The sequence below is a fragment of the Salvia splendens genome, chromosome 17 (assembly GCF_004379255.2).
Source record: "Salvia splendens isolate huo1 chromosome 17, SspV2, whole genome shotgun sequence".
NCBI lineage: Eukaryota > Viridiplantae > Streptophyta > Magnoliopsida > Lamiales > Lamiaceae > Salvia > Salvia splendens.
Genome location: NC_056048.1, coordinates 11,483,180 through 11,555,268, shown reverse-complemented (window position 1 = coordinate 11,555,268; position 72,089 = coordinate 11,483,180). Strand labels below are relative to the sequence as shown.

Here is a 72,089-nt window from a genome sequence, read left to right as displayed (position 1 = left end):
TTGTTTCCCGTCTAACTAAATTAGGTAGTCGTTTACACGGTCTAGTAAGTGAATGTAATATACCGAAGTCTTATGATGTTTGATCTCAGCATGTTTATAGTTTTCTAGGTCTAGTGTTCACATTCTAGTAGTAGTAATACCTCAACCCTGTTTGCGTGGCAGCAGCCGCTTTTGTCAAGAGTCTCTAAATGCTTTCTTACATGTCCATCTTCGTGGGATCGACCCCTGCTTCTCTATACTAAATCATAGTATTCGGGTTGAGGGATCTTTGAAGGGGAGTTAGTGTGTCCAACGACAGAGCATTCCGTATTTTATTGAGTTCCTAGACCAAGTGATCTAGTGGATTCATAGGACCTGGCATCTCGACCTAGCACAACGCATTTTCACCACACACGCAAACCACGCACTTCAAATGGCGCCGTTGCCGGGGATGGATGGCGTATTTTGTGATTGTTTTTAGAGGTTTTTGGCGTACAAAGTTTTGATTTATTTTTGTTTTATTTTCGGTTTATGAGCAGAGGCTCACGGTCTACCTACTGGAGTAACTCGTCTGGGTGGGAGCAAGGTCAATTCATTTGGCAGGTCAAGGAAACCACCTCCACAGTAACCACCAGATCAGGTTTCACCACGGGAGAGCAGTTTCCGAGTGGATTTACTAGCGACGAATCTTGGGCGTCATCAGGATGTGAAGATCCGGAGTCACCACCAGAGTTAGAGACAGAGTCAGAAACAAGGGAAACAGAGGAAGTAGTCATGGCGCAAGTAGTAGATCCAGATCCAGAGATCGGTTCGTTAACCGCTCATTTAGATGGAGAACCAGCTCAGGCTATAGTGATGAATCCACGCCAGAGGACTATTGAGATCAAGACAAACGTACTCGGCATCTTGCCAACATTTTCTGGGCGAAGAAGTGAGTGCCCGTACGAATTTTTAAATGAATTCAGTAAGTTGTGTGGTATTCAGAAGAGGCCGAATGAAGCAACAGAGTAGGATTATCGCCTACGCGTGATTCCTTTCACTCTGAAGGGAGAGGCCAACACATGGTTATTGAGATTGCCCCCGGATTCTATCCGCACATGGAGGGATTTCAAGTTGAAATTCTTAGATTATTTCTTCTTGTCCAACAAGACGAATGCGCTGAAAAAAGAAATATTAGAGTGTAAGCAGGATTACGACGAATCCTTGAGTTAGTATTGGTCGAGATTCAAGGGGTTGTTGGATGCGTGCCCGAATCACCGAATGATAGAGGCAGAGACCTACTCTCTGTTTTACGAAGGGGCGACTCCTGAGTCGAAGGATTTAATGAATTCCTCGAGCGGGGGGAATTTCACCAGAAAAAGGGGAAGTGAAGCAAGAGAAATCCCGAGGAAGTTGATCGACGCTAAGAAGGCGTACGATAACCCTAGGAATGCAGTGAGGAGAGGATCGGTGAATGCCATAAGAGAACAAGAAGATGATAAAGTAGAGGCAAGGATTGACAGGCTCGAGAAGGCTCTTTTGAACGCGATTGAAAAGACAAATCCACTAGCTTCACAAGGGAAGGAGAAATCTCCTGGTCCAGCAATATTACGGGACCCATGAAGGAGATTATCAAGCCCAAGTCAATGCAATGGGAAGTTGGAATCCAGGGAGACAGAGAGATGCACCTTGGAGGAATCATCCAAATTTAAGATGGACTGACAACGAACAGAACCAGTCAGCACCACAACCGAATCAGTAGTTTGCACCTCAACCCGAGAGACAAGGTAACTGGACAGGAAGGAACCAAGAGGGGTAGGGCAACTGGATCAATCGGAACCAAGGAGACCACTCGAGCTGGGGAAACATAAATCAGAACAATCAAGGGAACTCTTATGTACCACCGCACCAAAGGAATTTTCAAAACAATTACCAGGGTCCAGGAAATCAGTACAACAACTCTTCAGGAGGTCAAGGAAACGTTCGTCAAAATCAAGTGAGTGGACCGACCCTGAGTATGGGGCCAGGGCCCAGTCAGCCACCAAAGCCACCAAAAAGTATCGATGATATGGTGCACGACCTCGTCAGTTCTCAGCAACATATGCAAAACAACCTGCAATCGAACAATGACGTAGTGCACAAGCTTCAAGACGCTCAGCAGGAGCAAAAGGCAGCAATGAATATGCTGGCAAAGCAATTATCCCAGATAGCCACTTCTTTGAGTGATATGAGGGGGAATGAAGGAAAGATTCCCGCCTCAGTAAGACCACCTGATAGAGCGAATATAAGTCAGATTACCTTGAGATTCGGGAAAGGATATGAGGGTCAGTGGTAAGAACAAAGGAAGCGACAGATCCCAAGGAAGGCAAGAAGGAAGAGGATACAATTCCGAGGCCCAGGAACTTGGAGGGTGAAAATTCCTTGATCAAGGATGACTTTAAAGCAGGAGATTTGGAGAGGCCCTTGCCTAGATCAACTGAACCATTCTTCCTCAACCCAGAGCCAGAGATGGAGAACGATGTAGTAAGGGAAGAAACTGGAGAGTTCTCGGCTGAAAATTCTACAAGAACAGGGAAGCAAATGAAACCTTTCCCAAGCCGGGGGGAAGCCAAGAAGAAGAAGGAAGAACCGGTAGACTTCATGGATATTTTTGGGAAATTGGAGATCAATCTACCATTCTTACAGGCTTTGAAATTGCCGGTGTTTAGCAAGTTCATCAAGGAATTTATAGCTGGGAAGGCTAGACCCAGTGGAAAAATTTTGATAGGCGAGAACGTCTCCGCAGTGATTCAAAAGCGGAGGATGCCTTCGAAGTGCAATGATCCATGTATGTTTACTTTGCCCATCTCTATTGGTGAAATAAAAATTGAGCATGCCATGTGTGATTTAGGGGCTTCGATAAATGTATTACCACTGTCTATATACAAGAAATTAGTAGGAGTGAGCATGATGAATATGAAAGTAGTGATCCAGCTAGTGGATAGGTCGTGTATCTGTCCTGAAGGAGTGCTTGAGAATGTGATAGTAAGAGTACATGATTTCTTGTACCCAGCTGATTTTCATGTGATAAAGATGAGCGATAATGAGTCTGCAGAGTCTGGCGGAGTACTTTTAGGGAGACCTTTCTTACGTACCGCCAAGACTATCATTGATGTCTTTGATGGCACCATTTGCCTTGATTATAATGGGGAAAAATATACATTCAACATAGATGAGGCAATGAAGAAACCTCTTGACGTTGAAAATTTACATGCTGTAGATGTTGTTAACCCCCTGGTCCAGGAATATCTTGAGACAGAATTAATGCAGGTACAGATCGAGAAATCCGAGATGAGTCATACTATTGATAGAGAAGTAGCCAGTTGGTGTGAAGCCATGAAAACGAGTGAGTTATCAGATGATGAACTAGCTGAAGCGATTCCGGAATTATGCACGAACCCGGAGCTAGCTAGATCAAGGAGGACACTGAAGTCGGTTCAGCCTCTCTCTCGACTCTAATGTCGAATGACTGGACTCAGGAGTAAGCAAGTGTGCACATATGAGAATTAATGCAAAGCTCGGTCCAGACACAACGCTCCTTAAATCCACTGGATATTGTTTGCCTTTGGATATTTTCTGCTTTTGAAGTACTTTGTTGAAGATCCGAACGTGTTTATGCTATGAAGTTGATTTTCGTTTCGTTTATTGTGGTGTTTCTTTATTCCCTTGCCTAGTTAGCTTAGATCTAAAGTTTCTCGGTGTTTAAAGTGCTGAATCTCTCAATTCCGTTTACGTAACAAATTTCTTTAGGATAGATAAACAAGTACGGTTTGATCGGAAAGTAGATCGTTGCATGCAAAGCTTAGTTTTAATTTCTGAATCGTTCTTTCATGTTGACCAGTATGCAGAAGTCCAGTTTCAGTGTTTGATTTCAGATTTGATTTCTTATTTTGGATCTGTGTTTGTGAGTTGTTAATCTGAGTTTTCCGTGTTGAATCTGGAATTGTTATCTGAATTTTGGAAGTGTTTGTTGAAGAAGATGATGTCTATTTCAATTGGAGGGGACCACTTACTTTTCGAGATGCTTTTGCTTTTGTCCTTCACTTTTAGTTAAGCCCTGTCAGCCTAGTCACCAAACTTCCACTATACTCTGAATATTCTGTTTAGCCCAAAATAGAAACCCGTACCTTCCAAATATTTTCTGTTACAAAATTGTCTCCCCATTCCACGTACACAGTTACATTCCAAATGTTTTCTTTACCGTCTGACCAGTAGAACACCTCCTTTAAGTTCCAGCCTAGGTAGAAACTCAACCCAAGCGTGGTAGCTAACCAACTCTTCCAATTGTCACCGCGGTAGTTTAAGAACGCACCATCTCTGTGGGATTCGACCCTTACCACCACTATACTGATCAGTAGAAGTGGGTTGAGGAATCTTTGAAACCAAGGTCTAGGTTAGTTAGGATCTCTATCCTGATCAGTAGGATATATCCTTGCTTGAACGACACCTACGCACCGAGGTCCTTTCAAATGGCGCCGTTGCCGGGGATGGATAGCGTTATTTGCAATTACTGTGAGTGATACTTCGGTGTATATATTGGGGATAACTTTCTTTTTTTTTCTTTTCTTTTCAGTTTATGAGAAGCAGTTCGGCTCCTGACCAGTAGAGGCCGAAGATACTTCAGCGAGGATCGATACTCGTAACCACTCGATCCGGGTTGTTGAAGGCTTTATCTGACTTAGGTTCGAGTAGCGACGAAGAGCAATACAACATAGAAGGACCAATACCAGAGGAGATACCACTGTTGGAAGGCATTCCAGTTCAGATGGCCGCCAACGGAGATGAGGATCCAGAGATCGGTACCCTTAACGCGCATACCGAGGGAGAACCATCGCAAGCCATAGTCGTCACTCCAGGGCAAACCGCCTGCGATGTGAAGCCTCATGTGATCGCGATTCTGCCTACATACTGTGGGAAGAGCTATGAAGGGCCGTATGAGTTTCTGCATGAGTTTTGTAAAATTTGTAGGGCGCAGAGGAGACCAGCAGGAGCGAATGAGGATGATTATAGGTTGAAGGCCTTGCCATTTGTGCTCAAGGGGGAAGCCAACACCTGGTTCATGCGCGTGCCCCCCAACTCCATTGAGACTTGGGCCGATTTCAAGTCAGCATTCCTAGGCGAGTTTTTCCCGTCATCAAAGACAAGCGCGCTGAAAAGGGAAATAACTAATGTGAAGCAAGGGTATGATGAACCCTTGAGCGATTATTGGGCAAGATACATGGGTCTTTTGGAATCATGTCCCAACCATCGCATGGCGGACATTGAAGTGCATCATACTTTCTACGAAGGTATGAACGCGGTAACCAAGGATCTAGCAAATTCATCGTCAGGAGGAAGCTTCACACAATTACGGGTCAGCGAAGCGAAGAGAGTCCTAAGGAAGCTACTGAATGCAAAGAAAGAGTATGACCATTCAAGGGAAGGATACAACCGAGAGCGGGCTGCTGTTGTCTTGTCTACTGATCAGGAACATAAACTGGAGCAGAAAATGGACTTGAAGATGGATGAGCTGAAGAAGTCACTTCTGAGTGCGATCGAGAAAAGCACCCACCACCTCCCCCAGCTGGGAATTACAAAGGTGCAGAACAGGGAAATCAAGGACCGAACTATGAACAGCCTAGTGACTACGTGAATATGGAACAGGTCAATGCTGCGGGGTACTTCAATTCCAGTGGGCATTGGATTCAGGGTAGACAACGGGATGCACCATGGAGGGATCATCCAAACTTTCGATGGGGAGACGGGGGCCAAAATCAGAACCAAGGACAGAACCAGTATAACCCCAATCCAAACCAAAACCCTAACCGTGGACTAGCAAACCCAGACTACCAGCCCAACTGGTCAGGAAGAAACCAACAAACCCAAAATCAAAGCCCACAAAGCCAAAACCCGAATCCTGTTTATGTACCACCCCACCAGAGAAACTTCCACAGTTTCCAAAATCAGCCAAATCATGCACCCCAACACCATCAGAACCAAAATCAGTTTCAAGTCCAACACCAGAATCAATATCCTCAAGATCAGTACGTCCCTCCTGCCCAGTATAACCAATACCCGCCTAATCAAGGCCAGCAAAACTTCCAGAACTATCAACACCAAGGGCCGAATCATTTCCAAAATCCGAACAGGCCAAGGAGGTCCGTTGAGGACATGATGGGTGAAATGCTAGCGTCACAACAGAGCATCAAAGGTGCAATCCCATAACGAGGTCGTGCAGGGGATGCAAAATGCCCAGAAAGAACATAAGGCGAACATGGATATGATGAATAGGCAGTTAGCCCAACTGGCCAGTTCGGTGGGGGATTCGAAGGGAAATGCAGGTAAACTCCCATCTACAGTCCAAATGCCCGACAAGGCAAATGTGAGTAAGGTTACGTTGCGGACCGGAACTACTTATGACGCGCCTCAACCCAAACGACCTAGTGGAGGATCTAACGGAACAAAGATAGGAGGCGATACCGTTTCAGCGGAAGAACTAGGGAGGCCTATGCCTCAGATGCAGGATCCATTCTTCTTGGATGCTACACCAATTGTAGGGATTGAACCCGAAACCCTACTGACCAGGAAGGAACCTCATCGAGAGGAAGAGCCCAGAATGGAAGCCCAGACTCAGGAACTACCCCGGAAAGACTCCAAGAAGGTTGCTGAGGGACAAGTAGATGAGAAAAAAGGGGAGAAACCATTCCCATTCCGATTTGTTACAAAGAGGAAGAAAGAGAACCCGGTTGACTATTTGTCGATTTTTGGGAAGTTGGATGTCACCATACCATTTCTCCAAGCCGTGAAGCTACCCCCTCTTGGGAAATTCATAAAGGACTTCATAGCCGGGAGAGCCCAGAAAGATGGCAAGATTATGGTGGAAGGGATAGCGTCAGCAATAGTGCAAGAGACGTTACCACCCAAGAGAGCCGACCCATGTATGTTTACCTTACCAATATCTGTTGGAGATGTGAAGGTCGAACATGCAATGTGTGATTTGGGGGGGTCTATAAATGTCATGCCATTGTCTATCTATAACCGGTTGAAGGGAGTGAGGCTGTCAAGTACTAGAGTATTGATCCAACTGGCTGATAGGTCATGCATAAGTCCGGAGGGAGTTTTAGAGGATGTATTAGTTAGAGTGCATGATTTTACATACCCTGCTGATTTTTATGTGATCAAAATGAGTGAGCATGAAGCGAGGGAGTCTAGTGGAGTCTTGTTAGGAAGACCATTTTTGAGAACGGCCAAGACGATCGTGGATATGGCTGAGGGGACTATTTGCATTGATTTTCATGGGGAGAAGTTTACCTTTGATATAAATGATGCCATGAAGAAACCTATTGATTCTGAAAATCTATGCTATGTTGATGTGATTGACCCTTTAGTCCAAGATTTTCTTGAGACCGAACTATTGCAGGAGAAACTCCAGGCTTTAGATGTTTATGAACAGGCTGACGTAGAAGCTGCTGCATGGTGTGATCTGATCAGTAGCCAGGGGTTGACCGATGAAGAAATTGAAGGAGCAATCAAGGATTTTTGTCAAAAGTCGGAGTTCATAGGAGCCGCAGGGGCTCAGCTACCAGTCAGTATAGAAGAACCATCAGAAGGAGATTTAGAAAAAGGGGAAGAGTCCGAGAAAAACCCCCTAACCGAAGACACACTTCCACCCCAAGTTGAGCTGAAGAAGTTACCCTCGAATTTGAAGTATGCCTTCCTCGGAGGTGAGAACTCCTATCCAGTGATTATCAGCAGCAGCCTTACGAAGGAACAAGAAGCTAGGCTACTGACCGTGCTGAGCAAGAACAAGAAGGCGATTGGATGGAGTCTTACAGATTTAGTTGGAATTAGCCCCGACGTCTGCATGCACCATATTAGGCTGGAAGAGGGAGCAAAGGCACATCGAGATTCCCTAAGGAAAGTAAACCCTAACATGCGAGAGGAAATATTGAAGGAAATCTTGAAGTTGTTGTCGCTAGGGATTATCTATTCAGTGCCAGACAGTGAGTGGGTCAGCCCGATCCACATGGTTCCAAAGAAGTCGGGAATCCAAGTCGTCCAAAATGAGAGAAATGAGCTGATTCCAACGAGGCTAGTCACGGGTTGGCGAATGTGCATCGATTTCCGCAAGCTGAACAATGCAACAAGGAAGGATCACTTCCCTCTGCCTTTCATCGACCAGATGTTGGAGCGACTCGCTGGGAAGAAGTACTTTTGCTTCTTGGATGGGTACAACGGATATTTCCAAATCTACGTGGATCCTGAAGACCAGGATAAGACCACCTTCACTTGCCCATTCGGAACTTATGCATACCGGCGCATGCCTTTCGGCCTATGCAACGCTCCAGGTACGTTTCAACGTTGCATGATGAGCATATTTTCTGATTTGATTGAGGATTGCATAGAGATATTCATGGATGACTTTACGGTCTACGGAGACTCGTTCGATTCTTGCCTTCATCATTTGGATATAGTTTTGGAAAGATGTCAAGCGAAGAGTTTGGTTTTGAACTTTGAGAAGTGTCATTTTATGGTCACCGAAGGAATTGTTCTGGGACACGTGGTCTCGGAAAGGGGAATCCAGGTGGATCGAGCAAAGGTGGACGTTATATCTAAATTGCCATTCCCTACTGATCAGAAGGGAATAAGGGGTTTTCTGGGGCACGCCGGATTTTATCGACGATTTATTAAGGATTTCTCCAAAATCGCCCAACCCCTTACCAGGCTACTTCAAAATGACGTGGAGTTCGTTTTTGATGAGCAATGCAAGGCTGCTTTCAATCTTCTCAAGGAAAAGCTGATATCCGCACCTATCATACGGGCTCCTGACTGGGACCATCCTTTCGAAGTAATGTGCGACGCCAGCGACTTTGCGGTAGGGGCCGTGCTGGGTCAGAAGATCGATGGGAAGAGGTACGTAATTTTTTATGCGTCCAAGACTTTGAATCAAGCCCAGCGGAATTACGATACCACTGAAAAGGAGATGCTGACAGTGGTGTATTCTTTCGAGAAGTTCCGGCCATACTTGTTGGGATCCAAGGTCATAGTATATACTGACCATGCAGCCATTAAGTATCTGATTGCCAAGAAGGAATCCAAACCACGCTTGATCCGATGGGTACTCTTGTTACAAGAATTTGATTGGGAGGTGGAAGATAAGAGAGGAGTCGAGAACAAGGTGGCAGACCATTTGAGCAGAATAATGCAAGATGGAAACAGTGACGAAGTGAATGATAAGTTTCCAGAGGAACATTTATGTGAGGTGATTTTTGCGCCCAGGAAAATTGATTGGGAAGAAGTGTACAAACTTACTGGTCAGAATGATACAGCAAAAGGAAAGGAGAAGGTAGGGCAGGAGCCATGGTATGCGGACCTGGCCAACTACCTAGTAACTGGAGAACTTCCAGAAGCATCAAGTGTTACCAAGGCTCAAAGAATGAAGATCAAGAGTGAAGCAAAATACTACTTTTGGGACGACCCCTACCTATGGAGGGTAGGATCCGATCAAGTGATAAGAAGGTGCATTCCTGACTGGGAGCAGCGGGATGTTCTAACCCACTGCCATTCGTTAGCATGCGGAGGACATTTCGGATCCAAGAAGACGGCAAGGAAGATTATGGATAGCGGCTTTTATTGGCCAACACTCAACAAAGATGCGTACGAGTTCTGCAGAAGTTGCGAGCGTTGCCAACTGACCGGTGGAATATCTGCCCGGGACGAAATGCCGCAGGTACCCATAATAGTTTGCGAGCTATTCGACATATGGGGAATGGATTTCATGGGGCCTTTTCCTTCGTCCTATGGCAATCTGTATATCCTAGTCGCGGTAGATTACGTCTCCAAATGGGTAGAAGCCAAGGCCACAAGTACGTGTGAAGCAAAGGAGGTGGCCAAGTTCTTAAAGAGTCATATCTTCAGCCGGTTCGGAGTTCCAAGGGCGATCATATCAGATCAAGGTACACACTTCTGTAATCGCACAATTGAAGCCTTAATGAAGAAATACGGTGTGCACCATAGACTTTCCAGCCCGTACCATCCGCAAGCCAATGGTCAAGCGGAGATCTCTAACCGTGAGATAAAGAAGATTTTGGAGAAGACTGTGAACACTTCGAGGAAAGACTGGAGTGTGAGGTTAGAGGATGCTCTCTGGGCGTATCGAACAGCCTACAAAACCCCCATAGGCATGTCCCCTTACCGGATCGTTTTTGGGAAGATGTGCCATTTACCGGTTGGGATCGAGCATCGAGCATACTGGGCAGTACAGAAAGTGAATATGGATGCTACAGCCTGCGAAGAGGAAAGGAAGCTGCAGCTGCAGGAGCTTGAGGAACTTAGATTGTAGTCATTCGACTCAGCCATGTGGTACAAGGAGCGAACCAAACTGTGGCATGATCGAAATCTGAGAACTAAGGAGCTCCACGTTGGCCAGAAAGTACTACTCTTCCCGTCAAGATTGAAGCTTATGCCAGGGAAACTCAAGTCCAAATGGACAGGACCTTACATCATAACTGCACTCAGATCCAATGGAGCAGTAGAAATTTCAGGGAGTTTTCCTAACTCGGAACCTTTCATAGTAAATGGACATAGGTTGAAAATATTCAGGGAGAATAGCGAAGTGGGTGTAGTGGATGAAATTCCACTGGAAACACTTACATCGGTTTCATACTGATCAGTAAGGTAGGAATTTGGAATTCCACATGGCTAGTTCCTTTTTGATAATTTTCTGCGTATACTGGCCAAGTAGGATTCCAAATTACCCAAGAAAGGTGTAAATATTGTAAATACGTAATTAGTCTTTGCATGTCAGATAATTTCTAAGAAAATCCAAAAATATTTTCGGGCCTTAATTTTAATTTGAAGTGCGCATTGACCAAAGGATTGCTTATCTGGTGCTATTTCAAAATGTTATTTAAGTGCCCATTTAAATTAGTCTCCTCTTTTAGGCAAATAGAGGAGGAATTATGGAAAGGACAAAATTTGAATTAAAGCTTATGCAGCTTTTGCAGGGTGGCAGCGGCTGGAGTGGCGTGGAGCAGAGAGAGTAGACGCGATAGCCAATCAGGGGCCAGCATTCCTAACCGCCTTCCGTCCAAGCGTCGCGACCGGCAACTCCCTATAGCCGGTTGTAACCACCTGCAACTGCTATCTCTCGCCTAAATTAAACGACCGTCCCAAACTTTATCCCTCACAAACCCTCATTTTCAAATTCCCTTTTTCAAGAGATATTATCCCATACTCTCTCAAGAAAGCGTAAATCACAAACCCTCATTTTCTTCCATTTTCTCCCAGATATCAAGACCAAATTCCACTCTTTACAAGCCCTAATTTTCAGCCATGGGGAAGAAAGCATTTGCTACCAAAATCAAACCGCCCTCAAAGAAAACCAGTGAGGAAGGAAACCTTGAAATACCACCACCACTAAACCCACAACGTCCCGCGCCAACACAACAAGCCCCGCCGATGGTCTCTCTGGATGCAATGGCGGAGTTTCTCCGATTGCAGGATCCGAATAGGAATTGGGCAGCGGAGTTAGAGTATTTTAACCAAGGTAGAGGGCAAAGGAGCGGAGCAGGAGCAACTCATGCGGCAACCATGCCAGTAACCACTACGCAACCCTTGACCCCTATTTCATCTACATTGCCGATTCCGTCGATGATTCCCCAAGAAAGCAACCCCTCAACTGAAGCCGAAATGACAGAGACGGAAGGAATTTTTCCGACGACCCAGGAAGCCGAACTTGAGGATCTCGAGGCCACTGCGGCTTATTATGCCTCTGATGAAGAAGAAAGAGCGGAAAGGCTGAGAAGGGAGCAACAAGACCAGGAAGGGGGAGAAGGAATTGAGGAGACGCCAGAAGTGGAAGCGATTCGCCAAGAAGTAATTAGGGAGGAGATCGACCTGAATAAGTCGGCCCAAAAGCGCGGCCTCATGACGGAAACGGAGTTTGAATCAATAGTGGAAGAGGTGAATCGCAGGGAAGATACTGCTCTAATGGCTGAGGGTCTAGACCTCGCATCGAGGGCAGTTGGAGAGGATGAACAAGCTTTTACAGAACCCATACCGAAGGATAAGGCATCCCAGTCAATAGGGGAAGAGGAGAGGGAAGAACAGAGTGAAGAGAAAAGGCCAGAGCCAGTTGATACCCTAGTGGAAGCAGGGGATGATCGAATGCAAGTAGATGAGGAGAGACCAACCGTAGACACTCAAGTACCGGAAGCTGTGGCGCCTCCCGTCTTAAAACCCCACCCAGTGAAGCGACAATTGGTTCTGAAGACGCGGGTATCTCAGCGATGCCTGGGTAAAAGAGCAGCCAGCAAGGCCAAGACAAGCACGGCTGAGAACCCAGTAGAGATCGAGAGCAAGGAAGAACAAGCCACTCCAACGAAGGCAGGGGGTGAACCTGCACAGCCTACTGCTCAGGAGGAAGAGTCGCGTTATTGGAAAGAATGGTTACTGAATTGGCGGAGGAGAACAGCCAGATGAGGGCAGAAATGATCCGATTGGCATCAGTAGTGGAACGGGTGTTGAAGGAATCTGCGGAGCAGAGGATACTGACCCAGAGGCAAGCGTCTATGGAAGTGATCGTAACTAATTTAGGAGAGGAGAACCACAAGATACAGACGGAGATGAATAGGATGTTGTCCATGATCGACAATATCCTAGAGGAGGTGAGCCACCAGAGGGCGGCTGAAGCTATGAGAGTAAGGGGCAGTGTAGCCCAGGATACCGGACCAAGCGGCCATGCTGGCCAGGATGTTGAACCACAAGTCCCAGAGACCGTAGTGAAGGAGCAAGAGGAAGAGAAAGCCGAGGTGCCGGCAACTGCCGAGGAGCCGGCAAAGGATGATGAGAACCAAGCTGGAATGGAGACAGACCAACCGGAGGACCAACCGATAGAACGACCTGCACCACCTGCCCCACGAAGGAGCAGGAGACTCCGATAGACCCCCCTACTGACCAAGTTAGATTTTCTTTTTAAGTTTCAGTTTTTCTTTTAACTTTTCGTATTGTTGTTATGAGTTGGTTTTTGTTTAGGTAGTATAATTTGTGTTTGCGCGCAAACCCCACTTCATAACACTTAGCCTATTCCATAATCTAAGTGTGAGAAGTTAAGGGTTTGTTTCTTTGGAGCATGTTTTCTTTGTTTTGTTTGTTTTGTTTTCTATGTCGCATGCATGTTAGCTCACACTTAGCCCATTGCATGGTCTAAGTGTGAGGAGTTTGTATATATATGTTTGTGGTTATGTTTTGTTGATCTCTGTATAGGTGATAAAACCTCTCTCACTTAGCCTATTCCATAGTCTAAGTGTGAGAAGTTTTTGTTTTAGTTTTGCTGTTTGTTGTCTGTGTGCCATCGTACTGGCCATTACCTTTTCCACTTCACAGCCTTATCTGAGGGCAGACACTTGTGAAGTGAGAGGGGGGACGCAATGGCCAGTAGGATGTATGTATATATGTGTAGTCTTTGTGTTTGTGCTTTTGTTTTGTTTTGTTAGGTCTAGTTTTTTTTTTTTTTGTTGTTGTGTGTGATTGGGCTTAAAACTCAACCGTCTTGAGCTGAAGGTGAGGGGAATTGAGGGAGATAGGACATGCTGGAAAACCTAAACCATCCCCGTTAGTACCTCCTAGTCAGGATAGATGAGGTGAGTATGAGAGAAAAGCCCATACTTAGAGCCAAACACGAAAGCCCTCTTAAAATGTGAGTTATAAGCCTTAAAGTGGAACCACTTTCCACATATATTGGAAAGAAAAGAGAGGCTGCCACAATTCGCCTAGGGTGAAGTGATCACGGGTAGCAAATACTGAAGGCAGTAGGAACCCCCCCCCCCCGTTTTTTTTATAAAAAAAAAAAAAAAAAAAACCGCCTTTAGAACCCTTTCTTTTTAACCTTTTATATACCCAGATAAACACCCCAGCCGACTGGGACTGTGTAAGGCATGAAACAAATGGAGCTTACTGGCCAGGAAGAAGTGCGGAAAAGCAGAAACCAGCTGGGCGAAAAAGTTAGAAGAAAATCGACCAGGGAGTCATTCCCAGTCCAAAAAAGAGAAGAAGGAATAAGGGTGGCGAAGCCACGAAGGAACGAAAAAAAAAAAGAGAGGGAACCGAGAAAATGAAGAAAATGGTCAGAAAGATTTGACCACAAAAAGAGATGAATGAAGGAATAAGGGTGGCGAAGCCACAAGATGCTACTGACCAGTGGAGACCAAAGCCAGAAGCGCCAACTAAAGAAAGCAACTGATCAGAAGCCTAATATACACAGTTTCCCCCCGCATAAATAAAAATAGAAATTTTGAACCTTAGAGCCTTAGGAACATCCACCGAAAACATTACAAGCCAACAGCCCCGTTACAAGCCTATAAGTCCTTCAGTAGCCGCTCGTGGAATCTAAGTCCGAAGCAATTGTGGTGAGCATAATGAGAGAATGCAGTCCTAACATTCCTGGTGAGGTATGAGTGACTGAGCGAACCTAGTGTTGGGCCGAGAGTGTGGGCGATCTTGACAAATAGATATACTGACTGGAAGAGAAAAGGGGGGTGGCAGAAGTTCAAGGCTGTCTAAGGCCGGATTGCACCTGATCCAGATGGGAGGGATGGTTGAAAATATAGCCCGATCTATGTGTTTTCAGTCTTTTATGTGTTTATGTTTCTCTGTGTTTGTTTGTGTTTTTCTTTGCGTCATAGTTTAGAGTCTAAGTTAGGTAGAGTCGGTCAGGGGAGTAACCAGGCTAGAATTCGACTTATTCTTTTCTTTGTTTGTTCTTCACGCTTGAGGACAAGCATGTGGTAAGTGTGAGCAGTTTGATAAGTCGTATTCTAGGCCTTGGTTACGGGTCAGTATGATGTGCTTAATTGATTATATTTGCAAAACAGTTGTTTAAAGTGTGCAGGTTAAGCATTCTAGCCAGTAGGGAAGTTTCGGAATGTTCAGGTGAAGGAGGCGCCAGCATGATCTCATACTGATCAGTATTCGTGCTAAAACGGCTTGAGATGGAGAAGACGGATAGCTGGGACGGATTACCCACAATTAAGGGCAAAGAAGTCAAATTGCAACGAGGATTTACCCTAAAATCAAGGGTAGCCTCCCTATAAAAGGAAGCCAAATTGGAGAGAGAGGAGAGGATGATTCACTCATTCACCACCATCTTTAGGTAGAAAGTTTTCTCGGTAGTTTTAGTCTTTCAGCCGTGTCCCGCTTCTTGCCTCGCCGTAGCCATGATCACTTGACGTTCAGATGTTCCCAGAATTCCAGTCATCGTCCATTCCAGCCAGCAAGATCGCAGTTTAGAGTCTCATCGCCCGGAGTGGCAAAACACTTTTACATTGCTTTCGTAGTTTTAAATTTCTCGCTTTCCTTACGTTGGATCTTGTTTGCCTTTGGATATTTTCTGCTTTTGAAGTACTTTGTTGAAGATCCGAACGTGTTTATGCTAAGAAGTTGATTTCCGTTTCGTTTATTGTGGTGTTTCTTTATTCCCTTGCCTAGTTAGCTTAGATCTAAAGTTTCTCGGTGTTTAAAGTGCTGAATCTTTCAATTCCGTTTACGTAACAAATTTCTTTAGGATAGATAAACAAGTACTGTTTGATCGGAAAGTAGATCGTTGCATGCAAAGCTTAGTTTTAATTTCTGAATCGTTCTTTCATGTTGACCAGTATGCAGAAGTCCAGTTTCAGTGTTTGATTTCAGATTTGATTTCTTAGTTTTGGATCTGTGTTTGTGAGTTGTTAATCTGAGTTTTCCGTGTTGAATCTGGAATTGTTATCTGAATTTTGGAAGTGTTTGTTGAAGAAGATTATGTCTATTTCAATTGGAGGGGACCAATTACTTTTCGAGATGCTTTTGCTTTTGTCCTTCACTTTTAGTTAAGCCCTGTCAGCCTAGTCACCAAACTTCCACTACACTCTGAATATTCTGTTTAGCCCAAAATAGAAACCCGTACCTTCCAAATATTTTCTGTTACAAAATTGTCTCCCCATTCCACGTACACAGTTACATTCCAAATGTTTTCCTTACCGTCTGACCAGTAGAACACCTCCTTTAAGTTCCAGCCTAGGTAGAAACTCAACCCAAGCGTGGTAGCTAACCAACTCTTCCAATTGTCACCGCGGTAGTTTAAGAACGCACCATCTCTGTGGGATTCGACCCTTACCACCACTATACTGATCAGTAGAAGTGGGTTGAGGAATCTTTGAAACCAAGGTCTAGGTTAGTTAGGATCTCTATCCTGATCAGTAGGATATATCCTTGCTTGAACGACACCTACGCACCGAGGTCCTTTCAGACACCTTATGTGGCGAGCATGGAAAATTCTACTAAGTCTACGAAGGGAATAACGACTGAGTCGACAGAGAAAAATCCCTTACCTCAAGAAAAAGACGTTATTAAGAAAGAGCTTAAGACACTTCCACCTGGGCTCAAGTATGCGTATCTAGAGGAGAATGAAAATTTCCCGGTGATTATTAACAACAGCTTGACCAAGGGACAAGAAGAGGAATTGTTGAAGGTGATTCGGAGGAACAAGAAAGCTATTGGGTGGACACTCTCTGACTTGGTAGGAATCAGTCCAGATCTGTGCATGCATCACATTCGATTAGAAGAAGGAGCAAAACTTTAGAGAGATCCGCAACGCAAGTTGAATCCGAACATGAGAGAAGAAGTGCTGAAGGAAGTATTGAAGCTGCTATCCCCATGAATCATTTATTCCATACCCGACAGTGAATGGGTTAGTCCAGTGCATATGGTACCAAAGAAGTCGGGAATACAGGTGGTCAAGAACGATAAATATGAGTTGGTCCCCACTCGACTTGTTACTGGGTGGAGGATGTGTATTGACTACCGTAAGCTGAACGAAGCTACTAAGAAGGATCACTTCCCGTTACCTTTCATTGACAAGATGTTGGAGAGGTTGGCGGGCAAGCAATATTTCTATTTCCTGGACGGATATAGTGGGTATTTTCAAATCTATGTGGATCCCGAGGACCAGGAGAAGACAACTTTCACGTGTCCCTTTGGAACGTATGCTTACAGAAGGATGCCGTTCGGTCTGTGCAATGCGCCAGACACTTTTCAGCGGTGTATGATGAGTATCTTCTCGGACCTACTGGAGGATTGCATCGAGATTTTTATGGACGACTTCACTATGTACGGGAGTTCATTTGACTCATGTTTGGCAAGTTTGGATATAGTGCTGAGGAGGTGTCAGGAAAAGCATTTGGTTTTGAATTTCGAAAAATGCCACTTTATGGTCCCTGAGGGAATTGTCCTAGGGCATGTGGTATCAGAAAGAGGAATACAGGTAGATCGAGCAAAGGTTGAGGTGATCTCAAAACTGCTTTACCCGACGAATCAGAAAGAAGTGAGAGGATTCCTAGGGCACGCAGGATTTTATAGAAGGTTTATAAAGGATTTCGCAAGGATTGCTCAACCACTCACTCACTTGTTACATAACGATGTTGATTTTGTTTTCGATGAGGAGTGCAAGAAAGCTTTTCAATTGTTGAAGGATAGATTAGTTTCTGCTCCCATTATCAGAGCACCAGATTGGAGTTTGCCATTTGAAATAATGTGCGACGCAAGTGACTACGCAGTGGGAGCGGTGCTAGGTCAAAGAGTGGATGGGAAAAGCTACGTGATTTTTTATGCGTAAAAAACGCTCAATCAGGCCCAGAAAAACAATGATACCACGGAAAAGGAAATGTTGGCAGTCGTGTATTCCTTTGAAAAATTCCGACCATATTTGCTTGGGTCGAGGGTGATAGTCTTCACTGATCACGATGCAATAAAGTACTTACTGGCGAAGAAGGAGTCTAAGCCAAGGTTAATCCGTTGGGTGTTACTTTTACAGGAATTTGACTGGGAAGTTAGAGACAAGAAGGGAACAGAGAACAAGGTAGCCGACCACTTGAGTCGTATTTTTCAAGGTGAGACCGACGAAGCTATGTCTGATGCATTTCCAGAAGAGCATCTGTACTATGTAGGGATATTTACTAGACCTATCAGTTGGGAAAAGATCACGGCGTTAACAGGTCCAGGAGATTCTGAGAAGGGAAAATGTCATCTAAACGATGAGCCATGGTTCACAGACCTGGCAAATTACTTGGTCACTAGAGAGGTGCCCAGTTGCAGGAAATCTCCCGGCCCAGAGGATGAAGCTTAAAATCGAAGCCAAGTATTATTTCTGGGACGACCCATATTTGTGGAGAATGGGAGCTGACCAAGTGATCCGGAGGTGTATCTCGGAGTGGGAACAGAGGGATGTGCTGAATCATTGCCATGCCATAGCTTGTGGAGGTCACTTTGGACCTAGGAAAACTGCAAGGAAGGTGTTAGATAGCGGGTTTTACTGGCCTACATTGCACAAGGATGCTTTCGAGTTTTGTCAGAACTGTGAGATGTGTCAACAGACGGGGGGAATCTCCAGGAAAGATGAAATGCCGCAAGTTCCAGTGATTGTTTGTGAGATCTTTGATGTCTGGGGAATGGACTTCATGGGTCCATTTCCGTCTTCATACGGAAATACGTACATACTTGTGGCAGTTGATTATGTTTCGAAATGGATAGAGGCCAAGGTGACCACATCTTGTGAAGCTAATGAGGTAGCAAAATTTCTTAGAGCCAACATCTTTAACAGGTACGGAGTGCCCAGGGCGATAATATCTGATAATGGGACGCATTTCCGTAACCAGACTATTGAAGCTCTAATGAGAAAGTACGGAGTGCACCACCGCCTTTCCACACCGTACCATCCTCAATCAAATGGGCAAGCGGAGATCTCCAACAGGGAGATAAAGACGATATTGGAGAAGACGGTTAATCCATCTAGGAAGGACTGGAGTAAGAGGCTTGGAGATGCACTATGGGCTTACAGGACAGCATACAAGACGCCTATTGGGATGTCACCCTACAGGCTTGTGTTTGGCAAAATGTTCCACTTGTCCGTGGGAGTAGAACACCGAGCATATTGGGCGGTCAAGGAGATCAACATGCGACCCCAGTCCTACGAAGAAGAACGAAAATTGCAGCTACAGGAGTTGGAGGAGCTGAGGCTGGAGTCATAAGAATAGGCAATGTGGTACAAATAAAAGACGAGACTCTGGCATGATAAGAATCTTCGGACCAAGGAACTACAAGTTGGGCAGAAAGTTCTCTTGTTCCAATCCCGGCTCAAGTTAATGCCTGGTAAGCTGAAGTCTAAATGGATTGGACCATACACTATTGTGAGTCTTCGTGCAAATGGAGCAGTAGAGATCCAGGGAAGTGCTTCAAACTCTACTCCTTTTCTTGTCAATGGTCATAGGGTGAAGGTATTTAGGGATAACTCGGAGATGTGTGTAGTGGACGAAGTGCCGCTACGCGCACTCCCTGATATCGCCTAACTGGCCTGGGAAGGAAGTGTTCTCAGTGAATTCCTCGGTCAGGTGACTAGGAAGTTTTTTTATAAATATATCTTGACCTAGGGAATCTTGAGAGCACTTGAAAACAAAATTTGTAAATATTTAATCGCTTTCTTTAAATCAAGAAAACCCAAACAAATAAAAAATAAATAAAAAAATTTTCAGAATACCAGACTCTTTAAGGGAATTTTATACTGTCATATCCTTGACCTGGGAGTCTGGCGTTTTATTTTTAGTTTGATGTTTTTTATAAGTATGGTATTGCAGAGATATTCACATGGGGCAGGGAATTGGGGATTAAAATTTTGGAGGGAGTCAGCGCCGGTTCGAATTTCAAAAGGTAACTTTATGGGGAGGCGTATGGTTGTTAGCGTCATGCCTGCAACAGCCTGCAAACCGTCCTCTCCCATACCCACAGGCTATAACTGTGCTGTAGCCTTTATTTTCCATATCATAACTCACTCTCTCTCTACAAAAATTCCCCAAATTTCTCTCTCAAATCCTATCTTTTCTCTAACCCTAATCGGAGCAATTTTCTTCCGAGTTCTTGTAACAATTCTACAGAATCTGCCATGGAGAACACAAAGAACACAGGAAGCATTTCAGGATCCGGCGATTCTAACGCAGCGGCGTTCATGGCCGACCTATTGCAAAAGCTTGAAGGGCCGGAAGAAGCGATGAAAGCATTCGCTATGTTCACCACCATGATGGAACAGACCGCACAGGCCGCTTCAACATCTACCGCACCACCACCACCAAAAATTTCAGGGGCTTCACCAACCCAACCAGAGGCCGTTCATACCGTCACAGAAACAACCACCGCGGACATACGAGGAGAGGAGACAGATCTGGCAGCGGGGTTGGAACTGTTGGCTATAAGCGAACCAAGGTTAGATTCGTTCGTTGAGGGGGAAACCCCTGTTTTGTCTGATAAAGAAGCTGTTGTCTCTGAGGGGGTGAACCCTGTTATAGCTGCTGTGGATTTTGTTGGGAAAGAAACCCTAGGTACATCTGTGAGTTTGGATCTGTCTGCTGTTTTGCCTGTTAGTATTACTGAGGGGGAAACCCCTGTTGCTGAGAAATTCGAAGAGGGGGAAACCCCTGGTGTTTGTGTGAGTGTTTCGGAGGGCGACGAAGCCCTAATTTCCGAGAAGGCTGCGGAGGGGATTGTGACCCTACGAGGTAATAAAAAGGACAGTGTCGAGGTAGAGAAAATAAGGAAGGAGGTAACTGAAGTCAGAATGGAAGTCGGGCGAGTCAGGGAGGAAATCGTGGCCCTCAAGGGGCGCATTAATGATCTTGTGGCCACATCGTCTAAGCACACTGAGAAGATAGCGGAGGGCGTCTCGCTAATGATGATGATGGCAAAGTGGTTTCGTGAGAGATTCCCTGATGCACCAAAGTCACTTTCTGGACCTGGCAGCGGTTCCAAATCACCGGGTCCAGGAAGTGTAGCTATTCCGAAACCCCCACAGGCATCGAAGCCCTTGACTACCCCATCCTCCACTAGACCGTTGATCGTGAAGAAGACAGTCCCCAGACCGAGTGAGACAGAGAAGGAGACGCCGGAATCTCCGGCAAAGAAGAAAGCCAAGGTGACCCAACCGTCCGCCCCGCCCAAGTCTGGCTCCCGCGGGGGCCAGACCCCTAATTGATTCCCCCCCAAACCAAGTAACTTTTACTTTACATCTTTTAATTTTTTTTGTTTTCTGTTTGCGTTTATCTGTGCCAGCATGCTCTGTTCTGTATATACGTGTTGCAACTTCCCACACTTAGCCCACTCCGTGGTCTAAGTGTGAGACGGGGTTATTCTGTTTTTGCATGTTTTGGTTTTGTTTGTTATGATTTCTCCCACTTAGCCCGGTGTACGGTCTAAGTGTGAGAAGTTTGTTGTTTGTTTGTTTTGTGTTGTTTGGTCTGTGTAGTGTTGTTCTTACTTCCCTATTTCCCCCCTTCACTAGGATAGCTTGGGGACAAGCTTGAGTGAAGCGGGAGGGGGGGAGTAAGTGCAGTTTTTGTTTTTGTTAGTTTTTGTTTTTGTTTTTTTTAATAAGAGTCTTAGAGTCTCTAAGTTTTTGTGTTTGTGTGTTGCATGAGCTAGTGGATATAATAAGGCAAAGAATTCCCTTAGTGAGAGCGATTGAAGAAAGGATACACGTCAACTTTGATGCCTTTTTTCTTAATAAACTAAAAGCGGTCTGAATGAAGTAAGGACGATAGAAAATGCCTTAGATAACTTAGCTGTGCAGCCCTACGATAAAAGCGAGTTATAAGCCTAAACACTTTGAGCTAACATGAAAAAAATGGGCTGCCACTTGATGCTTACGGAGTAGAGTCTAAAGGAGAAAAAAATGGGTTATGGAGGAATAAGTTGGACGAAGTCTAGAACTGGTGGTATAAGCTGGACGAAGTCCAGGAAAATGAGGTATAAGCTGGATGAAGTCCAAGGGAGGAATAAAATAACAAATCGGAGGTATAAGCTGGATGAAGTCCAGGGAAAAAAAAGGGGAAAAAGAAGATTAATTACCCAAGGGCAGGAAGTGATAATTACCTAACCCAGGAATGAAAAAAAAATAGAAAAATCGGGAGACGATAGAAAGGAAATAACTCTCATAACCCGACGCATCAGTGGTGTAACTTTAACTTTGGAGCGTTTCGATCCTAACATCCCTGGTGAGGAATGAGTGATCGAGCGAACCTAACCGCTGGGAAATCAATAGGCTATCTTGACGAACTGACGGACCGTTTAGGTAGAAGAAGGAAGGGGAAGGATTTGAAGACTGTAGACGATCGGAGAGAACTTAAGCTTGTGGGGACAGTCGCCTAAAAGTTGAAAGTAGTTCATGCTTGTCTGTTGTTTCTTTTTGTGTGTTGTCTTCTTTTATGAGTCTGTAGTTGTCTAGGTCTAGGAGTCTGTTTTGTGTTAGTGTCTTGTTTGTAGAGTCGTTCTTGGGGACCGTGCGTTGAAATTCGCCTTATTCTTTTTCTTGTCTTTCATGCTTGAGGACAAGCATGGTTTAAGTGTGAGCAGTTTGATAAGGCTAATTTCATGCATAGGTCTAGGGGATAAATTTGTGAATTTGCTCGGTCTAACACATGTTTTAAGCCAGGTGTATAGAAGAAATTCGCCAGGTCCAGGAAAAGAAGGAGACAATCACACGCCCGAGGAAACTGGCGAATAAGTGAACATTTTGAAAGAAATTGCAAGACGGAGTAAATCTTAGAACTGAAGGGTAAAATGGAGATTTCTACGAAGGTTCTAGAAGATTATGTCCGTTTCTATAAAAGGAAGGTTGCATGCATTCTGGAGGGATCTTCTCGGGGGAGACCTCACTAACAGTCGGCAGCTAGTTCACTTTTCTATACACTTGGGTTTTTAGAGGGAAATTCAGGGGGCGCTGGGGTTCACTTTCGGCTTTCACGTTTCAAGTTGGGTTGTAACACCGTCCTGTTGAGGGCGAAGAAACAAGTTCCCGTTTACTTTTCTCGCATTTTGTGGTTTCCACCGAGCTTCGCTGTTCGAAGCTCGGCATTCTGTTTTATCGACTATTTCCGTGTTTTATGCAAGTTTAATTTTCTGTTATGTCGATGTCTGATTTTGCTGTTGTGATTTTCTGGAGTTTTGAGCTAGCTTGCTTGTTTTGGATGCGTTTCGCAATTGTTTATTGAATCTGTGCAGAGTAATGGCTGAATCGGAGTGATCGGAGTTTGTTGGTGAATGAATCGGAGGTCTAAATTTGGTTTTGTAGTTTTGATTGTGGAAACATTTAAATTTGATGTTGATCGGAGTAGATCTGTTAGATCGGAAGTTCTGGAGTGGAATCTAGTTGTTTTTGGTTTCGGATTGCTTGGATCCGGAGTGGATTAAGCGTTCGACGTGAGATCTGAGCAGAGTTGGTTTATTTTAATGCCTAGTCTTCGTGTTTTCATTTCGCTTCGTCTAGTATATGTAGATCTGAGTTATTTCCGGTTAGTCGTAAGTTTCCGTCGACCAAACTTTTACATTCTGTTCGAATATGGGTATGTGCTCTGTTTCCTTCATTTCGTGTTTAATCCTGTTGAAGAAATGCAAGCTGTGTTAGTTAAATGCTCAGTTAGTTATTTGCAGCTTTTCTGCCGTTCTTGCTATTGTTGGGTCATGGTCCCCACTGTTAGTTGTTTCCTGTCTAACTAAATTAGGTAGTCGTTTACACGGTCTAGTAAGTGAATTTAATATACCGAAGTCTTGATGATGTTTGATCTTAGCATGTTTATAGTTTTCTAGGTCTAGTGTTTACATTTCCTGCCTAGGTCTAGTAGTAGTAATACCTCAACCCTGTTTGCGTGGCAGCAGCCGCTTTTGTCAAGAGTCTCTATATGCTTTCTTACGTGTCCATCTTCGTGGGATCGACCCCTGTTTCTCTAGACTAAATCATAGTATTCGGGTTGAGGGATCTTTGAAGGGGAGTTAGTGTGTCCAACGACAGAGCATTCCGTGTTCTATTGAGTTCCTAGACCAAGTGATCTAGTGGATTCATAGGACCTGGCATCTCGACCTAGCACATCACATTTTCACCACACACGCAAACCACGCACTTCAGTTCCATCGACATCGTCGGCCTTTGTTGCCGACTCATTTGCCTATTGTCGCCGAAACCAAGCCATCAAGCTCACTTCTCTCAAATCGCGAAAGGTACTAATCATACATACACAATTACAGATTCACAACCATAAAATCAAAAACACTAATTTGTGAAAATTATGGAAAAAACCAAAGCTCAACAAAAAAGAAAAAAAAACATTTACGTAGCTATAGAAATGGCTGATTGTGAAGCGAGGGACCAGAAGGTAAAGTGAGAAAAAAGTTAATTAGGGTGTCCACTATGGGTCCGCCGCGCCTATAGCCACAGCGGGGGCGATCCCGGGGTGACTTATAGTGCAGGCGACGTCCGCCCCGGGGCGGATGTGCGAAAAAGGGCGGATGGTCATGCGGAGAAACCGGGGCGACGACGCGCCGGTCGGCCTTTCGCCGCGCCTATAGGCGCGTCGGCCTATAGTGCGCCGGCGCCCCTCGAATTTTTATTTTTATATATATATTTTTTAAATCAACTCTATAAATACCACTCCTCCACCACCCATTTTTTCACCATTTTTACATACTCTCCCTTTATTCACTATCTACACTTTCACTCTCTAAAAATGCATGGTGGAGACGACGAATCACCCGGCTCGCAGGAATCGGGCTATAGCGGCAATCCTTCACAGCCGTCGGGCGGCTATCCTTCACAGTCGTCGGGATATGGCGGCTATCCTTCTCAGCCATCTGGATATGGCGGCTATCCTTCTCAGCCCTCGGGATATGACGGCAATCTCCCCCGCCGTGGGCATCGAGTCCAAACCTTCCTCTATCTCAGTCGTGGAGGTCTCCAACGCCCCAACCTTTTCAGCGGAATCTAAGTCGCTCGGCGTTTGGGGAATACAGACCCAACCTCGACGCGCTTAACCAGCCGCGTCCGGAGTCCCCTTTCCTATCCAGCCAATCTCCTTACACCGAAGCAGATCAAGACGCTCTAGATACCATGATGGGTCTGCTCAGTTCCGGCATCCCGGATACGCCTGCAGCACGGGTTGAAACGCCCGTTCTGACCCGGAGCAGTGCCGGGGGCGGTGGCGGTAGAGGCGACGGCCGCAGTGGCGGTGGCTCGGGCTCCAAACGGGGCAAACTCTACACCAAATTGCAGACCGTTAAGGTTGTCGAGGATTATCCTTAATCCTGAAATGGACAAACTCTACACCAAAGTGGCTAAAGATCTTACATTTGGACAGGTTCAGCTCCACGCTGAGAGTGGCCGAAGCGAAGCAGACGTGAAGGCCCGGTCGATGGGCCAATACACCACGGAGGGCTGGCCGAAGTTTACAATGTGGGAGAAGTATCTAGTCCTCGCGGATTGTTCGAAATTCAAGGACATCTGTGCGCAAGAGGTCACTGGAGCTCTTGGGCCGAATCGTACAAGACACAACCTTGCCGGGGACAACAGTAGCGGAAGCTGCTCGCACTCGTTCGAGCAAAACGACGAGCAAGTCGAAGAGCCCGCAGCTACACACACTAGGCGAAGACGGCCCCCAAGACAACAAGCCTCTATCCGCAGCGCCAGATGGGCTAGAAGTGCCTCCCGCCTATCGTCGGCCGCGTCTGGATCGCGCATCCCGCAGCCCGCCCCAATCCCACAGCCCATGGTTCCTGGTCCCCACGAGGTCTTGAGGGAGAACCTAGATGTGCAGTTGATGCAACAACTGTAGGACGTCTGCAGCAAATACCTAGCCACCGATGACCCCTACATCAGGAATATATACCAGAAGCTCATCACTCGGATTGAGCGTCGTCTAGGGTTGGCTGAAGAAGAAGAAGAAGAAGAAGAAGAACAAGAAGAACAAGAAGAAGAAGAAGAAGAAGAAGAAGAAGAAGGAGAAGAAGAAGAAGACGAGGAAGCCGACTCCGACACCGAGTAGACGGTGGCAGAGTTTTTATTTGTATTTTATTTTAAATATTCGTTGTATAATTTTACCATTTTCAATACAACGAATATTCGGTCCCAATTACCTCATTTTCTAATTATTTACATTGTGATGATTTTAATTATACTTGATTGAAACTAAAAATATTTTAAAATGAAAATTGATTATAGAATTTGGGGGCTATTGGAAGGGTCCACCATAGTGGCTGAAACAAATTTTTGGAGCTGTGGACAATAAAATTAGGGTTGTGGACAAAAAAAGGGGACGGGGCTGTTGGAGTATCCGCCTTATAGTGGACAGTCTTAAGGCTTCTTATTTAAAAATAAAAATGATTAAGTTAAGGACCAAAGTTGAAAGCCCAATTAATCTTATCTGTGCTATTTAGTTTGTTGTTTTTTGTTGTTTAACTTTATTATTTTTATGAATTATATTGTTTCTTTTTTCAAATGATTAATTGGTAATGTGAAATCTATACATAAAAAAGTGAATTTTTTAGAAAAATAAAAAATAGAGTAGCCATTTGGGTGACATTTTATGATTTTAGTGAAAAACATTAACTTTTGAATCTTTAATCCTGAATAAATGAAAACAGTCCGGATTTGATCCTTTTTTTTACTTTTAAAATGCTCCAAATTTCATTTCCTCGGCACCCATTGTCTTCTAGATCAAGATCTCCCTCACCCTCTCTCTCTTACACTTTTACCCTTTAACATGCAACATCATATTCTCTTTCATCCTCTCCGCCATGCCTGCTGCCGCTTACCTCACCCTCACAGCCGCCACCTTGACGCTGACTTCTCCCCTAGTCTCCAACACCCCAACTCGCTGCCAAACTCCATCAATTCATCCCACAAATGCCGCTGCCAAATCAGATTCAGTGTCTGCTCCGCGACGATGACAACTGAAGATAACCCGTCGCCGTTGTAATTTCCACCACCGCCAAGATTGAGTTGAGCATGAGCCGTAGAGAATGAAGCTGATTAGAGTCTGAAATTGCAACGCTGCTCAGGTTAGTGGTCGCCGAGAGCAACTGGAAAATAAAATCAAATAATTTTGTTTTCGAGAGAGAGGTCTCCATTGTTTGATGAGTTTCAGCCTTCTCCCATTTGAAGAAAATGAAAACCCAAAAATTAAATGACTAGGAAAAATTGAATCTTTATGAGCAAATAAAATTGAAAAGCAGCGGTTCATAATACCCTAATCTGTCAGTATTCTCATCTTCTTTCACAAATTGGAGCATGATATTGCCAAAGTATATTTCAATGATTTTCATGTCGATTCGAGTCGGAGCTCAAATTTGGTGGAGCTTCACCACCGTCGCTGCCACTGGAGCTTGGAGAAAGTTGATTTTCTGACTTCACCGTCGTAGATTAAAACAATTTTTGAAGTTGCAAATTAACCACGGATTAGTAAACTAATTCTATCAAAATAGATCTTAATTTGCGTTGAAGATGAAATTTTTTAAAAATAATGTTGTCCACCAAATTCATAAAATCGGACCACACATAGCTTTTACTCAATAAAATATTTTATATTCATATTAGCATTATACTAGAGATGCCCACCGGTTCCGGTTCCGGCGGTTAACCGGCGAACCGGAACCGTCGCAATTCGAACCGCGACCCGGTTCAGGTTTAAGAATTTTCGAACCGAAACCGTCACCGAACCGCCTGTTCAGGACGGTTCGGAAGCACCGGTTAACCGGCGGTTTCATGGTTCAGGTGCGGAAACCAATGCGTTAGTCGGGGCAACTTTTTCATGCGTTGAAACCGGCCGGCTCCGGCGGTTTTTGGACCAAAAACCGGCGGTTAACCGGCAAACCAGTGGCTTTTGGTGGTGGTGCGGAACCCGAGGCGACATATTGCGGCTTTTGGTAGCCGGTTTGTTGACCGAATCGGCGGTTCCGGCGATATTCCGAAAATTCAAATTTTTTTTCGGATTTTGAATTCAAATTCATCCATTTCCTCCCATTTTTATCTATAAATACCCCCCTCTATCCTCATTTACATTCACCCCACTCTTGTGTTAATAAGAGTTTCTTTCTTCAATCTCCCAATTCTCTCTCTCTTTGTCTCCAATTTCTCATTTGTGCTATTGTGCTTCCATTTGAATTATTCAAGTGCTACTCTTATTACGCATTGTTATACACGTATACTTGTCCCGTAGTTATAAGTTGTATTTCTTTCTCAATTGCTAAAACAAAAAAATATATATTATTCCATATTTCTAGATTTCTACTACATAATTTGTTACTATCAAGATGTCTTCATCCCAAGAAGGTCGTGTTGATAAGGGAAAGGGAAAGTCCAAGAGGCCATCTCGGAGATCCGTTATTGATGAGATTTCTCAAATGAACATGGATGCGTGGCATGTTAATGTTTATTATCTACTAATATAATTAATTTTGAATTACATTACATTATTGTTCATAATTTTATTTGATATTTACAATACAAATATTATTTTGTAGACTCGAGAAGAGCAAGATATGGCACATGCTATTGCTCTCTCTCGCTCTCAATCCCAAGGCGATGCTTATGTTGGTACCGGTAGTAGTGCTCCCGGTCGCGGTGCCTATTCTCAACAAATTCCAACCCCTGTGAATCTTGATGACAACGACGATGATGATGATGACGACAAGGAGGAGGGGGAGGAGGTAGAGGCGGAAGAGGTTCAAGAAATGCCATCCCCACCACCACCAAGGAGTCGTCGTGGCTGTAGTCGTGGTCGTGGACACCCTCCTAGACCAATTGAAAGGTCTTTAACCTCAAACATCACGGTGAAACATTTCAAGAAGGTACAAGATAGTAACGATCCGGACACTTATAATGTGTATTGCAACTATTGCGAAAACGTATACACATTCCGAAAGGGTGGAGGATATGGTACATTTACCCGTCACATGGAGAAAGCGCATCCGGTCGAGTTTGGTATCGCTCCAACCCAAACTCAACTCAACTTTCAACATGGAGTCGGGACCGGGAGTGGGACGGGTTCATCCCAAACATCAGGTATGTGTAGCAATACTCTTTTAAAATATTATCACAAAAATGCTCTTAATGTGATGTCTAGATTTGCTGTTATGAAACATTTTTCGTTCAATACTTTTGATAACGATGCGTTTAAGTTGAGTATGTGACAAGTTTATAATGCCGCTGCAAGAAAATTGAGTCGAACTTCTATGACTCGAGTTGTTGTTAGACAATGCATGGAAAAGAAGGCGCAATTAGGTACGTTTATTGTTAACTTGGGTCATAAAGTTTCTATTTGCTCTGATGTGTGGACTGATTGTTTTTGCAAAAAATCGTATACGGGCATCACTGTGCATTTCGTTGATCACAGTTGGACTTTAAACAAACGTTTGATTGCATTTCGGGAATTTCCCGCACCACACACTGCACAAGCGATTGCTCAATTGATCATTCAAGTTTTGAATGAATTTCAATTGATCAATAAAAATTTTTCCATTGGTTTTGACAATGCAAGCACTAACACTGCTAGTATAGATGAACTAATCAGTGCATGTTCTCCTGTTATTGATGACAAATATTTTCATGTGCGATGTATTGCCATATTTTGAATTTGTGTGTTCAAGATGCGATCGATTTGTGGCAAAAGTATGTTGATCCTATTAGAACTGCTGTTAAGTTGATTCATAACACAGCTCCTATTGGTAGAGCTTGGAAGAAATATTGTCATAGCAAGCAATGTAGGTACACCAACTTTCGTTTGGATGTTTCAACTCGTTGGAACTCGACGTATGATATGTTGGAGTCGACATTAAACCACATTGAATATTTATGTGATTTTTTTAGAACTTGCACTCATCTTCCTTCTGATTTGCTTTTGATACCCGCTTGTTGGGACCACAACATGGATTTGTTTCGATTATTCCGAGCTTTCAAAAATGCCACTGTTGAGTTATCCGATGTTTATTATCCTACTTCTATGCGCGTTTTGGAGCATTGCATGTATGCGGCAATTGGTTTTAAGACATGTGTGAAAAATACTCAATTCATTGAGTTGAATGCTATTTTGTTTTATATGGTTAAAAAATGGTTAAAATATTTTGTCCGTGTTCCAAATGTGTTTTTGATTGCAAAATGCTTGGATCCAAAGTGGAAGTTGCATGGTGTTTATAAAATTTTAGACATGTACTATGGTTGTTTGCACGATTTGGATTTTTCTCAACTTCGCAAAATGGGCTTGACAAGAGGAGAATGCTTCGAACTAAGTCTTCCGAATGTTGATGAAATCAAACTAAGGTTAGATAGTGCACTTCGTGCTCTCTACGCGGAATATGAAATGCGGTATAACACCGCTCACCAGGTACGTGCTCCTCCTAGTCCGTCTACATTTGATTTTGGTGGCGAGAATTTTAGCAATGTCATGATTGATCTAGACGTAGTATCACAATTGCAAGATCTATACGGTGCTACAACCAATAGGACTAGAGCTACTAGTGAGTTAGATATATATTTGGAATTGGGCTCTATTTTTTAAGATGCAGGTCCTCCTACTCAACAAATTGACGTCCTTAATTGGTGGGAAACACATGACAAAGAGTTTCCGATACTCTCCATCATGGCTAAGGAGATTTTCGCCGTTCCCGCTTCCACCGTCGCCGTTGAGCAAGCTTTTAGTGTCGGCGGTTGTGTCCTAGACGACAAAAGGAGCAATCTCTCCGCCAAGAACATGGAAGCCACTATGTTACTTGATGATTCGGCAAAGGCGGGCATGAGAGCACAAGAGCCGGATTTCGACTTCCGCGTAGAGAGTGATGGTGAAGACTTTTCCTTTCCTCCGATGGCGATGACGAGGTCAAAAGCGAGAGCACTCAACAATAGCAATGACGAGGGGGGCGGTGAATGGCGAGCACGTCCGACCAAAAAGGTAAGCAAGGTAAGAGAACTATGTGGGCTTTGATTCCTCAATAAAATTGTGGATACTTAGGAAACTCAACTTAAATTTGAAAAGTTTAACTTTGAAAGTTTAAGTTGAGCTCAAGCCCTTTTCAATCGTTGTCCGTTACAACTCAAATTCAATAAAATTGATATCATTTTCACCTTATTCGTCTTATTTCAATTTAAATTATCCATTGTCTTGTTCCAATTTATTGTATAAGTCCAAATTTTAAATTAAAAAAATTAAATAAATCGAACCGCGAAACCGCCGGTTCGAGAACCGAAACCGTGTAAACCGCCGAAAAATCGGCGGTTCCGAACCAGAACTGGAACCGTGAAATAGCCTCACGGTCCGGTTGCGGTTCCGAATTCGGAACCGCCGGTTTTCGAACCATGGGCAACACTACATTATTCTAATACCAAGTGATTGAATAAAGAGCGATGCTAAATGGCCATATTATGGTCAGTCATACAAGACTAAATTAGTAAATTTAAGTGTTAGTTATTAAATAAAATATTAGTTAAAGTTAGTGGATAAACGAAAATTACATATATATCCTTGATCATATTTTGTCCGATGAAGGAGAATTGATATGTTTCAAATTTTGAATTAAAGAATACGCATTTAATAGCCTCAAGTTGGAATTTGAATCAAAGTAGACCATAGTTAATGAGTTTTATATTAAATGCTCAATACACTAATATGATTATACAGTACATTAGATAGTCTTTTAAGAAGGCGTATTATAGTAGTAGTAATACTTAATAGTGAAATTTAATCCATGAAAATGTGATCTATATTATCTCATGTGGATGACATTACACGCTCTAAGTATATAATTATAAAGCTTAATTATGGTACAATCAGTTTGACAAAAAAATTATGGACTAATAAAAAATATGAATAATGAAAATGTAAACAAAAGATAGAATATAAGAAACAATATTCTTAACTATGGAATAACTAATGGATGACAAGCTCACAACTCACAAGTACAATATGAAAAAAATAAAACTCTCAGTTTAGAATTGAGTAGTCTTAGAATAAAATATACTACTAGTATTATTTCAATTTATTGTATAAGTCCAAATTTTAAATTAAAAAAATTAAATAAATCGAACCTCGAAACCGCCGGTTCGAGAACCGAAACCGTGTAAACCGCCGAAAAACCGGCGGTTCCGAACCAGAACTGGAACCGTGAAATAGCCTCACGGTCCGGTTGCGGTTCCGAATTCGGAACCGCCGGTTTTCGAACCATGGGCAACACTACATTATTCTAATACCAAATGATTGAATAAAGAGCGATGCTAAATGGCCATATTATGGTCAGTCATACAAGACTAAATTAGTAAATTTAAGTGTTAGTTATTAAATAAAATATTAGTTAAAGTTAGTGGATAAACGAAAATTACATATATATCCTTGATCATATTTTGTCCGATGAAGGAGAATTGATATGTTTCAAATTTTGAATTAAAGAATACGCATTTAATAGCCTCAAGTTGGAATTTGAATCAAAGTAGACCATAGTTAATGAGTTTTATATTAAATGCTCAATACACTAATATGATTATACAGTACATTAGATAGTCTTTTAAGAAGGCGTATTATAGTAGTAGTAATAATTAATAGTGAAATTTAATCCATGAAAATGTGATCGATATTATCTCATGTCGATGACATTACACGCTCTAAGTATATAATTATAAAGCTTAATTATGGTACAATCAGTTTGACAAAAAAATTATGGACTAATAAAAAATATGAATAATGAAAATGTAAACAAAAGACAGAATATAAGAAACAATATTCTTAACTATGGAATAACTAATGGATGACAAGCTCACAACTCACAAGTACAATATGAAAAAAATAAAACTCTCAGTTTAGAATTGAGTAGTCTTAGAATAAAATATACTACTAGTATTCTTAATTGCAATTAGTATTTTTTTTTTGTCGCTGTAGCATAATACTCTAAATATTTGATATGTGAAATAATATTTTTTTTACTGTAAATTCGCCTATAAAAGGAATTGATATTAAATTCATAAGGATTAAAAATTAGATGTGAAACCAACCTCGAAAGATTGTATTGATGAATTTGTCTCGATTTAGAATTCAACAATCCAGTCGAATATTAGATTCAATTTTTGGACAATAAAATTTCAATAATTAATCTATTTATATTGAGATATTAAAATTGAACCACCTTTAAATTATAATGTAATTAAACTTGAATCTCATTATAAATTTTTACTAATTAAATAGTTGGATAAGAATAATTCAATTGTTAATATATCTATTTTGTAATTATAGAACTCAATCACACCCAAAATGTTATCTAACCCACAACTAATATTAATATAATGTTTTGACTGATTAAATAGTTTGGTGAAAATAATTTAATAATTGATCTATTTATTTTCTTAAAATAAAATTAACAACGTTCAAATTCCTATTTAATTGATTTTAGGCTTGTATAAACTTTAATTTGAACTTTAATTTAATTAAATTTAGATTTAGTCGAACAAATAAGTTGACCATTAGAATTAATTGAATAATTAAAGATACTTTAATCTACCATTCAGTTAAATTAGTCAATTAAATAATATGTTTAGTTGAACAGTTTAATTATATTTAGATTTAATTTAATAATTATGTTTAGATTAGATTTAACTTAACGATAAACATTTAATTCATATGGACATTTTGTTAAATTAAACATTTAATTTATATGGACATTTGGTTTCATAGTAGATTCGATTTATCTTATATCCAGTTGTATTCTATCATCTCTTGCAAGATTTTAGTACTGTACATGTTAGTGATGGACTGATGGTATGACAAATGCCATTTTAGTAACATTTTTCTTTCTTAATATTATAAGATTAAATTATAGATTAAAAATCTATTTATAAATTTAAAATATATAATGAATCTTAGTTATAATTTTTAAAAAGAAAAATTTATACGATAAGTGTATTAGTAAACTCAATTAAAGAAAGTCAATCTAATGGAAATGATAATAGAACAAATCACTCTACTACATTTTGTATTCTATTTTTTAAATGTAATTGAACAATTAAGGTGAATTTTAGATACAAATGAACAATTGAATATCGATTAGTGAATAACTTTAATTCAAATTTAAAAAAGAATGAATTATCCAATTTAATCTAAAATTTACATATAATATGTAATTGAATCTAAACACTATTGAATTATTCTATTTTGAAATACGATTCAATTAAATTGAGTAGTAGTATTAATAAAAATTCTGGAGTGTATCAAATTAATTCATTTACCTTTTATATTTTATTTTCAACTGTGGTTGGACAATTAAGGTAAATTTTATATTCAAATGAATAATTCAAGTGAATCTAAACACTATATATTCAATTGTTCAATTGAATTCTCTAATTACATCTTATAATTAAGTGAATCTAAATATTATTGAATTGCTCAGTTGATTCTATGTTCAGTTAACTCTAAGTTCGATTGAATTGTTTAGTTACATTTTATAATCAAGTGAATCTAAGTACTGTTGAATTGCTCATTGATTCTATGTTCAATTAACGATTTAATTGAATTATATACTTACATCTTATAATCAAGTGATTCGAAGCACTATTAAATTGTTCAATTGATACTCGATAGTACTATATTCAATCAACTCAAGTGTAGTTGGATTATTTAGTTAAATCTTATAATCGAGTGAATCTAAACACCATTCAATTGTTTAATTGTTTCTAAGTTCAATTAAACTTTGTTTAGTCGAATATAGCTTCAATTATATATCAAACTACTGTATATTCGATTGAGTAATTTGATTCCTTAATTTTTTAAATTCATGTATTTGTTTAATTATATAATGATCTTTATTGTTATTTTTTAAATAAAATCTTAATTATTATCGCCATTGCATTATCCACACTTAAGTAAATAGTACCGTCGAGAATATCATTGTCGTTGCGACTTTTTTCCTACTCAAAAGCGGTGTCAAAATACGTGGCTTGAGAATCACAACTTGTCTCAAACAACATGTTTCAATTTGAAATTTTAAGGTAAAATTATAAATTCCATGAATAAAAAGTCTTATATAATCAATGCTTAACTGTTATTAATTTTTACCTCATATAATTAATCAGTTTATTCTGAAATTATTAAAAGATAAACTGTTAATGTTTTAAGGTCTATTAACATTATTTTTGAACGTATGCCATCACTCATGTTTATTTATGTTTAATAAAATAATTGTAAACTATTACAGTATTATACTTTATAGTATTATGTTATTTATAAATGTAAATTTTTACATTTACTTATTATTGTAAGCTCTTTAAATTGAAATAATTAAAATAAAATTTTTCAATAGTTGAGAAGAAATAATAGTAAGTATGGGCCCAACTCCCAATACATCTTCTTCCTGCTTCTAGTTTCCAATGCTTTATGCCATATATCTTCTCTTCAAATTATGACAAGGGTATACAAGTTACTAAACCAGAAATTTTAAGTAAGCTGGTTTTTTTTGCTATTAAACCGGTTTATGGCGGGCCGTGACCCACGTAGCTTTTCCCTTGAATAAATGCTAAAATCGAAAATTGTAGGCAGCTAATATGAATTGTGTGAAAAGTCGGAAAAACAGAATAAGCTTCCAGTTTTGAATAGAAGGACAAAACCAATAGTCCAACTCTGACCAAAATCAAAATCCCCAAAAATGGCAGCTACAGATTAGAAATTCTCCGGATAATTCGTCTTCATCTTCGTCTTCCCCCTCCGGCATTTGAAAATGGATCCGGAGCAGACCTTTATGCGGGTGCAGGAGCGCTTTTCTGAGATGCTCACCCCCAAAATCAGAGCTAAGTTGGAGTACTTTTTCCTCTTATTGGCCATCACCCTCTTCTGTATCCTCGTTGTTATGCACGCCAATTATGTTCAGCAGGTTTCCTCCTTCATCATCTCTTCTTCCTTTTTTTTTAATTCGAGAAAAATTGTGACTCGGTGGTGATTATTCACTTTTTCCAGTGAGAATTTGGGCTTAATCGTTTCAATTCCATATTACTACAAAACTATTCTTTTTTAATACTATGATGTAAATTTTACTCTTTATTATCATTGAATGCTGCAGCCTGGCTGTTCCAGTGAGTTCTCTAGTGCCCAAATGTCTGATGCCCAGCTTATTCTGATTAAGGTAGGAAATGATCCTTCTTTATGTCGACATCTTACTCTTCTCCTTAAGTATGGCTGCTGAGCTTCTGCTAACTTTGTACAACGTGCAAAACTTTCATGTTCAACTGATTATGATGGCTTCTCAGTTTTACCTGCCCTCCTGCAGATCACCAGCGCTGGCTTGTGGGCTCATAATGAGCCCAATAATCAGGAGATAGACTCCCGTAATAAAGAAACGAGTGCTGAAAGTGAAGAACCTACCAATGTGGATGGCGGAGGTTCACCTCATTTGGCTGCAAATTCATGGTTGAGCTGGATAAGCTCTGATGCAAAGATGGTGAAATCTCGACTAGAATTTTCGAAAACTGATAGTGATGTTTTAGAATCCCAAAGAGAAAATTCTATCAGCAGTGAAAGGTTTAAGCCAGCATCTGATGAAATGGTGATAAAAGCCAGTGAAGACGTGCCCCGCAATAGGTTTTTTGTTTCGCCAAAAGAATCTCTTAGGGCAGCTATATTCCATATTGGTAGAAAGTGGCATGGCCGTTTGTCTTTCTTTCTGAGATTAGCAAGGCGAATTCTTGGAGGTTTATGGGTTAGATTATGATGATAGCTTTATTCCTTTCCCTTTCTATGAATTGGTTACCAATGGAATCTGATATGTCAGGAATCCATATGCACTTCTTTTTTTTGAGATATTATTTTACGCGTCAGACATACTTTGCAAAGCAGTTCTAAATAACCGGTGCCCCATACTCATGCAGGATGTTGCTGGTATTAATCTGAATTTCGATATTCCAAAGTGGCTAAAGATCTTACATTTGGACAGGTTCAACTCCTATGCAGGTAGATGCTTTCTCTGCCCATATCTTTACCAGACTTTTGGTGACATTTGGTGTCCATTCAATTTCGAATGATGAGATTTTAGATTTTTGTTCTGCAATCCCATGGATTTAGTTATGCTTCTCAACCTATTCTGTAAGCCTAGAAAATCTATGCCGGGATGTTTTAACTTCTCCTCGAAACCCAATTTGTTTCTGTTAGATTATCCTTAATCCTGACATGCTTTTGTTTCAAAGTTTTCCTTAAGTTTAATTAAGGTTGTTACATGAGTTCTTGAATGTGTTTACTTCAGAGAGTGTGTCCTTGTGGACATTAAAGAGTATAATACTCCCTCAGTCAACAAAAAAATTGCTATGTTATGGATGGCACAAGTTTTAATGTGTGAGTGGAGTAAGGGCCACACATTAAATGTGTGGTGGGCACTGTGAGTTGTGTGACCCTACTTCTATAAATGGAAAGTGGCAATTATTTTTGGATGGGCAAAAAGGAAAATTTTGTGGACAGAGGGAGTATATAATTCATTCTCATGCAATCTTATTGTTCATTATATTAATATCTCAGTGCAGTGGCTGGAGAAGAGAAGCAAGGCATTTGAACCAGCTTATTTGTATACAATGGAAAAGGTTTAACTTTATAGGTTCATTTCATTTCTTGTTTACCTTTCTCCATTGAGCCATTCCCTGTTTTCATCAAGAATATTGGTAAATTACATTTTGCATCTGAAACTTTTTAAGATTTACCCTTCAGGAGGCAGCGTGTCCTTTACCCTTCTCTTCAGCTATTTTTTATGTGATGCATTATTGTGTAGGGTTATTTTTTGTTGCCTGAAGAGGCTAGATCAAGGCATGGAATTCGTACAATTAATATCAGTATTTCAGCTCGACATAATTGCTTTGGCAACCGGTATTTGCTCTTTCTTACTTTCTAGATGAAAAGACTGCTCATTTGCTTGATATTTTTCTTTTGCATAGTTTGAGCTAAGGTTTCAAAGTCTTTTGTATACTCTGTACATAGAATAGGTTTTGTTGTTACAATATTGTGGAACTGTAAATAAATTGCCTCCGGTTTATGCTGTTACTACAACAGTCCCTCTCATTCAGGTATTAATTGATACTTTTACTGGGCTAACCATGGTCGGTTGCATGTTTCTATGAGTTAGATATATCTGCATCATTTTTGCGATGCTCTATTGGTTTACGCACTTGTATGTATAGTGCACAGCTGCACATTTGACTGACATTAGACCGGGATTCAAAACGATTTAAATTTACATGTCCTTTTCACCAAAGTTATTCACAGTTCCATACAAGACTTGAAGTAGAAGATACCAAGTTAACTTGATATATGTATTCTGCTTCCAGTAAAATTTATTTACTTGAAATGAAATCAAATGTTGGATTATTGTACCATTATCACATTAAGGCAACTTAGATATTATGTTTCTAGATATTAACGTTAAATTGATATGGTTTTTATTCAGGTGGCAGCAGTTGTTGATAAACAGGGTTGTAGGATATGACACTATTTTGATGAATAGTTTATTGAATTCACCTGGCCAAGGTATCTAAGTACCTGTATGGCGTCAGTTTTAGCATGAATTTCCACCACAAATTTGAAGTTATATTTATACTATGTTGCAGGAAGAACTATTACACTCATGTGCTCTTAGTTATATTTTTCAAAGCTTGAAAATATCTCCTTGGTTTTTTTTGCTCTTTAATAAATCCATTCACTGGTTATTTATAACAGACTGCCAACCCAATTTGAATCTTGTACCGCTCTTCTGCCATGTAACTGTTTCTGAGTTAATTAATGGGTTTTATCAAATCAGCCAGTTCATGGTGTAACTTAATTACTTGCAACCGTTAAAACACTTATTTCATATGATTTTGCTATCTTAATCAAGCAAGGCATACCTAGTCTCGAGTGCTGTTATATATTTGTGTTTCCTTCCGTAATAATAGATGTTTTGCAATTTGGCAGGTTACCTTTTTAATTACCAAACAAAGGAGTTTTATAACCTTACCTATGCTCATGAGCAGCCTGAAAGTTCTGCAAAATTTGGAGGTGTAGTGTTGTACCACTTCCTCACTAAATTCAGGCATATCTAAGTGCTGTCTTCTGAAAAGTAAATGTCACACGATGATAAAACATCACATGCTCTTCTGCTGCTGTCTTTTGCAGACTATCTTGTGACCAAGTGCGGTGTATTAATGATGTCCCTATTTGTTTTCTTCACAACCACAATGTCAGTTTCATTTACATTGAGAGAGACGCAGACGCGTATGCTGAAGTTTACAGGTTTGTTTTGACAAAGGAGCTTTTATTTAAATGATTATTCTACTTTACAATGTAAGACTATCGTAAAAGTAGTGCATCATTAATTAAGTTTGCATCATTATGAATCTGAAATATGTAACTAGTATTAGACCAGTCAACATGAGTCTTACATTATGCTGTCATTACAAAAGTTACATGGTTGAATTGAAGAAATAGAGGTACACGACTTGTTTTGAAATATATATTGACCTTGATTAGAGTGTTGGGTAATGTATTGAAATGTTTCTTTTTCTATCCTTATTTCAGTGCAGCTCCAGCATCATGCTCGACACAGGCTTCCAACATTTCAACTGATTTTTGTGCATGTAATAGAATCGCTTGTTTTTGTACCAGTGAGCATGCAACTTCTTTTGGTGATCTTTTACTCCTTGTACCCCATTTTAAGTGAACTGACATGTCTCCTTATTCTGTGTCCAGATAATGATTGGAATACTATTTTTTCTATTTGAGTTTTATGATGATCAGCTTTTGGCTTTCATGGTCTTGATTCTTGTCTGGATCTGTGAACTCTTCACGCTTATCAGGTGGTTCCCTTTCCCTAGCTTCTGCCTAACAACAAAAGAAATATGAAAAAAGCAAGAGAAACAAGTTAAAACATGTGGATAATATTTGACTTCTAACTATGCCACTGTCTGCTATCTATATGTCTAGGTTGTAGTAAACTACCATGTGTGATCCACACCTGAAAACACACTTAACAACTACTGTCTGATAATTTGTATAAGATGTTTGGTATAAGTGCAGATAAAGTACTCAGACTATAATTTTAATCTTCTATACGCTGAGCATTCTTTTACTTATACAGTTTTTTCTTCTATATCTTGCAGTGTCCGTACACCAATATCAATGAAGTTCTTTCCTCGCTTCTTTTTGCTCTACTTTTTAGTGTTCCACATATACTTTTTCTCCTATACATATGGTAATATTCTAGTATCTTAGCATCAGATGATGACATTGTCCAAGTCATGATTATTCTGACTTGCCATTGCTGTGCATACAGGGTTTTCTTATTTAGCTCTCTCAACTTCTGCTGCATTTATGCAACACCTTGTCCTCTATTTCTGGAATAGATTTGAGGTATAACGTGCTTCAGTCAGTATATGCTCTTTTAGTTATAATGCAGTATCTTGGAAGGTAGAATTTGAGTTTTTGAGTTTGAGGGAAAAACAATGTGAAGATACTAGTATGGAAAAGTTTGTTGCTAGATACCTACGGTTAAATTTTTATTGATGTCCTCCCATTAGTTTAGGGATTGATTTCTTATAAACTATCCTGGCAGGTTCCTGCTTTGCAGAGGTTTATGCAAAATCGCCGGTCACATTTTCAGCATCATCCAGATTTTCATATCACATCCTCTACTATTCTGGCGTCAACATTACGCATCACAAGATTAAATACTAGGAACCCCGGAGCTGTGAACACAGATATGGCATCTGTGCCTGTAGCTCGAGGTGGAGGAACGCCTAGAAATGCTGCAGCTGGTCCTGAGGAACAGCCCACTAATACGTTAGGCAATGCTGGCGAGCAACCCGTCGTTCGTCAGCCGGAGGGCGGAGGGAATCCTGGGGCCATGAGCTCGTTTAGTTCGCTGCTGTTGTGGATCCTTGGGGGAGCTTCATCAGAGAGCCTCAACTACTTCCTGTCCATATTTCGAGACTTGAGAGATCAAGGTCAGGTTTATGCAGAACCTCCACGGGCACCACAGAACAATGAATGAGGTATCCCTGGATATCTAATACTTGTGAAAGAGAGGATTAGCATTAACACATGGAGCCAAAATTCGATAGAGAAAGCAATATACCTAATACAAATGTTATTACTGCCATACAAGTGTGACTGCTTTTCCAGAACTTCCAAGTAAAGAAGGGTTTCTATGTGCAAATCCAACTCAGTTTTATGTTGTGACTTTGAATTACAAAAATAGGGATGAATAACTATCAGTTTGTTTGATGTAGCAACAAAGACTTGATTTTTGAGAAAATTCAAAAAGCCATAGACAGAAAGTAGGGACTTGTTTAGAGAGGGGGATGATTTATGTACAAAGTATGAACTACATGTTTAGGCCCTATATTATCCGCGATGCATATTTGCGATCCTTATACTATCCATTTTGCTCGTTTCAGGTGCTTTTGCGCTTTTTCAAACACTTTTTTGGACAAAAAGTACTCCTAGATCTATTAGGGACATTTTTGTACGCTCATTTTTACCCTTCAATGACCTGAAATGAAATTTGTTTTACTAAGACTTGAAATGAAATTTGTTATGTATATTTAATAGTAGTAGTGAATACTCTATGACTAATCAAAATTAATTTTGTTTTCCTATTTTAATTAGTGTATAAATTTATATGCTTTAATTTATGATAAGTTTCTCTTTCGTATAAGGTTTCCGAATTTGATATACTTTAATTGGTGTATAAATTTATATGCTTTGACTGACTAATTTACCGTCATAATCTATACTTAGTCATTTATTTATATATGCATGTACATAACTTTAGAGGATTAAATATGTTTTATGTATGTACACTTAGTATAGCTATTTTAAAAATTATATATGTTCGTGAGAATGTGAAAATATTAATTACCGTGTACCACATAAAACTTCACCGTGTCTATAGTAAAATTAGTTATATGTAAACAATTTCAATTCTTTATTAAGTTCTAATTTAATATGCATGTATATAGCTTTAGAGGATTAAATATATAGCTATTTTGAAATTCATATGTTCGCGAGAATTACATCCTATAAAAAATAAATTTTAATTCACAATTCATAAATCCAGTCAAACTATATGGATTCATGAATTGGATTGGCTCAACTATAGATTCATGAATTGCACTATAACCATTCCAAATAATAATTTGAAAATAATTCGAATAAATCACAAATAGAAAACCCAAAAACATACAAATTTCATTTCAGGTCCTCGCAAAACAAATACTATCATTTCAGTGATTGGAGAGTAAATGTACAAAAATGCCCCTAATAGATTTGGGGTATTTTTATCCAAAAAAGTTCTGAAGAAGTACAAAAGCACATGAAACGAGCAAAATGGATAGTATAAGGACCACAAAAGTGCATCGCAGAAAATATAGGTCCTAAAAATTTAGCTCGTTCTCTCTTTTGCAACCTCCTAAACTAGAGTATGATTCTATAGAGTGAACTACAAATTTAGGACATATACTTTCACCGATGCACATTTGCGGTATCTATACTTTCAAAAGCTCATTTTCGGTCTGTATACTATAGTTAATGCAAGTTTCAAGGTAATATTGACATTTTTTAAATTTTTTTGGACTAAATCACCCTCAAATGGTTTGAGGGCAAAAATGTACGTTCAATTATTTAGAATCTTTAGACGATATTTAATGCAAGTTGATTTTTTCCTCGGCTAATTTAAATTTTGGCCTCTCTTAATAGGATTTCGCTGTAGTTTGGGTATGCAAAATGAATAGTCAAAATCAATATTTCAATTTCAAAAAAAAAAAAATCGCCGGCTACAATAAATTCTCTGATAAATTTATAAACGGAAAATTATCTTTTAAATCGTAACTTGGCTAAGTTTTGGTCAATGTCATAATTTTTAAAAATAGCAGATTAAAAATAAATCAGAACTTTTGTACTCTTTAATATATCTTGACGACTTACATAATACTAATAATCTAGAAATTGACTACCATAATGTAGAACAAAGCCAAATTTAGTTAGAAGTAACAAAAATTATGATTTAAATGATAAATTTTATCAAAAGTTTAATGTATGAGATAATCGAGAAATGTACAAGATTAACATAATATAATTCGCTTATTTTGAAAGCTATGAGATTGACTTAGTCAATCAAAAGTTATGATTTGTATAAAAAATTTTGCGTTTATAAATGAAAGAGTGTCGTAATTATATTTACATAGTTAATGAAAACAGTAGAGTAAATAGTGCTTACTCATTGGCAAATAATTCCACTCTCCTACTAAGTTAATGAAGGGCACCATTATGCTAATCCTGCCACTGCCTTTCAACTGCTAATTAAATGGGATTTGCTATATAACACCAACATGAGTAAGTATGGTTAAGAAGTAAGTGCTCTTTTGTCTTCTTAGTCATAGAATAGTTGTAGAGAGATATGACAGGTGAGGAGAAAAGCATGATCACCACACCAACATATATGCTCATGGAGTGCCTCAAGAACCATGCGGCCGCCATTGGTGGAAGCGCCACCGATGTCTGTGGCGAGTTTATGGCTGGAGGAGAAGAAGGCACCCTGGACCAGAGAGAGAAGATGCGCCGATTTGCTCACAAAAATGGATGGAAGATATACAATGCAGATGATGCCGAGGTGCGAAGCTTCTGTGAGGAGATTGGAGTCAGCAAGAAAGTTCTGAAGGTCTGGATGCACAAACACAAGGCCAATAACCTTCCTGCTGCTACTGCTACTGCTACTGCAACCAACTATTGAGTAGCCTGCATGCATCCCTTGTTATTGATGTAGCATTTTGTTTCCAGTTATTTCAATGCAATAAAATAATAGTTGGGTTTTCTACAGTAATACTCCCTCCGTCCCCGAATAAGAGTCGCTAATTTCCATTTTGGGTCGTCCCCCATTAAGAGTCACTCTTCATTTTTACCATAAATGGTAGTAGGCCCCACATTCCACTAACTCACTACACTCACATTTTATTATAAAACAAATATAAAAATGTGGGTCCCACATTCCACTAACTTTTTCAACTAACTTTTCTCTACATTTCTTAAAACTCGTGCCCGGTCAAAGAACGACTCCTATTAGGGGACGGAGAGAGTAAAAAAAATATTTGGGTTTTCTGAGTGTTTTAGTGCATAAATGCAGATTGTATGGATTCTTCTCCCTCTCCTAGTGCCAGAAACAGGGGTTAGAAATTAAATTTGGTTTTCCAAATAAAGGAAAAGCAAGGGAGGAAATCACATAGCTAAGCTACAATTTTCATTACATCCATTGAATTCAAATAATACTCAAATAGCCTAACCTCTGGATTCAATTGTCCCACACTTATTTATCTTAAATACTCTATCCGTCCGCGAACATGAGTCCTGTTTTTCCATTTCGGTCCGTCCGTCCGATTCATTTTTACTATAAATGGTAATAGACCCCACATTCTACTATCCCATTTCATTTAAAACTAATACTCCATCCGTCCCAAAAAAATAAGAACATTTGGGACGACACTGAAATTAATGCATAATTAGTAAAGTAAGAGAGATAAGGAGAATAGTAGTTAAAAGATTGTTAGTGGATAATGGGGCCCACATTATTATTAGTGTTTAATAGTGAGCCCTAGTGATATACTCCCTCTGTCCACCATTTAAAGATCCATTTTGACTCGACATGAGTTTTAATAAATTGTTTGACTTTGAGAAGAAAAGTAAAAGGAGAAAGTGGGTGGAATGCGAGACTCATTTAAAGTATTAGTTTTATATTGGATTGTGAGTATAAATAGTTGATGGAATGTGAGGTTTGCATACTGAAAGTGAAATAAAGGAAATGATTCTATAAATCGTGGGTAATCCAAAATGGCAAAATGGTTCTTTAAATAGTGGACAGAGGGAGTAAGTTGTAAATAAAATTGATATATATGGGTAATGAGTTTATGAGAACTTTCCATAAATAGAAATGATATACTCCCCCCCCCCCCCCCCCGTCCTATAGAAATAGACCATTTAAGGTTGACACGAGTTTTAATGCGTAATTGGTAAAATAAGAAAGAAAGAGAAAAAATAGTTGAAATTGTGTAGTGGGTGATGGGGTCCATAAGTGATAAAGTAAAAGAGAAGAAGAAAAAAGTTGCCATAAATGGATATGAACTATTTCTATGGAACGAATGAAAGAGGAAATATGGCCTATTTCTATGGGACGGAGGGACATATGAAAAAAGAAAGTTTCCCTATTTTTATGGGACAAGGGGAGTCTATTAGGAGTATCGAAACGGGTACCTGCGGGTACCGCACCCGCTTAGTCGGGGAGCCGCTACCCGTTTTGGACAAATTGGCAGTCCTGATACCTGTCCCACGCTGAGTCAGGTATAACCCGATACCCGAGTCGGGTATTCTGCACCCGACGCTGTGGGTACTCGACCTGGATCAACTTTTTTATTTAAATCTTATTTTTTCATTTATCTATCGGTAAATGGGCAAAAAAAAGCCATGAAGTTTGGTTAAATTGTCTATCCCACAACTTTGAAAAATGGTCAATTATATCATAACTTTGACAATTTTCTCAAATGTCACATATAAAAAAATTTCATCATGCCACGTTTCTAAATTTATCAACGTAATGTGTATATATGTAAAAATTAAAGACATAATTTACTAAATGCATTAATGACGTCGTTTAAATAGTCAAATGTATTATTCATATGATGCTTTTCATTTTCCAAAAGCATACATAATTTCCCTCAAATCATTGACTATGAGACAATTCAGAAAATTGTCAAAGTTATGATATAATTGGCAATTTTTTAAAGTTACGGGATAAACCAGAATTTGACAAAACTTTATGATTTTTTAAGCCATTTACCCTTTATTTTTTATAATAATAAGCTTATTACTATTTTGTTATGTATGTACTACATTTTTTATATGCTAACACTTCAATAATTGAATGAGTATTGTTTTTTAGTTGGAAAATGATTTAAGTTCTTAGAGACAGTTTTTTAGTTGGAAAATGATTTAAGTTCTTATGTCTCTATGAGGTCTCTATATACTATCCAAACATTTGAAATACAGTTTTCACGTATTGCAAGAAAGATAACGAAGAAATGACTAAGAAAATCTATTCATGGTAAACCAATAAGTCAGATTTGCAAACATATGTTTGAACTTTATTTTTGGTGGCTAACTGGTATAGTGGTATTGATGCTTCTTCTTATATGATCTTTATGCCAAATCCTCCATTAAAAAGATTTGCAAATCGATCTTTATGCCAAATCCTCCATTAAAAAGATTTGTCGATCTTTATGCCAAATCCTCCATTAAAAAGATTTGCAAATCTTTGTGCTAACTGGTATAATGGAGGAAACTTTGTTCACTCAAAATTAAAAATTAAAAATTTTAAAATACTTATATAAATATCGAGTATATCGAGACTAACATGTATACCTGAACGGGTATCGCGTATACCCCAAAATCCAAAATAAAAATATCCGATCCCATCATGTATCCCGATTTCGTCGGGTATCGGGTCAGGTTGGGAATTATCCATTACCCGCTACCCGTTTCGATACACCTAGAGTATATACAAGTGAGAGACTCATATACCACTTAACATTTTTCCACCCACTTTTTTCTTAACATTTCTTAATACCTGTGCCGAAAAGAAATGGGACTCCTCTTCGAGGACGGAGGGAGTACTCCTTATCTTAGATTAAAAGCCCAACATGCTTTTTGTGATTTGAAGCCCAAGTTATGATATCATTATAGATCCAAAATCACATCCATAAAAAATTGGAACTCAACCAAGATAATTCGAGTAACCAAAACAGTTGGATTCGGTTATTAGAAATGCTAATCACCCATTACATTCTACTTTGGCAGAGAGTAATCAAAATAACCTCAACAAATTCGCTTTCTCCAGTGAACCACTCGGCTCTATCATTTTGCAGCTGCAAGTTGTGAGCCTGTTGTTGTGCCCTAGAACTCAGTGTCGAAGCATGCTAACATAAGTTTTGAAACCATGGCCCTCGCAAAGGGGATGTAGCTTGCACTATACCTGTACATAACAGAAATGGCCACTAAGATATCACACCAACCACAATACCAATCATATGTCCTCTATATATCAAAATAATGGAGGATCCAAGTCCCTAAATAAAATGATAGGCATGGGTAGACAATTCCAGACGAGATATATCTTGACAATCACATGGCATGTTCGCACAAGATGATAGAGATCGAATGTCGAATGATATCTCATCATATAAAGAAGGAAGATATAGCCTTACCATTTAATTGAATAAATTAATGTTGATTTGATTTGTTTCCAAGATTAGTTTGAGTAGTTAGCATTTGATATGCTGTTGATTTGTTTTAAGATTGTAGACTCCTATAAATACACCTTGATGTTAGATAGGGATATCTTTGGAGAAGATCATTATTGATGTTTCGTGTTCCTTTCTTTTCAGTTTATCAAAGTCAAGTTCTTGTTGGTGCATTTTATCAATAAGTTTCCTGCGTTTTTCCATTCTTTGCCTATCACTCCATATCACAAGAAAAGTGAAGGAGGAATCTGATGGATGCTAGAGCAATGGTTGGTTGGTACCAAATCCTTTCGAGGATAATAAAGGTGGGTTTAAGAATGTGAAGGATCTTCAACCCACAGCCCATGGCCATCAGCAGTCAGGCTGAACAAGTCATAGTTCTACCTTACCAACACTAAGGAGATAACATTGCGTTCCATAGCAACTATAGCTTCTAGAGAGATATTAGTGCTTCATGATACTAACAAGTAATAGGTCCAAGTTTCGATCTCCCTATTGCTGGGGGTGACAACAACAGATAATATAGTGCATAACCACAAATTATGCATATGCATCAATATGACAATACATACCAAATAAGAGCACCAAACTCCAGCACAATTGCCAGAAGTGTCAATAGCTTGTTGCGGACCTGTGACATTTGAGTGAAAGACTCTTAGGAATGAGGAGAAGAAAAGGTTAAAAAAATTACATTCCAAAACATTAAACTAATTATATAAGAAACTCACATATACAGCACAAAAAAGAGCAATTATGATGCTAGCAATATACATTGCTGTAGCATATATACGGACTGGGTCAAGCATCATGGTGAATTGTCTTTTAGGGCCAATAAGGAATGCTGTGCTGCCACCGAAAAACATCAAAGTTAGCATTTGAAATATACTTCTACTGGATTTGAAAATGATCATAGAAAGAGTAATGGCATAAAAAACTATGAGGTGAATGGATGTTATATGATCAAAAGCAATTAAGCAAGCAAGGAATGAGAACGAAAAGACAGAAAAATATCAATCTCATGTGATCAGTCAACAGAAACTAAGAGCTCCACAAGTAGCAAAAAATCATAGTCCTTAATGGGCAAGAACAGTTGTAAGCAGCATGGCAGCCGGCAGGATTTAAGAACCAAGTGTGTTTCCTTGATCATCTATAACACGAAAACCTAGAGATAATCTAATATCTCTGCACCATCTTTGTAATATACCTAGAATGTGGGGGAAGGAGACTTGTAAGTAGTAAAGTCATACAGAAAGAAAATGTCTAACAATACACTACAGCAACTGTTTAAGAGATGAGATCTTAACAAAAAGCATGTGATTGCCAATGCCAAAATGAGCATTCGGATGACATATTGAGAACATACATGTTAGAATGACAAAAAGCAAAGCGGGTTTAGCTCGTAGTATCATTGAAATACGGACCTTCCAAGAGCAAGCAGATTTCCTAATGAGAATGTTATCCCAAATTTGACAGGATGGAAGAAAACAAGCATCGACTGTGAGGCAGAAGACAAAAAAACACAAATTTGTTGATTTCAGTGCTTCATCTGTTGGAGACATGACTTGACACAGAGATAATTTCATCCTCTTCAATTTAGGTAATCAAAATGATTTGGAAACTTACCAAGAGTGTGCAAGTTATACCAGCAGATAAGCAAATTGCAAATCCATACAGTCTCTGCCAAAAGGAAGTAGAAATAAGCTTGCAAATTGCAAAACCCCGCTGTAATTTGCAATTGCAAATTCCAGAAAAATACATAATGACTAAACAAAGTTTTACCTGTTTAGTTGACAAAGTGCAGTTGCGATTGAAATCATCCATGTACGAAGAAGACTCTTGCTGCTGCTGCTGCTCCTCCTCGTCATCAACCTCCATCCCCACCAGCATTTTCACCCTCTCAAATGCTTGATTCATCTTCTCCATTTTCCTCGAATTAATCTATGCAGTCAGGAATCTAATGGAACGGATTGATGTTTTCTGGTAGATCTGAAATTCATCAGTCGAGGCATTGGATTTTGTGAAATCGATTTCCAAACCAACTGGGTCAAGCTCAATAGTTAAGAATTTGTAGTTTAGTCCGGGATAATTATAGGTTTCGTACAAAATATTTTGTCAACAAAAAATATTAAGTGTCCTTATTTCATACAAACAGTTACATTAGTATTTTAAATTAATATATATTCCGTTAAGTCTCTACTAACACCGTTACTTCCAATTACATCATACATACAAAAAACTTCATCAATATTTCAAATTTGTACACAAAGTTTTAAATTAAAACCTTCCATTAATTATTTCAAACACAGTTATTTTTATTACTCACAAAAATGAAAAACACATAGAAAAAAAATCACCACTCTTCACCATTAAATTAGCGAATTGCATTTTATTGTCGAAGTTTCTCATGTAACAATGGAGAATACAACTAAAAAGATATTGAATCTTTTTTTAAAAATTAAATATTGACTTATTAACTGTTTGAAGCTCAGATTAACCATTTTGTAAAAATGAAATATGAACATATTTTAGACTGTGTTCTATTAAGAATATAACAAAAAAATAGAATATATTGAAAGACAGAATTTTTTTAAACCACGATCAATTACTGGAAGAATTGATATTGACTGTTATTTTTTAGAGTAATTAATTGTATTAAATCTTTAATTATTCTTTTATTATAATGATAAGTTGGACAAATTATAAATTAACTAACTGTGTTTAAAATATTTAATGGAATGTATTAATTTAAAATACTAATGTAACTTTTTGTATGGAATATGTATATTACTTTTTGTATTAAATTGAAACAAAGATAAAACATTTTGTATGAAATATGTAAGTAGCCGTTTAGTCCTCGTTGCATTTGCGATATAAAATATTCATTTTAACCCCTCAAGTTTCCTTTATATACTAACCATTCTTTGTTTAGTCCTCGTTGCATTTGCGATATAAAATATTCATTTTAACCCCTCAAGTTTCCTTTATATACTAACCATTCTTTGTTTAGTCCTCGTTGCATTTGCGATATAAAATATTCATTTTAACCCCTCAAGTTTCCTTTATATACTAACCAATCTTTTTCTACTCCAAACTTAAAACTCAGAATTCTCTCCCTCCTCTCTTATTTCAATTCACGCGATAAAACCTTAATCCAGGAGCAGAGGCTCGAGATCATCTTCCACAAATTGATATGGTAACGTTTCCAATTCAATCCTTTTTGAATCGATCATTTTTCGTTACTTAGCAATCTTCATCGTTTCATCTATATTTCCCTTCCTCTGTTCGTGGTATTTGGTGAGCGCGATCTCTAGATGAGTATTATGTTGGTTTCACTCATTTTCCTTCTTCCGACTCTTCATTACCGAGATTCTGGTAAAAAAAATGTTTTTTAGAAAAAAATTAGGCGTATTTAACGAACCAAGATCGACCTTTCAATTTCTTGTAAGCGACAATCAAAGAACGAAGCCGAAAATTGGGTTTAGTAACTTGTATTTTTAGGGGTTTCCGTGATAGGAGCGTCTAGGTCAACCTAGTCAACTTCTGGAAATGAGACTGTTACTCTTTATTTATATGATTCGCTATTTTGCTGATTGGAAGTATAGTCTTCTTCAGATTCCAACATTTTGGGTCGATAGTTACTGTAATTGCAGATTTTCTAATCAATGTGTGACTCTTACTACCTGAAGGGAGGTTAGACAATGGAATTATTTGGTTTAACTGATGCAATTTTATATGAACTTATAGTCCATATTTGTCATAGTTCAGTTAGATATCATATTGTTTATTATCAAAAAAGTCATGATTGATAAAATTATTTTGATAGCCTATCCCAAATGTTCACTTTACCTCAATTAAGAATTCAGCTTATTTAACTTCTTTTTGGCATCTTTGATGGAGCTCCTATTGGTATAATAGATGTTTATGTTGATATGACTGGTACGTATTCTGAGAATATTTGAATAGCCTACTAATTTCTGTGGAAAATATTTGTATAATTGAACTAAATTGTAACAAGAAAAGAAAAATATTTTAGCAATCATTCCTTTTTTTGTACTATATTCTGCTATAGCTTTAAGATTTATCATACAAGGAGATAAAATTTGATTTGACAGAAAGAGTTAAATTAGGTTCATGCATTTGAGTACAGTGGATGAAGCCACTTTGGTATGTGGTTGAAGATTGGATGAAGTAGGAGAACATGGCAGTTGGCTTCTATTGACTTCTTAGATCAATTTTTATTTCATAAGTTTAACTGGATACAATGGCATTTAAAGTGCAGATTTTGAGCATATCTGTTCCCTATCTCTCCAGAATTCTCTTTAATCTCGCCTTCCATTCTTTCTTTCTGGTTTAGTTCTTCTTCAAACCATTACATGATTCCTTTTAACATTCCCCTATTGCAGTCTTCTCTTTACCGGGGAATGTCCAGGAAAGACAAACCCAGAGGGCGGCCCCATGGGTTAACTCAACAGAAAAAGCAGGAGATTAAAGAAGCTTTTGAACTTTTTGATACCGATGGATCTGGTACTGATAAATCTATAACTGTATAACAAATGAATTAAATGTCAATACAGTTGTCTGTTTTTAATGGTTGTATTACTTCAAATAATTGCATGCAGGAACAATTGATGCAAAAGAGCTGAATGTTGCAATGAGGTATATTCTTCCTTCTTTTGTTGTGTGACGTTGGGATTTAAGACGTACTTGTAAGTTGAAGAGTTATTACTTGCACTAAATCACTGATCTTGTTACTTTACAGGGCTCTTGGTTTTGAAATGTCTGAAGAGGTAATGGCTTATTTTTAATATCTGTTCTGGTGGTTACTCTCTGAACTCAGAAGTGTATTGAGTTGTGTGATTATACTTTAGTAGGAAAGCATAATATGTAGTATTGCTTCCATTATATAGTCCACAAATGCTGCATCTCTTTGGCACCGAAAATGTTGGTGATTTTATATTTTCCATAGTGGCACATGCGTACTTCAAGGATTATGCTTCTTTCGTCTTTCTATGAAACATCGCATGTAGAGTGATTGTGAATTCTGGGAGGCTCAGTGGCTTTGTAAAACATTTATGACTTTGATCTCTATGTTTTTATCTAAAGTATATTATAATTTCTTATGATTGAATCATTTATTCATTCTATGCCTATGTCATGTTGGCTGTTAAGAATCATTGAAAGTTCATAGTCGATGCCTTTCATACTTTGCATTTTTATCTTTGAGCCTCTGAACAAATGATTAAGGATTTAGCCTCCATATGTTTTGCTCAGCTGATTAACCAGCTAGTTCTTCTAGCTGTGATTATAGTATACCAATTATCATGTTACTTGTGTAAATAATGAAAATGGTCCTATTGTCTGAAGGTTTCTAGCTTTTTACTACAGGAAATTACTCGAATGATAGCTGAAGTCGACAAAGATGGAAGTGGTGCAATTGACTTTGATGAATTTTGTTACATGATGACTGCCAAGTTTGGAGAAAGGGACACCAAAGAAGAGCTCATGAAAGCTTTTCAAATTATTGACCAAGATAAAAATGTGATTCTCTAGTATCTTACATTCTACTTCATCTTGATTCCCATAAATAGGTGCTCATCAGTTGAGACTTGAGTGCAGGGCAAGATCTCTACTGCAGATATTCAGCGCATAGCCAAGGAGTTGGGTGAAAATTTCACTGAGAAAGAAATTCAGGACATGATCGACGAAGCAGATCGTGATCGTAAGCTTGCTCTGAATATTTTCCTCTAGCTAGACATGACATGCAAATAGCTGTGCTAATAAAATTTGCTTCTAGCATTCTGGATTTGTAATTCTACTTTAGTTTATGTTGAATATTGTAGTAATCTCCAATGAAATGTGCAGGTGATGGTGAAGTAAACGCTGAGGAATTCATGAGGATGATGAGGAGAACATCATATGGATACTAGATCCTTTTGTGTAATTTGTTACTAGTGGATGTTATGTGTTGTAATATATATGATTTTGAATGATAAGAAGATTATATGACTTCCTATAATACAATCGTAAGTAGAACTGACTTGGCTACATATAATAGCTTTCTTTTGCTTAAAATTTTCATTTAAATGAATGATATTGTCACAACCGCCCTTTAGGGTTAATAAATACGGGCAATCGTGATTAAAAGGAATTAATAAACAGACGAAGAAAACTAGGGTTTCAATAAAGAGTTTGACCAACAATTAATATTTAATAAAAAAAAGGGCCACATTATCCAAATAAGTATGTTCAAAGCTAAATGAATGATGAGTAAACACAATGTCTCAGCGGAAGCGTTCAAGAGAAAGAGTGACGTCATGTATGGAGACACAACGACACTCGTAGTTCACAACTAACCAAACAATACTTCAATTTTAAATTGCTCAACACCACCAATTGCTCGTCGCCGCTCAACCTGCACAGAGGGAAAACACATGCAGGGTTGAGTACTATAAAATATACTCAGTGGGCTCTTGCCGAAAACATTTTCAATAAAAATATTATTTATCATGCCATACATAAGTAACCATCGAGATTTAGCTTTAGAAAGGCCCGAGGCACTCAAAATCATTTCCCATTGTAAAAGTCGACTGATCAGCCATTTTCCCATAGACGTTAGCCATATCTGCCAATACATGACTTGGAATGTGGCCACAAACCAAGTCACTAGACCGGCCAGCCCGTACGCTAGCACACAGTCTACCATAGGTGTACACTAGTCCAAGTAGGGTTTGCGGTCCTACGAGGACCCGAATTCGATTTATATAATAATGGCATAAAGCCACATCAGATAGGCACGTTAAAAATCAAATCACGGCATGATAAATACAGTTTCATTCCCATCGATAAAATATTTAGGACATCGTCCTTATTTAAAAGAAAGCCCACTTCGACTGCTTAATTCTCAAGTACTTTCTTCCCCTTAGTATCACGATTCACTTGCAATGATTCACCTTTAACATTTAGATAATATATATCAACACACTTTTCAAATAAATAAATAAAAATGCATGCCTCCTAATTAAAGTTATTTATCTCGTTTTTTTCTCGGTTTTTTATTATTCGGCGGCCGCCCATAATTCCTCCGTTGGCTCCTCGTATTTTACACCACGATGTCAAATAAATTCCCAAAATTTATTCAAGCGCATAACTTGAATTATCACAACTATTTCCCTTTGTTAAGAAAATTATGAATATTCTGGGCTTGAGATAAATTATTCATACTTCAAAATTAATTCGGGATTTAATTAAATGGTTTCGTCACGATTAATTATCGGCCCAAAGATTTATTTAAAAGCCCCAAAGCTTAATTACTTCCCCACCTTATATCTCCAATTAAAATTTTAAGGCCCAAAGATTTAAATAGAGCCCATACTTTAATAAATCCTCCCATTTATATTATGAGGCCCAAACTTTAAATAAATCCTCCCATTTAACTTATAAGGCCCAAATCGTTTTTTTAAAACCAAGGCCCAAACTTCTTCTCCATCCTCTCCCACGTCTTTCTCCCTCTTTCTCACACTCTCTCACTCTTCGGCCAAAATGGGGAAAATCTAACTCTCGTCGACCCCGACGTCCGCCGCCTCTCCATCTCCGACTTCAATTCTCCGCCTGCGCCGTCGCGTTGACTGCCATTCGCCGCTGACGTTGCTCGACATGGCCGATGCTGTCACGACGCTGTCGGTGCAGCCGCCGATTCACCGGAGGAGCTGCTGCTTCCGGGCGCGTACACGCCGTCGCGCCGCTGATTCGTCGCTGCCGTCGTCCAGCCTTCGCCGCATCAGTAACTCCGACGCCGCTGCACGAAGCCGTCGGCTACTGCTCGACGGAGTTAACGGCGCTGCTGTCGCCGACTCTCAGCCGCCGGGTCAGGCTGCTGTTGTCGCCGCCGGGAGCCGCTGCTCCGTCGGTGGTCGTGCAGCCCCGAAACAGGGTCGCAGCCCCCATCTTCAAACGGGACAGTCTCGATTCACCTCCGAACAGCCCCGAAACCAACCCGAACCGCCCCGCACACCCCAAAACAGCCCCGACGTACGTTGTTAATTTGATTTCATGAATTAAAGTCTGATCCCTTAATTCCGTTTGCTTCGATTTATGCGATTTGCAGATTGAATTTTAGATTGAGTTAATTGGTAGTGTAGGATGTATTGATGCAGCAGTATGAAATTGAAATTGATATTGATAGTGGGTGGGAAATATATATATATATATATATATATATATATATATATATATATATATATATATATATATATATATATATCTATATAGAGTCTCATTATTCACAAATCCACTCTTAAAGACCGAACCACCGAACCATATCAAATTAGGGTTTTTAGAACTAGTTTTTTATGGATGAGAGACACAAATTTATCAATTATTTTCGCCTTCATCACGAGCCTATTTTAATTCATCCGAAGGTAAATAAGTCATACTAACATGTTACGAAGATTTAACTTCATCCCAGTAGGTTTTTACTTCATTCCAGTAGGTTTTTACTTCATTCCAGTAGGATTATTACTTCATTCCAGTACGTAAATGCGGTTTAGCCGTCGCGTGCCGTTCTTTCTCTCTACAATATCTATCACCACTGCCACAACGCTGATATGGTGTAATAAACACATGGAATGATGTAATAAATTGTTGGAATGAAGTATGCGTAGAAGCATTTGAAGTCCTACTGGAATGAAGTAAAAACCTTATCCAATGAAGTAATAACATTTCTGAATGAAGTAATAAACGCACTTGAATAAATTGCATTTTTTAATGTAAATAAAGTAAAAACTCAGGTCAATGAATTCAAATGAAACATATGTTGAATCATTTCAAAACCTATTGGAAGAAAGTAAAAACATGTTGTAGTTTCAAGGTATTACGTACGGAATGAAGTAATAAACCTATACAATGAAGTAAATTGAGCTTGTAATGAAGACCGAAAAATTTACACAGTAGCACATCTCATCAAAAAAACTAGATCTAATGGCCCAGATTTGGTCTCTAGTTCGGTCTTTAAAATTGGTTCGACATTGATCACAACTCTATATATATATATATATATATATATAGGGGAGCGTTATTCTGCTTTTCACATCTTAGATCCTTTTTCCTTCTTAATATTACGCGTTAGATCTAAGGCATCAACGGATCAGATTGATTCTATAAAACTGGTTCCGTGTTGCATTATAGAAGGTGGTTGTATGCATTACAGGGTTATTATTGACATTTGACGGAAAAGTAGCTGCCACATTTGGTATCTGCGAATAATGCACCACATGGTCACGAGTAATGCATATAATTGACTATATAATGCACAATATGTGAACTGCAATGCATACGAATAAGATGTAGCATGTTATGATGTTTGGACACACGTTTCTTGTTTCCTCTAAGGGTTTAATAAGCTTAGGGGCTAGGGTATAGTACGTAGACATGTATGTAATCTTCACATGGTAACGAGTAATGGATATAATTGACTATATAATGCACAATTTGTGAACTGCAATGCATACGAACAAGATGTGCTGTGTTATGATGTTTGACACACGTTTCTTGTTTCCCCTAAGGGTTTAATAAGCTTAGGGGCTAGGGTATAGTACGACGCATTAATAACAAATTATAAAACGATACGAATAATTCACCAAATTGTCACGAGTAATGGATGTTATTAACTATATAATGCACAATATGTGAACTGCAATGCATACGAATAAGATGTACCATGTTATGATGTTTGACACACGTTTCTTGTTTCCCCTAAGGGTTTAATAAGCTTAGGGGTTAGGGTATAGTACGTAGACATTACTAACAAATTGTTGTTATTGGAATATACGTATGTGCATTATTTGGTTTAGGTAGTGCATTATGTAGCTGTTAATTGTCATTATCTCAGTATATTATGCATTATTAGAGGTATTGTGTATATGGGTAATAAACGGATTGAAGATTACATACGTGCATTTAGTAATGGCTACGTACTATACCCTAGCCCCTAAGCTTATTAAACCCTTAGGGGAAACAAGAAACGTGTGTCAAACATCATAACATGGTACATCTTATTCGTATGCATTGCAGTTCACATATTGTGCATTATATAGTTAATAACATCCATTACTCGTGACAATTTGGTGAATTATTCGTATCGTTTTATAATTTGTTATTAATGCGTACGTACTATACCCTAGCCCCTAAGCTTATTAAACCCTTAGGGGAAACAAGAAACGTGTGTCAAACATCATAACACAGCACATCTTGTTCGTATGCATTGCAGTTCACAAATTGTGCATTATATAGTCAATTATATCCATTACTCGTTACCATGTGAAGATTACATACGTGTCTACGTACTATACCCTAGCCCCTAAGCTTATTAAACCCTTAGGGGAAACAAGAAACGTGTGTCCAAACATCATAACATGGTACATCTTATTCGTATGCATTGCAGTTAACATATTGTGCATTATATAGTCAATTATATGCATTACTCGTGACCATATGGTGCATTATTCGTAGCGGTTTCCAGCCATTATTAGATTACTATTGTACCCTCATAATGCACAAAATAGGACAAATAATGCAACACGGGATTAATTACCCAATGTTGATCTTGATCGTCCATTTCTCTAATCTAATGACTGATATTAAGAAGGAAAAATGAGGAAATATAGGAAAAGGAAATGAATACATCCCTATATATATATATACCTTCAGTTTGCAGACAGGTTGTGAAAGAATAGATGATGAATCTTTCCCTGATTTTAGTTCTGGTTTTCTGTAGAGTAGAGTGAATGAGTTGATTTCAAACCATGTAGAATAGAGAGGAATTTCGGCAGAATTTACCTTGAATTTGATTGAGTAGAAGAAATCTTGCTTTCTTGTTGCAGAGAATGAATAGGAGAAAGAATGATCGTGACGTGAATATTATAGAGGGAGGGGTTACAGATATGGGAGAGATTTGGGGAGAGACGGAGCGTTTTTTTTCAACGTGGGTTGAGGGGAGAGTAAATTCGAAATTCCCTTTTTTCCTTATTTGAATTAATTTAAATTAATTTGGTATTTTATTTGCAGATTACGGAGGAGGAAAATCTCATCACGGAGGAAGAAAATCTTGGCAGAATCATTAATTAAAATTTGAATTAATGCAGCTTGGTGACCCAGTCAACCGGGAGAAGATTTAATAGATTAGTTTGATTCGCGGTCCTTTATATTTTATTTAAATTGTGCAGGCCACAATTTATTTATCACTAGACTGGATTTTTGTATTATCTATTTAATTTATCAGATCCAACACGGAATCGAGTTCAATAAATATTCCTCACGGAAAGGAATTATTTAAAAATTCACATTGTGATTTACTTCACAATTTCTAGCGCTAATAATAAATTATCAATTATTCACAAACATTTAATTTCACCCCACATCAATTATTTAAAGCAGTCACGTCACATATTCAACAAAGTTGACTCAGTCAAAATTCCAACTCAAAATTAGGTCACAAAAAGTATCCAACAACAATTCCACTCGACAATTAATCCACGGACTTTGCGACATTAAAAGCATTAAATGCAAGTACTTTATTGTTCGAAAATTAGGATTCCGAAAAACAGGGCGTTACATCCTACCTACCTTAACAGAAATTTCGTCCCGAAATTTGTTACCATCAAGTAAAGAGTTCTGGGTACAATTCCATCATTTTATCCCCATTCTCCCACGTGGCTTCTTCATGCCCATGATTTTCCCAAAGTACTTTCACACAAGCAACAAGTTTATTTCTCACATTCTGGATCTTTCGGTCCAAAATAGATTGGGGTCTCTCCTCGTAGCTCAAGTCTGGATTCAACGCGACTTCTTCGAAATGGATCACGTGTTTTGGGTCGAACACATATTTCCGTAACTGCGACACATGGAAAACGTTGTGCACATTTCCAAGGCTTGGTGGCAGCGCCAATCGGTATGCAACGGGGCCCACTCCATCAAGAATTTCGTAAGCCCCAATAAATCGCGGCTTCAATTTTCCCTTGACGCCAAATCGTGTTATCCCTTTTGACGGGGATACTTTCAGGAAAACTTTGTCGCCAGCTTGGAATTGTAAATCAGTTCGTCGGACATCTGCGTATGATTTTTGTCTGTCTTGAGCTTCTTTTATCCTTTCACGAATTTTCCGCACGATTCCCACCATCTCTTCAACTGCATCGGGTCCAAGTATTCTTCTCTCGCCAACTTCGTCCCAATAGAGCGGCGATCTACACTTTCTTCCGTATAATGCCTCATACGACGCCATGTTTGTCGTTGCCTGAAAGCTATTGTTGTAGGCGAACTCAATTAGTGGTAGTGCTGCCTCCCAACTTCCTCCTCGGTCGAGCACCACGGCTCCCAGCATATCTTCGAGAGTTTGGATCGTTCTTTCGGACTGTCCATCGGTTTGCGGGTGAAACGCTGTGCTGAAGTTCAATTTGGTTCCAAGCTCTTTCTGTAGACTTATCCAAAATCTTGAGGTGAATTTCGGGTCATGATCGGACGTGATAGTCGCTGGGACTCCATGCAATCGAACTATCTCCTTTATGTAAATTTGAGCCAGTTTGTTGGATCCATAGCTTATGAGAATCGGTATGAAGTGCACACTCTTGGTAAGTCGATCTATAATTACCCAAATAGCGGTGTTCCCTCTCAGAGTCCTCGGCAATCCCGTCATGAAATCTATGGCGATGTGTTCCCATTTCCACTCAGGAATCTCTAGCGGTTGTAACTTTCCATACGGTCGTTGACGTAGAGTCTTTACTTGCTGGCAGACTAAACATCTTTTGACGAATGACGCTATGTCCCTCTTCATACCATTCCACCAAAAGGACTTATTTAGATCTTGATACATTTTCGTACTTCCTGGGTGGGCGGTGTAAGGAGTCGCATGTGTTTCACTCATAACTTTATTTTTGAGTTCCTCGTTATTCCGTATGCATAGTCTTCCTTCGAAAGTAAGGGTATTGTCACCTTCTTCACTAAAATTCCCAGATTCACCGGTTCGCACTTCTACACGAATTTCCTCCAATTTCGCATCCATCCGTTGTACTTCAATGATTCTCGACCTTAGATCAGGTTCAATAGCTAAAGTGGCGATTTAGGCTTCCACTGTTTCACAGGTGCCCTCACCACTTCCAAACGCATCTTGTTAAACTCGCGAATCAGGCTTTCTTCTTTGGTGAGAAAAGTAGCCAGTTGGGAATGGTCCTTCCGGCTCAAAGCATCTGCCACTACATTTGCTTTGTCGGGGTGGTAGTTGATGCCACAATCGTAGTCTTTCACCAACTCGAGCTATCTTCGTTGCCGCATGTTCAAATCTTTCTGCTCGAAGAAATACTTCAGGCTTTTGTGTTCCGTAAAGATCTCACATCGAACTCCGTAGAGGTGATGTCTCCAAATCTTTAAGGCGTGTACTACCGCTGCTAACTCTAAGTCGTGGGTTGGATAGTCCAACTCGTGTGGCCTTAATTGTCGTGATGCATAAGCAATCACTTTGTTGTTCTGCATCAACACACATCCAAGTCCCACCTTCGAAGCGTCAGTGTATACCACGTAGTTCACTCCAGGTTCTAGCATAACTAGAATCGGTGCACTAGTTAGCTTTTCCTTACAATCGAAAACTTGCCTCACACTCTGGGGTCCAATTGACTTCTACCCCCTTCTTGAGTTGTTAAGTCATTGGCCTTGCTATCTTAAAAATCCCTCGATGAATCTCTGATAATATTCCGCCAGTCCTAGGAAACTCCGAATTTCGTTAGGTGTGGTTGGTGTTTTCCATTTCTTTATAGCTTCCACCTTTGCGGGGTCTACTCAAATTTCATCTGTGCTCACTATGTGCCCAAGGTAATTCACTTCTTTGATCCAAAACTCACACTTACTGAACTTGGCGTAGAGTTTCTCGGCCCTTAACGTCTCCAAGGTAGTCCTCAAATGTTCTTCATGTTTCTCCTCGTTCTTTGAGTAGATAAGGACATCGTTTATGAAGAGTAAGACGAACTTGTCCAAGTATGGATGAAACACACGATTCATAAGGTCCATAAATACAGCCGGGGCATTTGTTAATCCTAAATGCATCACTATAAACTCATAATGACCATATCTAGTTCGGAAAGCCGTCTTGGGTACATCTTGTCGGACTCCAGTTGATGGTATTCAGATGTCAAATCCATTTTCACAAAGACACCAACTCCTCGAAGCTGATCAAACGAATCATCTATTCTCGTTTGGTGTTGAAGGTGCTCTCCACTGTTGTACTGTCTCAACCTTGGCGGAATCCATTCGTATTCCTTCTGCCGACACTATGTGACCAGGGAAGTTCACTTCCTTAAGCCAAAACTCGCACTTGTTGCATTTGACATACAGTTTCTCACTCCTCAATGTCTCGAATGTGATTCGCAGGTGTTCCTCGTGTTCCTTCTCATCCTTCGAGTAGACGAGTACATCATCTATGAAGACCAAAACGAATTTATCCAAATATGGACGGAATACTCGATTCATCAAACCCGTGAATACTGCAAGTTCACTTGTCAATCCAAACGGCATTACCACGAACTCATAGTGACCATATCTCGTGCGAAAAGCAGTGTTCGGTATGTCTTCTTTTCGGACTCTCAATTGGTGATATTCAGACCTTAAGTCAATCTTTGAGAATACACCGGCTCCTCGAAGTCGATCGAATAGGTCATCTATCCTCGGCAGTGGATATTTGTTCTTGAGAGTCATCTTGTTCAACTCTCTATAATCGATGCACATTCTCATCGATCCATCCTTCTTCTTCACAAAAAGCACAGGCGCGCCCTACGGTGAAACACTGGGTCTAATGAAACCCAAGTCCATAAGCTCTTGAAGTTGTATCTTGAGTTCTTCCAACTCTTTAGGCGCCATTCGATATGGGGCCTTAGACACCGGTGCCGACCCTAGCTCTAGGTCGATTGTGAACTCCAATTGTCGATCTGGCGGTGGGCCAGGTAAAGCTTCAGGAAAGACGTCTGGAAATTCTCGTACCACAACGACATCCTCCACTTTCATTTCCTCATTCTCATCTCCTTGTACATAGACCAGATAGGCAGGGCGCCCTTTTCTTAACATCGTAGTGGCTTAGAGTGCGGAGATGATAGACGTTTTCCTGTTCATCGTGATTCCATGATACACGATTGGTTCCTTTCCCGGGGCTTGTGATGATATTTGTTTCTCCTTACAACGATTAGTGGCAAAATACAAGGGAAACCAATTTATTCCCAAAAATATATCAATATCCCCTCTTAACTGCTAACGGGGTCCTTGATTGTTCTCCCTTAACTCCGTCCCCACATTTTTGCTTGGACACTCTCTAGAAAAGTGATTATATCTACTACAGTTAAAAAAACTTGATAGTATTATGAATTCTACACTTCCCAAAATGATAGTATGAGCAAACGATGCATTGAGGGGGTTTGGGTTGAAAATCACCCCTCTGACTCGGTGCAGCCTGTACTCCCCTATACTTTGGTTGGTTTTGGATGGGCTGGTATCCCTTGTTTTCATAGGGAGCCTTATTCTCATCCCACTTTCTCTTCTCTCGAGAAGAATGTGGTGGAGGCAGTGCCAGTGTAGTGTTTCTCATCGCCCTCTCCTTGGGCCTAGCTTCCTCCACGTCTAGTACGCAAGTCAACGATCCAGCGCATGTAAGTCTTCCACGACTGGCTAATGACATCTTTATCTCATGCCTTAGACCCTCACGAAACTTTTCGGCCAGTTTCTACTTAGTGTCAACTTGTTCAGGTGTATACTGGGTCATATCGCAGAGCGCGCGATCATATTCCGTCACCGACATGCGTCCTTGGGTTAAGTTGTAAAACTCAGCCGCCTTTGCTTTTCGGTAACTTTTTAGGATATACTTGTTGTATATCTCCGCCTTAATATCCTCCCATGTCAATGTATCCACTTGCTTAGTGGTCATGGTCCTTTGCTTGTCCCACCAAAAGTCGGCCGAATCCGTGAGTTGGTAGGTTACACAAATCAAACGCTCTTCCTTAGTGCACTTGAAGAATTAGAAGATCCTCTACATTGCGCGTATCTAGGTCTCGGCCTTTACAGGCTCTCCTATCCCATCGAAGATAGGAGGATTTTGCTTTAGCAAAAACTATTCAATATGACATTCTGGCTTAGGTGGAGGAGGTGATGGTGATGGCGCTTGCACGCGTTTCTCCTTTCGATTGTTTCACATTTTAGTTGATTCAATTTCGCCACTTGTTGGATGATTTCCTCTCGTCGACGACCTTCATTCTTATATCTTAATCTATCAGGGTGCTCGTACTTTCATTCCAATACTATCGTACAATGATGCTCTTATGCGACGATCTTGAATAGTCCGACTCACAACTTTCTGTTGTTATCCGTATATCCCTTGATCAACCACTTACATAAATTCTGAGCCCCAAAACCTGATAATTTGGTGTACACGGCTTCTCTCAACTCTCTATTTCTCAAGACCTAATATCTAGGTATAGCATAACGTTTGATTCTTCGGCCGCTTGCTACAACTAAGCATAGATGCAAAAATATTCAACTCCTCGTGTTGTTGGTGTATCATCTTTTTGTATGTGTCTCTTGAAACTTATTCCTCATATGTGTTTGTAGAGATCGAGCCATTGTCTTTCTTGAGAGTCTTGTATCAAGAATTTAGAAATCTCTTTAACAGTCTTACTTGGGTCAGAACGAGTTTCAACATGAGGAGCACTATTGAAATTGCCCTTGATTAGTATGGCTCCGAAAATGACTCAAGAGGAACAAGAATGAGTCACTACTCATTAAAAGGAAACAGTGATGCATCACTTGCAAATTGCAGGTCAATCAAAAGTTTTAAATGCACGAAAAGAAGCGTTCATCCATTCTAGCTACAAAGGTGGCACTCCGTCATTTCCCGAAGATAATAGAAGCGTTCTCGAATACTCTAGATTCTAAGTCAAGATTCTTGGTGTCGTTACAACAATTAACTATCCTTGAAGGTCACATCTTCATACTGTTTTTGGCACGCCATAGCGGTCATTCTCATTAGAACATGGTAATAACCCTCCTGGCCTTAACCTGTCATAAGTGTTGTCTTATTTGTAACGCGTCGTCGCATTAACATGTTATGCACGATTGCATTCACTTTATCTGATGGCAGGCACAATTTCTCGTCGTTGTAAAACATTTCTTCTTGTCCTGATCTCGTTAGAAATTTCCTTTCGTTTTGTCCTTATCATCCAGGGAAAACAATAGGCAGCAATAATAATACGTCTAGTTCGAAGTATATGTTTTCGTTTGTCCCATCACTCAGGAAAGTGATATTGTAGTTATCAGTTTACAACTATGTTCGAGCACGTTCAGCCTAGCATACTTCTTAGGAACTCTATGTTTTCCAGACATAGTTCATAGTCTCATACTTCAACATATATTCGATCGTTGCTTAATTCAAGCTTCATATGGATTCTACGTTTGCAACAAAGTTCAAAATTCCACATTTCACCTTCATAATGATTCTATGCGATACCTCGTACTTCATCAATCATGAATTATCATCACATAACACGTCATTCATATATTGTGCAGTCAAACATGTTTATCCATATAAACCATTTGGCATTCCATAGCATTTCATCCAGCGTATATTAATATTTAAAATAGTAACTCAGTCAATCCATCGTCCATGGAATCACATTTCGTAAATCATACAGTTCATGGACATCTTTATCACAATCACAAAATTGCAACTTTGCACTCATCATGCTTTGCATACACAGTTTCGTAATCATGCAATTTCGACCAAATAGGCATAAAAAAATAATTTGCCGCTCAAGTAATCAACATGTATGTCCTTCAAGTTAAATTCGCATTTCAAACATGTAATAACAAGTCTCCGCCTCAAGCATGCGATTCATATTCACACTTCAATATCCATAACCTTCAACACCTTCAATCACATACTCCCATAGTGTCTCACGCCTCGTATGACCACAACTTCCAAGAGCCATAGCATTTACTTTAAATTTCCAATAGGCCCAAAATTGTCATTTTCCCAAGGAACCATTTTTTTCCATCGAATTTCAAAAATTTTAGTAATTCATTTAAAAAGTCACCAAAATATTCTTACCTCTTCTTTCGTGGTTGGGCGTGACGAGTTGTGGTGTTGAGCCTTCGACGTTTAACAGTTTAGTCTATCAATACAAGGGTAGACGATAACTCAAAAGACTCTTGGGTCCAGAGCGGAAAGAAACTGAGGCTCTGATACCAAACTGTCACAACCGCCCTTTAGGGTTAATAAATACGGGCGATCGTGATTAAAAGGAATTAATAAACAGACGAAGAAAACTAGGGTTTCAATAAAGAGTTTGACCAACAATTAATATTTAATTAAAAAAAGGGCCAAGAGGTTGACATTATCCAAATAATTAGGTTCAAAGCTAAATGAATGATGAGTAAAAACAATGTCTCAGCGGAAGCGTTCAAGAGAAAGAGTGACGTCATGTATGGAGACACAACGCCACTCGTAGTTCACAACTAACCAAACAATACTTCAATTTTAAATTGCTCAACACCACCAATTGCTCGTCGCCGCTCAACCTGCACAGAGGGAAAACACATGCAGGGCTGAGTACTATAAAATATACTCAGTGGGCTCTTGCCGAAAACATTTTCAATAAAAATATTATTTATCATGCCATACATAAGTAACCATCGGAGTTTAGCTTTAGAAAGGCCCGAGGCACTCAAAATCATTTCCCATTGTAAAAGTCGACTGATCAGTCATTTTCCCATAGACGTTAGCCATATCTGCCAATACATGACTTGGAATGTGGCCACAAACCAAGTCACTAGACCGGCCAGCCCGTACGCTAGCACACAGTCTACCATAGGTGTACACTAGTCCAAGTAGGGTTTGCGGCCCTACGAGGACCCGAATTCGATTTATATAATAATGGCATAAAGCCAAATCAGATAGGCACGTTAAAAATCAAATCAGGGCATGATAAATACAGTTTCATTCCCATCGATAAAATATTTAGGACATCGTCCTTATTTAAAAGAAAGTCCACCTCGACTGCTTAATTCTCAAGTACTTTCTTCCCCTTGGTATCACGATTCACTTGCAATGATTCACCTTTAACATTTAGATAATACTCCCTCCGTCCCATTAAATATGCAACATTTGCTTTTCGGCACGAGATTTTATGTAGTGTTGTTTTGTGAGTGAATGAAGAGAGAGTAAAGTAAGAGAGAAGAAAAAGTAGAGAGAGTATTGTTTCTATTTTTAGAAACGTTTCATTTTTAATGGGACATACCAAAAAGGAAAACGTTTCATTTCTAATGGGACAGAGGGAGTATATATCAACACACTTTTCAAATAAATAAATAAAAATGCATGCCTCCTACTTAAAGTTATTTATCTCGTTTTTTTCTCGGTTTTTTATTATTCGGTGGCCGCCCATAATTCCTCTGTTGGCTCCTCGTATTTTACACCACGATGTCAAATAAATTCCAAAAAGTTTATTCTAGCGCATAACTTGAATTATCACAGCTATTTCCCTTTGTTAAGAAAATTATGTATATTCTGGGCTTGAGATAAATTATTCATACTTCAAAATTAATTCGGGATTTAATTAAATGGTTTCGTCACGATTAATTATCGGCCCAAAGATTTATATAAAAGCCCCAAAGCTTAATTACTTCCCCACCTTATATCTCCAATTATAATTTTAAGGCCCAAAGATTTAAATGGAGCCCATACTTTAATAAATCCTCCCATTTAAATTATGAGGCCCAAACTTTAAATAAATCCTCCCATTTAACTTATGAGGCCCAAATCTTTTTTTTTAAAACCAAGGCCCAAACTTCTTCTCCATCCTCTCCCACGTCCTTCTCCCTCTTTCTCACACTCTCTCTCTCTTCGGCCAAAATGGGGAAAATCTCACTCTCGTCGACCCCGGCATCCGCCGCCTCTCCATCTCCGCCATCTCCGACTTCAATTCTCCGCCTGCGCCGTCGCGTTGACTGCCATTCGCCGCTGACATTGCTCGACATCGCCGCTGTTGTCACGACGCTGTCGGTGCAGCCGCCGATTCACCGGAGGAGCTGCTGCTTCCGGGGGCGTACACGCCGTCACGCCGCTGATTCGTCGCTGCCGTCGTCCAGCCTTCACCGCATCAGTAACTCCGACGCCGCTGCACGAAGCCGTCGGCTACTGCTCGACGGAGTTAACGGCGCTGCTGTCGCCGCCTCTCAGCCGCCGGGAGCCGCTGCTCCGTCGGTGGTCGTGCAGCCCCGAAACAGGGTCGCAGCCCCCATCTTCAAACGGGACAGTCCCGATTCACCTCCGAACAGCCCCGAAATCAACCCGAACCGCCCCGCACACCCCGAAACAGCCCCGACGTACGTTGTTAATTTGATTTCATGAATTAAAGTCTGATCCCTTAATTCCGTTTGCTTTGATTTATGTGATTTGCATATTGAATTTTAGATTGAGTTTATCGGTAGTATAGGATGTATTGATGCAGCAGTATGAAATTGAAATTGATATTGATAGTGGGTGGGAAATATATATATATATATATATATATAGTAGTGATCAAAGTATAACTAATATTAAGTGTATAACTAGAGAACAAATCTCAGCCACACATTATCTTAATCCAATGATTAAAATAAGTAATCATTTTTAGTTAATAAAAAACTGCATGAGGGCATTTTTGGAAATCAACTTTGTTCCCCTCAATTTCGACGTTTCTTCACATTTTGAGCAGTGCTGCAGATCTTTTAATTATGCTTCTGTTTCAACTTCTGATTCCATGTCATTCGCCTAATTTTATTCAATCAGAATTCATGTTCTAATTTTGCGTATGGATTCATGAATTTAGATTATATAGATTTAACTTTGCAGTTGTGCAGTGGAAGAAGGATTTAGTTCATTGAGATGGAAATGTCCACTCCGTCGCCATCGCAACGCCCGCGGAATCATCAATACCAGAAAAACCTAGGTTTTTGCACATAATCTCGATCTCGTCGTCGATACCTTGAACCCTAAAACTCTGCCTCCCACCGTACAAATCGAGCGACCGTGTGTGCAGAGACTCCTCCGACGCGGTGTAGTACGACGAAGATGACGACGGAGGAGCTGAGGCGGATGAGAGCGAGTAATCGTATTTGATATTCTTCCTCACGTTACGCCGCTCAAGCCTCGGTTTCACCTGGAGCACGCGGTGGTGTCGCTGAGCGAGGGGCTGCAGGAGGCCAACACGGCGCGCCAGTACGCGGAGGCGGTGGAGGAGGAGGGGGAGTCGTCGTTCGAGGACCCTGACCGCGTGGGGCCGGTCAGGCTCGACTGCAAGGTGTGCGAGAGGGAGCTGGCGAACGTGATGGTATGGTCATGCCGCCACGTCTGCGTCTGCAAGCGATGCGATGCTGCCCTGTTTGCCTGATGGTGAAGACCACCAGCGTGGAAGTGTGTCTCCCTCTTGATTGAATTGATTTAAATTGTTTGCGGTTTTAAATTTGTAACGATTGGATATTGGTTTGTATTTTGGTATGTACTGTTACTAATTTACTATAGTAAAATTGGCAAGATTTTAGTATGTAATGATTATAAATGCATAAGAAACAATGCAAATGTATTGTTACTAATTTAACCAAAGAATCATCCCTCTTACCCTGGAACACAACACTATAACCATGATTTTACTTCACTCTTGTTCACAAAACACATCACTGTTATCATGATTTTACTTCACTTTTGTTCACAAAACACATCACTCTTACTATGATTTTACTTCACTCTTGTTCACAAAACACATCGCTCTTATCATGATTTTACTTCACTCTTGTTCACAAAACACATCACTCTTATCATGATTTTACTTCACTCTTGTTCACAAAACACATCACTCTTATCATGATTTTACTTCACTCTTGTTCACAAAACACATCACTCTTATCATGATTTTACTTCACACTTGTTCACAAAACACATCACTCTTATCATGATTTTACTTCACTCTTGTTCACAAAACACATCACTCTTATCATGATTTTACTTCACTCTTGTTTACGAAACACATCACTCTTATCATGATTTTACTTCACTCTTGTTCACAAAACACATCACTTTTAGCATGATTTTACTTCATTGTTGTTAACAAAATACATCACTATTAGCTCTAAGGGAAATAAATAAACAAATGTCATCTTGTATATCAATAATGCTGATCGTAAAAAAAGCCATAAATAGATCCTTTCGAACATTAAAATAACCTTCTACAAATAGGATGTCATGTCAACATAAAAAATTCTCCTTAGTCCTTATATCTGAAAAGATTATGAATCTCCATAAAGCTTGTTTGATGGACAATGGATCTAGAAATTCATCTTTCTTCAACAAATTCATCTTTGACAACTACAAGAGATGAAATCCAAAAGAGAATTTCTAGGACCTGTGTGTAGTCGACATTAATGAATGAATGCATATAAATAAGACAGTGAATGATTAGAAGAGCAGCCCCTCCTCTCCGCCGCCGACCAATGTGAGACGCCAGCCTACGGCGAGGAAGAAGGTGCGCCTAATCGGCGATCTCTGTTCTGGAACAAAGCGATCCACTACTACATCTCGTACGACGCTCTCTCCGCAAACAGGATCCCTAGCCCGCCGCGCTCCGGCCGCTCCTACTCTCGCGGCTGCTCCGCCATCACCCCCCGCACCATAGAAAAGCATAAAATTTTGTGTTGATAATTTTGTATGTGCAATGGCCATTATACCCCCTCTTTGTTATTGTGAAGTAAATTAGTGATAGGGGAACTAATTTCTCCTTTAAATTCAAAAATTACATGTATTAATACTAGCCCTTGATTTTTTTGATCTTGTGGCTATGATTTATTCTCTAGTTATTTGGTTAAGGTGTGTTTCCCATAGATCACTACCATATATATATATATATATATATATATATATATATATATATATATATATAGAGTCTCATTATTCACAAATCCACTCTTAAAGACCGAACTAGAGACCAAATGAGGGCCCTTAGATCTAGATTTTAATGGATGAGATTAGACCATGTTATATTAATTTCGCTCCTTCATTAGGTACACAATTTACTTCAACCCGGGGATATTTAGGTAAAATTGCATTTAGGATAAAAATTTCATGGTTTACTTTCCATACTCATTCCCGCTGCTGCGCCTCCAAAAATATTTACCCTTCTTTCTCATTTCCCGATCCTCTTCTTCTGCAAATCAACGCTCCAACGCTGCTTCTTCTGCCAAAATTGACGCTTCCACATCTTATTCTGCAAATCGACGACATCATCGTCTACCTCAATCGATGACATCGCCAGCTGATTCAACTATAGTCGATTCACCCCTGATTCATCCCCAATCCACTGATTCGAAATGGTTGACACAGGCCAATCGTCGACCGAAGGTAATCGACGGCTGTTGCGTTCTGGCCGAACGTCTAGTGAAGGTAATACACCTTTGAAGTTTTACAAAGTTCTTAATCTTAATTTACTTCATCTAATTCCTAAATTGGATTCTGATTTTCATCAAAATAGTAATAAAATTCCACTCGAAGCTAAGTCTCTGTCATCTACTCACCGTGTTCGTTGCTGCTGTCGAGTCACCACCGTGGACTGAACCGCCTCGCCGCTGTTTCTAAGGTGGTCATCTTAAATGGGACGGAGGGAGTACTAGAATGAAGTAATAAACCTATTGGAATGAAGTACAAGTCTACTGAAATGAAGTAATACCTGCTGGACGTTGTTACGGTATTCATATGATGTACTATTGTATAGTTTGTTGCCGTTTAAATTTTTGGATGTAAAACAAAATCTCATTTCAAAAGCACATAATGAAGTAATACATAGTAGAAACAAATTACTTCATATTGATCTGTTTATTACTACAAGCGTGAAAAAATTGAACAAAACCTACCTAGTAATGCTAATATTACTTCATTCAATCTGGTGATTACTTCATTCAGCTAAACTATTACTTCATACTGATCTGTTTATTACTACAAGCGTGAAAAAATCGAACGAAACCTACTGGGGGAGTTTAACAATTGAGATTGGTGCAGAAAAGGTGATGCAGTTTGTTTGATTACTCAATCCATTTGTTTAACAATTGGGGAGAGTTTTGATTTTTTGAAGCTAAAGCTCTTCCGTGGACACTGCAGAAATGAAATATGCATAAAAGCATTTGAAGTCCTACTGGAATGGAATGAAGTAAAAACCTAGTTCAATGAAGTAATTATATTTTTGAATGAAGTAATAAATCTATTGGAATAAAGTATACTATTGTTTACACTGAAATAAATTAAAAACCTAGCTCAATATATTACATGCTGGAATGAAGTAATAAACTTACTTGAATGAAGTAAAAATCAACTAAAATGATGTAAAAACTAACTGGAATGAAGTAAAAACCTAGTTCAATGAATTCGAATGAAACATGTGTTAAATCATTTGAAAACCTACTGCATGCAATGAACTAAAAACATGTTTGAATGAAGTAACGACTCATTTAAATGAAGTAGTATTTAATGAAGTAAAAATCTGTTCATTTTCAAAATATTACGTACTTGAATGAAGTAATAAACTTAATTGAATGAAGTAAAAATCAACTGAAATGAAGTAAAAACCAACTGGAATGAAGTAAAAACCTAGTTCAATGAATTCGAATGAAACATGTGTTAAATCATTTGAAAACCTACTGCATGCAATGAACTAAAAACCTGTTTGAATAAAGTAACGACTCATTTAAATGAAGTAATATGGAATGAAGTAAATTCTGTTCATTTTCAATATATTACGTACTGGAATGAAGTAATGAACTTACTTGAATGAAGTTAAAACCAACTAGAATGAAGTAAAAACAATTTCATTTTAAATTTATTAGATAATGAACTGAAGTAATAAACTTACTGTAATGAAAT

General features: G+C 39.5%; 4 protein-coding genes across 6 annotated transcripts; 3 read left to right on the top strand and 1 right to left on the bottom strand.

The window, feature by feature from the left end:
- Positions 1 to 35,380: 35,380 nt before the first annotated feature.
- LOC121775036 (membralin-like protein At1g60995) lies at positions 35,381 to 41,226 on the top strand. Of its 3 annotated transcripts, none has more exons than XM_042171989.1 (14): positions 35,381 to 35,712; positions 35,899 to 35,961; positions 36,106 to 36,534; positions 36,704 to 36,785; positions 37,344 to 37,405; positions 37,591 to 37,685; positions 38,263 to 38,342; positions 38,766 to 38,849; positions 38,967 to 39,083; positions 39,369 to 39,427; positions 39,540 to 39,646; positions 39,950 to 40,041; positions 40,123 to 40,199; positions 40,402 to 41,226. In XM_042171989.1, the coding sequence occupies exons 1-14, from the start codon at positions 35,560 to 35,562 to the stop codon at positions 40,837 to 40,839; spliced, it is 1,938 nt and encodes a 645-aa protein (XP_042027923.1). In that variant the 5' UTR covers positions 35,381 to 35,559; the 3' UTR covers positions 40,840 to 41,226. The 3 variants fall into 3 exon arrangements, with proteins under 3 accessions (XP_042027923.1, XP_042027922.1, XP_042027924.1); XM_042171988.1 differs by having other exon boundaries at positions 39,369 to 39,454; XM_042171990.1 differs by lacking the exon at positions 35,381 to 35,712 and having other exon boundaries at positions 36,086 to 36,534; positions 39,369 to 39,454.
- Positions 41,227 to 43,245: 2,019 nt separating this feature from the next.
- On the top strand, positions 43,246 to 43,578 carry LOC121774310 (zinc-finger homeodomain protein 4-like). The gene has a single exon (XM_042171207.1). The coding sequence runs from the start codon at positions 43,246 to 43,248 to the stop codon at positions 43,576 to 43,578; it is 333 nt and encodes a 110-aa protein (XP_042027141.1).
- A 2,979-nt stretch (positions 43,579 to 46,557) lies between these two features.
- On the bottom strand, positions 46,558 to 49,202 carry LOC121773579 (vesicle transport protein SFT2B-like). The gene is made up of 6 exons (XM_042170468.1): positions 48,911 to 49,202; positions 48,755 to 48,808; positions 48,553 to 48,626; positions 47,860 to 47,977; positions 47,704 to 47,762; positions 46,558 to 46,863 (listed from the first exon to the last, which is right to left on the bottom strand). The coding sequence occupies exons 1-6, from the start codon at positions 49,052 to 49,054 to the stop codon at positions 46,785 to 46,787; spliced, it is 528 nt and encodes a 175-aa protein (XP_042026402.1). The 5' UTR covers positions 49,055 to 49,202; the 3' UTR covers positions 46,558 to 46,784.
- A 973-nt stretch (positions 49,203 to 50,175) lies between these two features.
- On the top strand, positions 50,176 to 53,178 carry LOC121773202 (caltractin-like). Its single transcript, XM_042170016.1, has 7 exons — positions 50,176 to 50,324; positions 51,535 to 51,655; positions 51,751 to 51,787; positions 51,891 to 51,918; positions 52,517 to 52,669; positions 52,748 to 52,850; positions 52,994 to 53,178. The coding sequence occupies exons 1-7, from the start codon at positions 50,322 to 50,324 to the stop codon at positions 53,056 to 53,058; spliced, it is 510 nt and encodes a 169-aa protein (XP_042025950.1). The 5' UTR covers positions 50,176 to 50,321; the 3' UTR covers positions 53,059 to 53,178.
- The last annotated feature ends 18,911 nt before the right edge of the window (positions 53,179 to 72,089 follow it).

What these genes read in the sequence shown, in the direction of transcription:
- LOC121774310 (XM_042171207.1), top strand. Translation starts at nt 43,246, where the DNA reads ATGACAGGTGAGGAGAAAAGCATGATCACCACACCAACATATATGCTC.
- LOC121775036 (XM_042171988.1), top strand. Translation starts at nt 35,560, where the DNA reads ATGGATCCGGAGCAGACCTTTATGCGGGTGCAGGAGCGCTTTTCTGAG. An exon ending in GAACTCTTCACGCTTATCAG is followed by an intron (nt 39,647 to 39,949) that starts GTGGTTCCCTTT and finishes TATATCTTGCAG; the next exon opens with TGTCCGTACACCAATATCAA. An exon ending in ATTTCTGGAATAGATTTGAG is followed by an intron (nt 40,200 to 40,401) that starts GTATAACGTGCT and finishes CTATCCTGGCAG; the next exon opens with GTTCCTGCTTTGCAGAGGTT.
- LOC121773202 (XM_042170016.1), top strand. An exon ending in GAGCTGAATGTTGCAATGAG is followed by an intron (nt 51,788 to 51,890) that starts GTATATTCTTCC and finishes GTTACTTTACAG; the next exon opens with GGCTCTTGGTTTTGAAATGT. An exon ending in TTATTGACCAAGATAAAAAT is followed by an intron (nt 52,670 to 52,747) that starts GTGATTCTCTAG and finishes ACTTGAGTGCAG; the next exon opens with GGCAAGATCTCTACTGCAGA.
- LOC121773579 (XM_042170468.1), bottom strand. Translation starts at nt 49,054, where the DNA reads ATGGAGAAGATGAATCAAGCATTTGAGAGGGTGAAAATGCTGGTGGGG. An exon ending in GCACTTTGTCAACTAAACAG is followed by an intron (nt 48,809 to 48,910) that starts GTAAAACTTTGT and finishes TCCTTTTGGCAG; the next exon opens with AGACTGTATGGATTTGCAAT. An exon ending in GTATAACTTGCACACTCTTG is followed by an intron (nt 48,627 to 48,754) that starts GTAAGTTTCCAA and finishes TCTGCCTCACAG; the next exon opens with TCGATGCTTGTTTTCTTCCA.